We start from the raw sequence: 72,089 nt of genomic DNA, 5'->3' as shown, positions 1-72,089 counted from the left end.
TGAATCTGATTTTCTTCAATACTTACAAATAAAGTTTCCTAACAATCTTTGGTTCGGATTGCTGCTCTGACCTTGGTTAACAGAGGACGACTGACTGAAACTACGACTGTTACTGTTGTCGGGCTTTTTCTGCGATTGGCTTGCGCTGGTCGCTTTGTCAGCATCGTTCCATTTTCGCTTGTTATCACTAGCAGGCATGGTAGCTGTAGTAGTAGGGGTTGTAGCAGAAACACGGAGTGGTAGCAAACCACGCTCGACCTCTTGGTCAGTAATCTTGTGTGCCAAACGAATGATTCGAAGCAGGTTGTCGAGGTTTACAGCAGTAACTAAACCCTTGACTTGCGGTGCTAAGCCGTTGATGTACAGCTCAATTCTTTGATGTGGTGGTCACGATAAATTAGGACACATGTTTTCCAATTCATGAGATCGTTTCGTGTAAGCCTCGATCTCGGATCCCACCATCTTCAAATTGTAGTACTCGTTCTCTAATTTCTAAATCTCGTCACGAGGACAGTACTCCTCTCACATTAACTCCTTGAAATCATCCCATGTAGTTGCGTTGGCCATTTCGATGCCCAACATCTATACCTGAGCATTCCACCAAGTTAAGGCACCATCCTCCAGTGTGCCCGTAGCATACTTCACTCAGTCCCCCACGGGACAGTTACACATAGCGAAAACAGATTCAGCCTTCTCAAACCAACAAAGTAACCCCACTGCTCCTTCGGTTCCACTAAAAGTCTGTGGCTTACAATCCATGAATGTCTTAAAAGTGCATGCAGGTGGGTTATTCTGGTTCTGATTCACAGGTTGACCTAAAGACAAGAGGAAATACAACGCACGGGTAAGAATCGAGTACACAACACAGGAATAAAGAGGGTTTGGTACACATCGTACCAGCTTGCTGAGCTGCCAGAGCTTCAACCACACGAGTGTTCATCAAGTCGGTTAGTTCCGCCTGGGACATGACAATGTTGCCATGTCCATCGCCGCGGCCACCACCACGTCCACCGTTACGTCCACCACGTCCACTCATGATTCTATATAAGAAAAGGGGAAAAAGGTTAGGGTCGGGATTTGAGTAGGAGTCAAACATCGCTATGACTTCTACAGGTTATTGAGTTTTTCCACCACATCAAACAACGAAACAGAACCCCTTTCACACTCGTTTAGCCTCGCGGGGACTCACATGCACCCCACATTATTATTATATGTGCACCCATAATGATAATGCAATTTGCATGTTCATCTCAGCTCTTCTTAACTTGTGCTAAAAGGTTCCTCAGATTCGAGTAACAAGACAAGAGACATCACAGAACGCGAATCACAAATCCCTAGGGAAAATGTCACACTATCAATAACTATCACAGACAACATAGGAATTCATGCTGTGGTGCTAAGTGTGCAATCACATGCCATGTCATACGTGTGGGTATACTAGTTATGCAATGCAATAAGTAACAAGAGACGAACCTTGCCATCTGGAGCTGAGTGTCATGGTCGATTTCAGAACCGTTCGGTTATAGTCTGGTTTTATAAAAACGTTTTAAAACCTAGTTCTCTATAACCCGTGGCTCTGATACCAAACTGTCACACCCCCAAAATACCACATGCGGAAACCCCACAGGAAGTGTGACGTATCAGGATCCAGCCACTAATCACATTAAACTATAACAAATATTGAATAATAGTTTCCATTTATTACTTAGAGCATTTTCAAAACATAACATAAACCAGTACATTTAGCGGAAGCATAAAGTAAATAGTTAACCAATTATTTCAAGACCAATGTACGGAACAAATAAACATGTCATGTGTAACCAAGAGACTCGACCCATGACCACTCCAGCACTCCCAGATAGCAAGTCCCCAGTCCATGTACATAACGTCCTGCAAGCATGCAAACAAGTGTATCAGACAACGCTGGTGAGTTCAAAGTTTGTGAAAACGTTTAGTTACCCAATATCAGATTAAAGCATTTCAAAATACAATGTTGTTAAACAACTCAATTACCGCAAGATGGCTCCAGATTATTTGCCCTTCCCCAATGCTCTATCAAACATTGGTCGAGTGGTTAAGGTAATTAGTTCGCGTCCGTCCTCCCCGGTACGGTGTGAGGGTGCCAAACCTAATAGTGCTATCAACTAATAACCCCGTTGCCTCCCCGGCAACCAATTCAGTATATGATGGGACTTAAGTGATAGATATGAGTGTATTAACCAACATCCTGAGTTTAACATTCCAGTTAAACCCATTTACCGAATATTCCTCCCCGGAATATTTACCAGATGTCCCTCTCTGGGACGCATGCTTGAAAAGGAGCAGTGAACACACCTTGGCTTTGAATGGTAAGACAAATTACACGTTCAAGTTAATCAATCAAAGCCTATAACGTTTACACATCCTCAATCAGTTCGTAAGCAAATCACTTAATCATGCACATATTCTAGCATTTTGCACTAAGCACACATATTTCACATTCCATACACATATGAACAACAGATAGCACATAATCCCACTCAACACCATGCGGCCTATTTGACATAACAGGGCCCACGCGGCATGAGGCCCAAAGAACTTGTGCGATCAGATTGGTCTTGTGCGATCGGGATCACTTGTGCGATCCTATATGTGTTCCGGCCCAAGTTGACTGGCCTAGTAACAGACTGTGTGGCCTATCCCTCCAATCGCACAACTTGTGCGGTCCGCCCTCCCAATTGCACAACCCAATAGGCCTGGTCGCTATAGGTATGGCCCAGATAAGATGATGTGGGCCCAATTCAGATTGGAGACCCCTTGTGCGATTCTAGTCATGTTGTGCGATCGGTTGTGACTTGCGGTGATTCATGGTGTTCGGTTACACCTTTATAATTTTAACATTCAATCACATAGTTTCCAAATAATTCTTGATTCACACAATATCTAATCATGATCTACTGTAACCGAACTTATAGCCATACTAACACCCAACCATGATCAATTTTCCCATTCAAGTTAACATCTAACTAATAAATCATCGCAAATCATCATGCACTCATCGTCAGTCATCATCTTGTAACCCTAGTTGATTAGTTATTCATCATAAATTTAGTTCATATCAAACCCTCTAATTCTTTAATCACCAATCATTTGATTCACACCAATCATGAACATGTTATCTATCAATTTCTAGATTCAGGTTATCAACAATAATAATCAAGTGTCATATTATCATGTTATACAATGAACGTGGCAGCAAAACACATAAGAAAACACACTTGAATCTAAATCGGACAATGAACAAGTTTACTAACCTAGAAGTAGAGTGCCTAGAACAAGAGACTGAAGTGCTTCGAAGGTGATGATGATGGCTACCGTCGAACTCAAGGGGAGAGGAGAGAGTATTAGGGTTTGCTATTAAGAGTTGTGTAGTGAAAATGATTGGGACTTACACACAAATCATGTGTGTAATCTCTAAGTGTGGGCCGAACCCAACTTTCGGGTTTCATTGCGCCGTGGGCTAGTCCACAACACAAGAGAAAGTGTGGCCAAGTGTGAGGGTGTGCGATTCGGGAACCATGTGCGACTAGCCTTAACGTATTCATACACATTTTCAATCATTCATATAACACATAAACTCATAATCATTCACATTTGAATCAAACACTTCTTATTGTGTAAATTACAATAAAGCACCACACATAATAAAATAGTACAAGGAAAGACTCTCGAAATTACGGGTTGTCACAACCTTACTACGAGTTAAATTTCTAGAAGAGCTGAAATCATTAATTTGTCACGTTTATTAGTCGTACGTCATTCTTCTAGAAACAAAAACACCATTAAATACCAAAAATATGTTTGTATAATTTAAATAACCTTTCATAAAAATGTTTCGTAAAGTTAATGAAATACCAAAAATTAAATGTTTAATAATAAACATGTAATATTTAAAGTATGCAATAAAAAATAATGATAGAAATATTACTAGAAATAATAATAATAATAATAATAATAATAATAATAATAATAATAATAATAATAATAATAATAATAATAATAATAATAACTAAACCTAATCTAGACACTCTACTTTTAAATTTATAAACTAAGACTCTCTAATGCTAGACCACTGACAGGCAAGTGTACCTATCGTACGTAGTAAAGCCTAATGAAGTCCGAGTATCGAACCCACGAGACACTAGCGACGCTAACTAGACTCTGACTCAACTAATTACTTAATTGGTTTTTAATTGTTTTTTGGGTTTTACTTAACTAATATCTTAATTAAACTAAAGCGAGTAAACAAGAGAACAGAACAAGCAAGATGGTGAATTGACTGGAAGCAGACAATGAAGAGAAAGAACTACCCAAGCTTCGAATCCCTATGACCAACCCATGACCTCTAGTCCTGACCAATGGCTAAAGCTCCGAATCTACCCATAAAACCTCCTGCTAAGGATGATCAACCAAAATAGAAGATGGAACAAAGTGATGAAGTGCTAAATTGGAAACAACTCGAGCTATCGACACCGAATCCCACGACTGTTAGATTAATAACAACTATGGTGCTAAAATCCTCCGGTCATGAAGCTAAACCTGTTAAGTAATTGAAAACCTAGGAAACCCTAAACGCGAATAAGTAGCCGGATCCGAGCTATCGGTCACCCAAACTACCAAACAACGCCTAGCTAATAACCTAGCAATCCTGACTCGTCCCTAGAGTTGCCAGAAAAGGATGCACACTATACTTAGTTGATCTTAATTAATTTAGTTAAACTTGAATTATCTCTAATCTCAAGCTCTAGACTAAAAATCTAATAGATTAACGAACCTAGAATGATCTAAATAATTCCAGACCAGACTAACAAGATCACCTAACCAATCACAACCAAGACAAGCACACAAATTCATAAACAATCACAAAACAGGAATATGTAAATCATCTCAATTTTATCATTAGTCAAAACCGAATAGTCAAAATATTAAGTCATAGTTCATATAGGCCTAGTTAGCATGAAAAGTTTAGCTACTCATGTTCAACCCAACAAAAACTAGTTCAAAGCAATATTTAGAAAACATGTTTATAATATTCAAGTTCCAATGAAACCAAGAACAAATAAACAAAAGTCTAACTGAAAGCAATAAACGTTACTCGCGTTCTTCAAATCCTAGCTTTCTCTTCACTTCAATTCCTCTAAAAATCGTTCCTTCAGCCGTCTTCAACCCTTCTGTTCGTATCCCTTATTTGCTGCCGTCTAACTCCTTTTGTAGGTATTTTTATTTTTCACGCCCAAGTATTCTTTTTTCGTCCACTGTTTGCTGTTGATGTCTTTGTCTTGTGCAGCCCACCCACGAAATCAGCAAGGCGCACTAGCATGGACTTCACGTCCAAAACAATTCCCCCTTTGAAATCACCATATGTTCGTATATTTTAATTGTTGAGAGATACTGTAATGCAGCCCACTTGAATTCCAATTGCACGATAATTCCTACACATGATCATAAAAATATTAATTACGTTTAATAATTTATAATTAATACTAGTTAATAACTTAAATTCACATAAAACTAAACACTAGACTTACAAAACGTCCATAATTAAAATATGTATTAGTTTAGATGTAATATCCACTAAAATTATTTAAAAATGTAGGAAAAAGTTTACATAAAATATGTAATATTTAGACCGCATCAGTCTAGTTTTAGAAAGTCTAGAGTTTAACTTAGTGTCTAAATTAGGGTAATTTAGTTGATAATTATAAAAATACTTTTAGCACATCAAGTTTTTGGCGTCGTTGCTGGGAACTCTTGGTGATTGCGTTTATTAGCTTTGATCAGACTTATTTGCAATACCCGTGTTATTTGTGTTTTGTTTTGAGTTGTAGGAGTCTAAATAGTACTGTCTTTTTTGTTTTCTTATTTTAGAGTCTTAATAGTTGTGTCTAGAGTCTTCTCACTTGTCTTGTGTTTGTGTTTGCAGTGAATGCCCCATACGCGTTCGCATGGACCACCGCCAATCTACTTCTATTCCCCACCAAGGAAGAACAGTTGTAGCCTTCGTTGTTCCATTTGTACTTTCTCATGTTAATCTACAAACTTATCCCACAATATACTTTTATTCCCCACAATGGAAGAGCTTGATTTTCAAACATGAGCCAACTTGTATTACTATGGTGAATAATTCCCAGGAATTCCATAGTGATCTCAAAATTCACAAGCCTTTTGCTAAATATCTTGATCCTAACAAAAAGAGACTTGGATTGACTTGAGTTGTTGCAAACTAGACTTAAGCACAAATAGAAAAGGCTGGACACAAAAGGCAACACAACAAGGATTCTTAACCACTATGAAGAGCTACAAAATGTAAATTTTGGGTGGTAGCAAATGTCCTACACCCAATAGCGTAGCCAACCTTATATCTCCCTTGCTTAGGCACACACCATGCCTATGATATCCTATCCCACCAATCTATAATGGTGAAATACTACCTGATCCACAAGCGAACCTGAATAGTATTAGATTTTGAAGGCCACCCCCCCCCCCCAACCTAGACTCAACACTTAGTGTTATAAGTGCAACCACCTTCGAACAGTGCAGAAGAGGCTTAATTTGCCAGATGACTACCCTAGTGTTATAAGTGCAACCACTTTCACGGTCCCCCCCCCCCCCCCAACAAAAAAAAAAAAAAAAACAAGACTCAACACTCATAAATGTGAAAAATCAACACTATCCCGTCCCTTAACCCTAAAACTCCCCACAACAAACCCAAACCATCCCATCCCACCCTTACTCTGCACTCAAGTCTTTGGACCTAGTGAATTATCAATACTATGATGCATTTCGACAACTTCATAAATGTTTTTGTTGCCCTTTACTCATTTACCAATTTTCACTTTTCCTGGTTTGAAATTAGTGTTTCTTATTATAATTGACGTGCATTGACTTGTTGGTTGATGTGATATACTAAAAAGATGCATCATGTGTATTTGGTTTTATGTTTAAATTAACAAACCTTTCTCTGCTACACAAGGTGAAACTTCATTCATGTCATGGAATAAGAAAGTTCAACCTATCTTGCCATCCATGTCTCTTAATGGAACAACTGGTATGAATGGAATTCAAGATTAGTTTTAAGCTAATGTAAATTAGAAAACTGATTGGTACATATTGTTTGTTTAGGGCCTGAGGATCTAAGGTAAATTTTTATTAAAAAAAAAAACTTTTAAGTTTACAGTCCTTGAGATTCTTTCAAGAAGATGATGCTAGGTTTTGCAATGGCATCCAGCTTTTGCCACACAACTTACTGTTGCTTGAGATAATGATAGTTCACATTCTGTGAGGGTATTTTTTGCCTTCTCTTTTGAACATTCTTACACATAATTGTGCTATTCGTATAATTGTTCAACTTTTCCTATTCAGATATGTGGAACACAATGTCCCCACTGCGGGGGTTGGTAGAACAAGTATGATGGTAATCATTTATCAATTTATATTCCTATTAAAGGTTTTACTCTTTTGTTACTTCTTTATTCTTAGTTGTAAATAGTTACTTGTTTAGGCCTTGTCATGTAATTATATATTTCTTGTTGGCCCCTCTCTCTTAGGGATGAGATTTTGTTCCCAATACATATACCCGTACTTATACCCATACCCATATTGGGTATTCGACGCATGTATTGACTCCCAGATTAATTAATTTCGGTAATCGAAACTTTCGGTATCGGTACGTGTATGGGTACGAGTAAAAAGGGGCAATGATGCCGAATTTTATATAGTACTAGTTTGTATTATGGTACTGGTTCGTATTATAATATTACAGTACTTGTATTGATTTAACTTATTTGGTAACCATCGTACCAAATTTTCCTATTTGGTACACGTACAAGTGATCATGAGATTTAAAATAAAAACAAAGTGATACCAAAGCGGGTCCCGTACCGGTACCGTACAATGATATTCGGTACGATATCCAGTACCCAGTTTTGTTCAAATTCAGTTGTGTTATTTTTTGTACCGGTACTATATTGTTCCTATCCCTACTCTCTCTCCTTAAATATTGAGGGGATTATGCATTGTATTACACACACTTTATCAATATAAATCAGTTCAATATCAGTTACATAGTCAGAGCTAAAGGTATTTTAGCTCAGGTGTTTGTCTTTCGGGTAACCATTTCCGGCCAAGCTTCCGGTCACCACCATTCTGATAAAATCTTTCTCTTTTCAACTTCCAAACATTGTTCCAAATCCGCATAACCTTTCTTAACCAACATCTTAGCCTAAAACCACCACCAAACCCGTCACTGGTCCAGGTCCGTACCTCCCGCCGGCGAGTAATAGTACATCACCACCACCATTGCACTAGTAACTGCCGGATCTACAAAAACTCCAAAATTTCAGACCAAACCGTCGCCCGTCGTGTCGCCTGCCTCTCATGCGCCAGCACATGAGAGCGTGTGACACCTCCTCTGGTCGTCGTGTTTTGGTCAGTCTTTTTGGAATCTTCTCACCGCCATTTCTGTATGGTTAGTTTTTTCGATCTCAACGCTTTTTGTTTTCTGCCTCTGTCATCGTGTTCAACCATTGGTTTCGTTTTTGTTTGAACATCTTTATTACAATGGGAGATAAGAAAAGTATTGTAGAAAACCATATTGCTCTAGGTATAATCAACTATACCTTGGTCTTGCGCATCCCCGTAAAACTTGACTCTGGTAACCCGAGTTCATAGAACCTCTTCGTTCAAAAAGGCCTGGCAAATGTGGACAAAGAGGACCATCTGACAAAACCACCCCCTGATCCAACACAATCAAACCAGCCTTGAAAAGGCATAAACTCAAAAAAAATATGAACAATGATCATGAACCAAGCACATACACAAATAAGCAGCATCTTGTCTTGACTTTTTAACTTACCAAGAGGTTGTGTAAAATATATTATAAACGACGATCATGTGACATATTATTCCAAAATGCTAGGGGATGGTTTATAAACTTCCATAAGTCCAAGACCAGTAATTAGGTCCTAAAAGGTCATTTTGTTATCTTTGCCAATCAGACATATTACATGTTTTTTCAATAGTTTTTTTATATTAAAGTTGATGTATGTTTGTTATCGGTATAAAACACGGAAATAATAACAAACTAAAAATAGGAAGAGGACATGACTTCTTTCTTTCATTGATATTAAAAACAAAATAAAACTAACTAAAAATACCCAAATCATCAAGAACTAAGAATCCCCCCCCCCCCCTCCTAAACCAAACATCATGAAGAACTAAGAAATCGACCCCACCTAAACCAAACATCATCAAAAACTAAGAAATCGACCCCACCTACGTTAGTGCCTTATAATCTTCTTGATGTACCCCACTCGGCCTCAACTGAAAATTGGTGAGACATACCTTCAAGCTTGGCTCATAGGTTACTTTATCCAAAGATTTGTTATGCTCAGGCACTAGCCAAGAGCCACCCGGTGACTCGCCTAATGATCTGATCGGCATCCATTTAAAACCAATAACCATTTAAAACCAATAACCATCAGCCAGTTAGAGTTCTCTAGACGCATCTTGATTACCAAAGAACTGAACCCATCTTGATTACCAAAGAACTGGACCCATCTTGATTACCAAAGAACATTGAACCCATCTTGATAGTATACATAAGGACCAGATTCTTCCGATGCCCCGTTGTCTTTCATCATACATATATAGTATCTAGTGTGTCTTGTGAATGAAAGACACAGTCTTCCATCCAAGGCTCCCAATGTATAATTAAACACCTCATTGAGGAAAAGGATCAAATCAAACTCTTCAGTTTTAATCCTCAACCTAAGGATATGAGGATCATTAAGTAACTGGTATATGAAGTCACCTAATGCAGTTCACTGTTCGGTTGAAACACATCTTGGAACTGAAGTGGAGGCAGTTCTCTTCACTGCCCGGTATCACCAACATAGTAAACCTGAATTTTTGTTGAAAGACTTTCATCATATGGAATTGAAAACATCACAAGTTTTTGAACCTCATTAATAGAGGAAAACCCAAACCCAATGGTTACATGGTGCAATACTTCCTCAAACCCAACATCTGCGGGGAGCACCCTTAACATCTAATTTGTGTTCCGTTTTCCCAAATTCAAGAGAAAGTGTTTATTCCGAGATGTTTTTGGAGAGAGACCACGACATTTGAAACTTCCATTTATATGTGCAATTACGTACATACTTGTAAACAGTTGCAACCCAAATTATGATTATGCCCTTTGATTCGGTGTGTAAGTATTTTGATTAATGAAAGATTTTTTTATGGATATGATGAAAATAAGATTGGATTATAAGCTATTTTTTAGATGTACATATTAGCGTCATATTCCGGTAATGAGTAAGAAATTTTTCTTTTTCTTTGGATAATCATCACGCTCGGCATCATCTGTAATGCGGTATGCCTATATCTTCTTTTATCTCATAATGTTCTATAATGTTATGGAAATTGTCGTATCAACACCTAGGCGACCAAATTTGTCAATTTTACTGGTCGAGTCAAAAACCATCCCATCTAATCAACATCTTATATATTTGTCTTTCGATTGATTCGTATTCACCATTCAAGAACGACATCAAAGTGATGTGTATTTACATGATTAAGGTATAGATTTTAACAACTTTATGTATATGAATTTGAATTTCCTCTACCATGTAGACGGATATTTAAATTCATTGTTATGTGACTCTAAACTTGATGTTTAAACAAAAAGACTTGAAAAGAAAGAGGTTCCCTATTAAGTTCTTAAGATTGTATTGAATGATGAGACTCCAAGGGTTTAAAGTGCCCTTCAATTCTACATTACCTCCCCACAAGAATTTTGTTGGGCACTTTTCTCCCCCCCCCCCCCCTCTTTGCTCGTTCCTTTTTTTCTTTTCCCTCTCACAAAACATTAGGTGTGGCGCTTTTGGAGAAGGATTCATTCTCTCTCTCTTCCACTTCACTTTGGTTCCCACTTATTTTTCTCCCGCTAGGAGCATTGGAGATGGCCTTATAGATTTAAAATCTCGTTGAACAACTTCATGCACAAGAAAGAGCATTGCATATATTTTAAGCATTTATTATCTTTTTGATGAATCACAACTTATATATTGGCCGACATTCTCATGATAAGTAGTGTACTTCAAAATTAAAAGGCTTGAAATTCCAATCTCGCACAATTTTTTTGGACAAATTTGACCAACATTTTCCACCATTATCTAAGCCTTTTTACCTGAAACTTAATCTTTCCATGTCCCCAAATTGTTGGAACTTTATGGATTGTTCCGGAGTCTTCCGGACAGCTCTTGAGGCTATTAGATGGCCCTAGAAACTTCTAGAATCTGGAAATTTTGAACAAAATTTATGTGGGGCATGACACATTGCTCCTTATGGATTTTACAACATGAGTGTAACCGTTTGATTTTCAAATTTAAATATATTACATAACCAAAATATACTTTTCATTTCAAACATCCCACAAATTTTGCATGGTTAGTATTATAACTATTATTTTTACTATTTTAAAATACTTAAAAAAACATGGATTGTTACACGGAATGTCCGTGTGGATTAATTCTGGATATAGATTATCATGTTGATAATCTTTAGGTGTTAGAGATTATCAAGCTGATAATTTTTAGGTGTTAGAGTTGAGTTGTGACGAGCAATGTTTTGAAAACAAAACCGGTTGGTTCAACCATTCGGGTTCACCCTATCAGACCGGATTTTCATCAAACCGGGTGGTTGGATCGGAAAACCGGGTGATCGAACCAGATTTGTTAGGGGTTGGACCAGATTTTGTCTAAAAATTCTAATTTTATACTATTATTTTTATTATATTTACGTAATTGTAAGAGGGTATTGTTCTCAAACCTTGCCTCCTCTGTTCACATAGCATCGTATAAATAATTACAATAGAGATCAATTAGGATCTCTTATAAATGGCAGGACAATCATCACAATAATTACAATATTAACATAGGTGTATTCTATTACACCCCCGCAGTCGAAGCGGGAGGTGATCGTATGCTGAGACTGGAGCGGAAGTCTTCAAACAGAATTCGTGGTAATCCTTTGGTGAAGATATCGGCAACTTGATAGCGGGAGGGGACGTGGAGGACCCGAACTTGACCGCGCTGCACTTGCTCGCGAACAAAGTGAATGTCAAGTTCTATATGTTTCGTCCGTTGATGTTGTACCGAGTTGCCCGAGAGATAGATGGCACTAACGTTGTCACAGTACACAATAGTAGCCTTGGACAGAGGGCGATGAAGCTCGAGAAGAAGGTTGCGGAGCCAGCAGATTTCGGCGACCACATTAGCAACGCCGCGATATTCCGCCTCTGCGCTGGATCGAGAGATGGTAGGCTGACGCTTGGACGACCAAGAGACCAAATTGTCACCAAAATAGATGCAAAATCCACTCGTGGAACGGCGTGTATCTGGGCATCCAGCCCAGTCGGCATCCGTGTAGGCAAGAAGGGCCGGGTCCTTTGAAGATGAGAGGGTAAGACCGAATGAGATGGTGCCTTGAATGTATCGGATGATGCGTTTAAGTGCGTTCCAGTGATCCGTTTTTGGAGCGTGCATGTGCATGCAAACTTGTTGGACAGCATAACTAATGTCTGGGCGAGTGAACGTGAGGTATTGCAGCGCCCCTGCTAAGCTTCGGTAAAGAGTCGGATTATCAAAGTCGGTACCCGTATATGCACTGAGCTTAGAAGTAGTGTCCACTGGAGTAGCAACGGGCTTGCACGAGGACATACCAGCACGTTCAACGATGTCCGCGGCATACGTGTGCTGAGATAAGAACATCGTGTCACGGTCACGAGTGACAGAGATACCGAGGAAGAAACTTAAGTCACCCAAGTCTTTCATTGCAAACTCAGCAGACAAATGACCCATAAGCTGAACCCGAAGTGAGGCGGAGGATGTGACGAGAATGATATCATCTACGTACAGCAGAAGGTACGCAGTGTGGCCATTGTTGTGAAGAATAAAGAGAGAAGCATCACATCCGCTTTGAACGAAGCCCAAGGTAAGAACGTAGTCAGTGAAGCGTTGATACCAGGCTCGAGGGGCCTGCTTTAACTCGTAGAGAGACTTCTTTAAACGACACACATAATCAGGAAATCGTCTGTCTCGAAAACCCATTGGTTGATGCATATATACCGTTTCATTGAGATTACCATGAAGAAATGCGTTGGTGACGTCGAGTTGATGTACCGGCCAAGATTTTGACAAGGCGATAGTTAGGACAGTGCGAATCGTTGCCGGTTTGACCACTGGACTAAAGGTTTCCCCACAATCTATGCCAACCTGTTGAGAACGCCCGTCGCACACTAGACGAGCCTTGTACCTTTCCAAAGTACCATCAAACCGAAACTTATGTTTTAGCAGCCACATACTACGGATTATATTCATTTGCGGTTGCCGTGGAACCAATTCCCAAGTATTATTGTTAATAAGGGCATGAAACTCATTAGTCATGGCATTATGCCATTCCGGTATGGACAGGGCCTCAGACGGGTTTCTGGGAACTGGAACAATGGTGGTGGTGGTAAGGTTAAGGAACTGCTTAGGCTTGACGATCCCATCCATCAACCGGGTTCGCATCGAGCGAGTGTTATCGGGTTGAACAGTGGGAGTCGGTTGGGTGGGAGGAGATTGGGTTGGGAGCGGACTAGGTTGAGCAGAAGATGTGGGTGCGGACTGAGCCGAAGGGTCGGGATGGGCTGAAGGTGAGGGGGCCGGGAGTGGGCTGTTAGGTGCGGTAGTCGGGTTTAGAGAGTGTGGGCTGCTAGGTGTGGTAGGTGGGGTGAGAGTGTGGGCTGAGGTTGTGGCATTTGGGCCGCTAGGTGAGGGAGGCGGGGGATGTGTATGGGCCGGGTAGATGGGAGAATGGGCTGGAGGGATGGGGCTGATAGGAGTAGTGTGGGTTGGGGAGGGAGACGTGTGGGTCGAAGTGAGTGGGGGAGGGGTGTTAGGTGGATGGGCCGTGGGAAAAGAGACATGGGGCCATAGGTTGGAGGGAAACGAATCAGTGAGGAAGTGGTAGGAAGTCGTAGGTTGTGAGGGAATGAGAGTTTGAAAAGGGAAAACTGATTCATCAAAAAGGACGTGTCGGGAAATGGTGATAGTGTGCGATTTAATGTCGTAGCACTTGTAGCCACGGTGAGCAGTGGGGTAGCCAATGAAAACACAAGGATAGGAACGGTAGTGTAGTTTGTGGGTGGTGGTGGAGGGTCTTAGCGGGTAGCATAGGCAACCGAATACGCGTAAATGGTCGTAAGTTGGTATTTGGTGATAGAGTAGGCGGGTAGGTGTATGAAACTTGTGTGTTTTGGAAGGGGTGATATTTATTAGGTAGGTGGCGGTATTTAGGGCATGATGCCAAAAATTAGCGGGTAGGGAAGATTGGGCAAGAAGAGTGCGGATGATATTATTAATGGAGCGGATTTTGCGCTCCGCTTTCCCATTTTGAGACGAGGTATAGGGCACGATAGTCGGAAAAGAATGCCATGTTTATCAAAAAATTGTTTAAATGATGCATTAACATATTCTTTTCCATTATCACATTGAAAAGTCTTAATGGTGCGTTGAAATTGAGTGTGCACAAGTTTGGTGAAGGTTTCGAAAATGGCAAATACTTGTGATTTGTTAGATATGGGGAAGGTCCATAAGAAGTTGGTATAGTCGTCTAAAAATAAAACGTAGTAACGATGGCCTTCCGAACTTAGAACCGGGGAGGTCCAAACGTCACTATGCACAATGTCAAACGGTTGGAAAGTACGATTAGTAGACGGATAAAAAGGGAGCTTAGTGCTCTTTCCAAACACACATGGTTCACAAATATTTTTATTAATGTTCTTAAAAACAATAGAATTGGAATGTTTTAAAGACTGAAGAAGAGCCGGGCCGGGGTGACCAAGCCGTTGATGCCATAGACTGGAGGACTGAGCAGCAGTGGTGGAGGTGGAGAAGCAATGAAAGTCTTTGGAAAAGGTGTAGAGATCACCGCTGCTGTCGCACCGGATTATGGGGATCCGGGTCTTGTAGTCCTTCACAAGAAAACCAAACTGATCAAATTCAACAGAAACAGAATTATCTTTAGTGAATTGACGTACAGAAATAAGTTTGCGGATGACGTTAGGGGCATAAAGTACACGGTTCAGAACAAACGGCGGATAAGGGTGCGGGAAGGTCTGAGGGCCATGTCCAAGTACCGGGATGGTTTTGCCATCACCAACAATGATTTTTTCATTCATGCCATTATTAAAAATAGTACTAAAATTACCTGAATTGGGGTCCATGCTGATGGTGGCTCCCGTATCCATAACACCGTGTTGATACTCAGGAGGGTGGAGAGACATGGTGTAAAGAGCCTGCTGAATGTCTGTCGAGGAGTATGTTGCCTGGTGACCCTGATGTGGACGTGGCCCGAGAATGCCTTGAGCGGAGTTATGAGGAGGAGGGATGGCAGTGGTGGGGTACGGACATGGAGGGGGGGCCGCCCACTGGAGCCAAGGGGTTGGAGAGGTACCAGCACCGTTGGTGGCAGTGGGTACAGTCCAGGTGTAGGTGGTGGGTGAAGTCCACTGGCCGTACTGCTGACCACGTCCATGTGAACCGGAGAACCTGCCACGTCCGCGACCCCTAGAGCGACCGCGGCCGCGTGTGGGGGTCTGATCTGATTGATAAGTAGGTGGCGACGGGGACTGAGATGTGGACCGGTTGGTTGTGGTGTTTAGTGCCTGGTTAGCGGTGGTGGCGGCATACAAGGCTTTCTCCGCCTTTTGACTTTCGATTAAACACAGCTGAGAGCGAGCCTCATAGAACGAGGGAGTGGGGTCTTTTTGTTGTAAGATGGTTGAGATACCCTCATACTGATCCGTGAGACCCGCAAGAAGATGCAAAACCAGCCGTTTGTTATCCAAAGGTGCTCCGACATTTGCTAATTGATCCGCAAGAGACTTTATGGCCTGGTAGTAGGCTGACATATTAGGGAAACCATCGAGGCGAGTGGTGGTAAAACGCTGCATTAGGTGAATTGCACGCGCATTTTTATTATCCTGAAAGAGGCCTTCCAGGGTCGACCATGCATCATAGGCGGTATTTCCGGGGCGTATGATGGTGTTGAGGAGATCATTGGAGATAGTACTGTATATCCATTGCAAGACAATGGCGTCAAGTCTATCCCATTCTTCATCGACTGGAGGGTTTTCCGACGTGGAGGAGGTGGCTGCGGGTTTAGGTTTTAGGTGGTCAATGACTTTAAAAGCACGACACTGGATGCGGAAAAGTTCTGACCAAGATGAATATTGACCAGTTTCCATGTCCAGGAGAATGGGGATCAGATTTTTGATGTTGGTAACTGTGGAGGCTGGGTGGAGTTTGGCAGTCTCTGATGACTGACCAGGAGAGAGGGGAGTATCGGGTTTGGCTACGTCGTCCATGAGGGTGAGTAAGGAAGCAGAAGAGAAAAGAAAAAACGAGGTTGGGGGGCTGCGGCAAGGAGTGCCGACGGCGACAGGGAGGTGGTGGGAGGAGAAATTAGGTTAAACTCGTGATACCATGTAAGAGGGTATTGTTCTCAAACCTTGCCTCCTCTGTTCACATAGCATCGTATAAATAATTACAATAGAGATCAATTAGGATCTCTTATAAATGGCAGGACAATCATCACAATAATTACAATATTAACATAGGTATATTCTATTAGTAATAACCCGGTTCTTATATCCGATCCCACCGGTCCGACCAGTTGACCTGTAAGGAGACCGATTCGATGTCCAGTTCGATCCTGAAAACAATGGTGACTGTTCTTTGAACAAAACTGTTGAATATTCCTTGTTTGAGTGTTATATCTGAGTTTGAACTTTGATACCATATTTTTCACATCTAAAAATACCATCAAAGAAACTTATTTATAATAGATCTAACTACTACCACTTCAACGACTAAAGTATTTATAAAAAGTTAAAATCATACTGCTTTCTTTCGTGTCAATATTTTTATTTGTCTAATAAAAATGTCCTGTAAATGGCATATTTCAAAAAAGGAAGCATGCACGGGAGGAAAATAAACTCTATGATATTTCTTATTCGAAGTAATCAAATTTTTGTTTAATCGAAGTTAACCTGCTATAAAAAGAGAAATAAGTTTTCACCATATATGTCCGTCGGTTTCAACTTTCACATATATAGCTTAGCAAAACTTGCTCTACCTAGGTCGAACTGGACCAGACCAACCCGAACCGAAGGGAAATGATTCAGTTTTAGTTTCTTAAGATTTCAGATATTTTGTTTTCGATCTTATGTTGTCTAGAACCGCAAATGACCAAAACCATCTATGCAATTTGTTGATTTAGACTCTTAATAACTTTTTGATTTGCCTCGCTAGTGATAAAGGATACAAAACTTGATCATCTTATCAACAAACCCTTTTAGAATACATAGTTATTCATAAAAAGATATTTAAATACGATTCTACGAATGGACCGTGGTCTTGACTAAGACCTAACCAATCCATTCTTCGGTGTTGATGTTGTATTTTCGATCTCAGTTCGATTCTAGTCCGTATTATAAAAGAAATATATATGTACAGTTGGACAAATCGTATAAAGTAATAATTTAATTTCTTCTTTTAAATCTACTAGTTACTACTTTACTTTAAACATAAAGTAATAACATATATCTAACTTCTTTTTATTTTGGGTGATTTACTAAAAATATTGTTTTTCAAGTAAAATTATAATATCAAAATTAGAATGCATTAATGGTAGAATTTTATTTTCTGATGTATACTAACTGGTAGTTAGTACTAGCGTATTACGGCGAGACCATTATAACCGAATAAAAAATAGATGTAAAAACATTGAACCACAAAATTTATATCAAAATGGAAAACGGAAAACGAAAAAGAATTTTCACGCTTTATAGCAAAGACATTGACAATACTTGAAATCTTATGTAAAAAAGTGAAGCGCATTGCGACGGTACCGTTAAACCAAACAAAAATTAGATGTAAAAACGTTGAACAACGCATGCGTGTTGCGGTGTGTTAATTCACAAGTCAATCGGATTTGTATTTATAAGAGTGAATTGCAAGTTTTGTCCTTTATCTTTATACCAAGTTTCAAGCGGTGTCCTTTATCTTTAAAATTGTTGAATTTTGTACTTTATGTTTCAGATTGTTGCACGGTTTGTCCTTTGGCTCTAACCGACTTATTTTTTTTAGTTAAATCTGGTCATGTGTTTTGCACATGAGGGCAATTTTGTCATTTTACCTTTAGAGGGACTAAATGTGTATATAAGGTAAATTACCAAACCATTTAGAAAAAAATAAAACTACTTTCTTATTCTCTCTCTCACCTCTATTTCTCTCTCTCTCCCTCTCCCTCTCCCACTTACCACCACCACCATATCATCCACCGCCCAGCTCCATTTAAGTGTAGCGAGCCAACTGAAGTTCATAAAAATTCAATTATCTGTAAACAAATTATATAATATAAGTAAAATAACTTACGGATGAATGCACGTTAATGCTATAAATTTGACCATTTAAAATCAATTTCAATACTCCTAAAGTAATCCTGGCATCATTCTTGACATTTTTTTAGCTATCAATATTCAACCAAAAAACGATATATCTAAACCAAGAGAATACAACAAATCCAAAGAAAACGATCCCGTTTCGAAAAGGACCATATTCGATAGCAAAGATCCTGATCTCATTCACTTCGTCAACCTTCAATCCCCAATTTGACCAAAAACGATACGTAAACGAAACCCCCCTTTTCGATTTCGAAAAATCCCTAACCCTCCATCACCGTAGCCCCCAACAAGTCAACAACCACAATGACCGCCGGACCACAACTCCACCATCGTAGACCCCATCACCACCATCACCACAATCCTGCCACCATCAACCACTCACCCTCCACCACCTTCTGCAACTACCAGCTATCCACCACCGTAGCCCTCATCAACCACTAATAATACGTAGCGAACCAACCATCACCCTCCACCAACAACCGCAACCATCCACCACCAACCACCAGATCTTCAACATCCATAGCAGGTTACAGATAGAGATAAGAGAGAGAACATACAGAGGAAAGAGAGAGAGAATACATTCTTTTTGTTTATAGATATGTTTTTAACTTTTATACACAATAGTCCCTACATGTTAATTATTTGCATAATAGTCCCTAAAATGTGTTATGACAAAAATAACCTCATGTGCAAGACACATGATCAAATTTAATAAAAAAAAAACTAACTGGGTTATGGTCAAAGGACAAATCGTGTAACATTTTAAAACGTTAAGTACAAAACTCATCAATTTTAAAGACAAAGGACACCGCCTGCAATTGGGTATAAATATAAATGACAAAATTTGCAATTCACTCTATTTATAAAATACTACTACTAATAATAATAGTTAAATAAATTAATGAAGTATAGCGTTATTAAAGCTAAAAGTAAACCACAAGGGTTATATGGTACTTATACTAATATTCTAAGGGAATATTTTTAGTTTTAGAAATAGTCCATGGGAAGAAAACACAATTGTTTATATACAAGAGAGGCTTATACACACAACTTTAAGGTGGTGTTTGTTTTTTCATATGCAAAAGGTCTACAGTCTGCGGACCACATCTGCAAACATCTGCACGAGAAGAGGTGGACCAAATGTCTGCTGGGTGTAATAAAAAGAGTGTTTGATTCTAATCTCTTTACCCCACATCTGCAAACCTTTTTATTCCCTTTTTCTTCTCCCAAACCCCTTCCTCTTTAACATTTCAGATCTCCAAACCACCCACTCAAACACAAATCAACCACCCACTCAAACACAAATCAACAACGTGCCAGAAGCACAAAATTCACCCCTTTCTCAACCATACTGTTCTTCGCGAAAGAAATAAAAGAAAAAGACAAGAACAGTTCAAAAAAAAAAAGAACACTAGAAGATGAGACGTTGCCATCGTCCTTGTAGAATCTGCCATTAATGTTGTCCATTAGTGAACTACAAGCCCCCCATGATTTTTTGATTTGGGTTCCCGAAATCTTCTTATTCTGTTCTGGGTTTCGTCATCAAGAAATGAGAAACTGCACCAGCAAGCAAGTTGGATGCAGCCGGTTTTGTTGTGGCGGAGCAGGGGTGGGCGGCGGAGGAGGTGGAGGTGGTGGCGGAGCAGGGTGGGCGGCGGAGGAGGTGGTGGCGGAGGTGGAGGTGGCGGCGGCTGGAGAAGTGGAGTTGCTAGGGTTTTGAGACCAGATGGTGTTTTGAAGAGGGAGAAGACTCTTGAAGAGGTTGGAAGACATAAGAAAAGGTCTGTGTGGGGAAGAGGTTTTTTAATGAAACCTCTTCTAAAAAACAAACAAGCTGCAGACTTAAATGTCTGCGCGTGGTCTGCGTGGAGAAGACATAAGAGGTTCTGAAGTACTTCTCACCAAAAACAAACACCCCCTAAGACTTGTATATATAGATAAAAATAAAAAACAAAATAGTGGATGCCAAGTGGCATCCACCCATTAGTCTACAATTCCACCAACCAATCAAAATACTTAAAACCTAATAGTAATACCTCGTCACATACAATATTTAATAAATAATAGAGAGAATGTATCAGTATTCACATTGAAATTTCTATATCATACTCAATCAAACGAACAATTTAAGGTTTTCATTAATTTTTACAATAATTTAAGGTTTTCATTAATTTTTACATTTCATCTTATTATATAATACAGGGAGTGAATAATGATTCCATTTATACATCTAATAATTATTTACTTCATATATTTATTCTTTATGTTGTTCTCTGACCGGAGGAAAAAGAAAAAAAATAAAGAAGCATTATTTAACTAAATAGAGAAAGATGCGAGAAATCGGACCCAGAGGTTTTTAAAAAGATATTTTTAATTAATTATCTTTATTTTTTTTAAGGGAAACCTTTCAAATTTAGAGTTTTATTAACAGTGATTCATTAAATATAGATCCATTATTTATCATCCCTATAAATATTTGTGAGTGCCTAAGAAAAAGAAAAAAAATTGTTTGTGACTAATATAAAAAATTGTTTGGAGAAAGATGATATTTAGGTTAATTAGACCATGTGTAGTGGTAACACCTTATAATGCCTCTACCATGGGCATTATCCGACACGTGGCGTCCTAGTCAGCAAGGGAGCATTATAGCAAAAGTGGCGTAGTGGGGCATTATGCCAATAACCCCATTCAAGCATTTCTCAATTTTTTTTAAACTTAAATACTTCATTAAATAAAAAAAAATACAATACTAGAAATAAAAAAAAAAAACATCCGATTAAATTAAAAAAAAAAACACTAGTTTTCGTCTTCGCTTTCTTCACCCTCGCCAACTTCGTCTTCCTCGTCCTCCGTTTCTTCCTCTCCCTCAGGTGGTACGTACCGAACCGACCATGCGTGGTGTACCAAATCAACCATTAACTGGGAATGGTACGGTTCGTAACGCAACTCTCGCGCATTATTCACTCTTTCTTCCATTGACGCCCGTGGATGCTCCTGTTGAACGGCTTCTGGCACATAATTCTGGCATATCGCTTTTCCTTCGTCTTCCAAAATCATGTTGTGCATGATTATACAAGCGTACATAGCATCTCTCGTTTTTTGCTTGCTCCATGCACGACAAGGATTTCTCAAGTATTGCCAGCGTTGTTTAAGAACCCCAAAGCATCTCTCAATGTCTTTTCGTGAAGACTCTTGAAGCTTTTTAAAGTATGCTCTTTTTTCATCAATAGGATCACTAAACGCTTCACGAAAATCGAATACCTAGGATAATTCCGTCTGTGACAACTCGTATTTCAAACCCGTCTTTGTATTGTATGCAACGTATGTGAACTTGATTGGATTATCGAATGATCGAACTATTGAATGTATGACGATATGACATGTTATGTGAATATGTATTATGTGAATATGTATATGTCTACTTAATCCGAACCGCACAACACATAGCCGATCGCACAAGCTAATGGGCCGACTCATGACACTCTCGGCCCACTCTCTTTTGAATTCGGGACACATAGGCAGCCCAAGCAAGGGCCGGCCCACTCCCCTTATACGTTCAAACACCCAAATGGTGGGATCGTTTTCTCATAACTAGCTTACACAAGAAAACACACAAAACCCTAGCTCTTCTCTTCCTCTCTCACGAACCGAAGGCAGCCACCCTCCTTGAAGTTCATAGGATTCGGATCACTCTCTGTTCGGACCAATTCTCGTTCCTTTTCGATTCGGTTAGTATGATTAACTATTGTTTGATGATATTATGATGTGTGCTCGATATGCTTGATGATGATTTGTTATGTTCGTTTCGAATACTATGTGATTAAGAATGTATGAAAGTAATCGGCCATATACGTGTTTGATCTGAATCCGTAGAATTGATTGTGGTACTCATGAAATCGGCTTATGTGTATTGTAGAATATTCATGACAAATCAAGTTTCATATTATTGTTCTAAGAACCGAATGTTTGATTAGTGTTCATGTCTTGTTCAATTAGGGTTCATGTGATTTAGATATAACAACTTTGTTTGATCGATGGTAGGTTGTTTTGATAGTAAGGAAACTGTTAATTGAGTGAAACATGGAAACTTTGGTATGATTGTAACCGAATGCATAAAATCCGGAATGTATTAAACCAATCGCACAAGGGGGCCTTGATTTCATAAGAGCCCAATCGCATAAGCTAGCCGACCGCACAAGCCCTAGTCGCACAAGCGGGAATGTGTTAGGGTACTACTGTTAATGCACTGAATACAGCTTAGAATTGCATGATTACACAACTCGGTCGCACAAGATATCAATGGTCGCACAAGATCATCGGATCGCACAAGTTATGTTCTCTTGATAACTGTTGGGCCACACAAGTATGTTGAATACTTATAAACTGTTGGGCCTTGAAGCCCAAGTCACAAGCACACACAACCCAGCCTAATCGTACAAGAGGTCTGGATCGCACAATCGGAACTCTAGTCGCACAAGATGCATGAACCGTACAAGTGGGCTTATCTGTTTTATAATTGGGCCGTATACAATTGGATTGCCATGTTGGGCCGGGTACTGGTTGGGCTACATTAGTTGAACCGCACAACCCATTGTGGGACGCACAAGTAGGCGGATCGCACAACGGGTTGGGCCAATGTTATTTGGGCTTCTCGATGCATTACCTGATTGTTAAGTGTGCCATGATCTATTCATGCTTGTAACATGTTAACTTGTGTGGAACATACGTGCTTTACTTGAACCCAACCTGACTCGTATGGTAACCCTGTTAGGACGTGATTGACCACACTTAATTCAAGTAACTTTGGTATAATCTGCCGAGCAAACCAAGGTGAGTTCAATGCATTTTCTCAAGCATGCGTCCCGGTGGTTTGGGACAACTGGTAAACAATTGGAAGGGAAACATTGGGTAAACAACTTAATCGGTTTTGGTTATTGCCTGGAGGGCAATGGGGGTAATTAGTTGATAGCGCTATTAGGTGGGAAACCTCACACCGGGCCGTAAGGACGGGGGTGAACTAATTATCTGGGTTTCACTATGGTTGTTAAGAGGCACACTCCTCGGTTACGTAAGGGCGTTTTCCCTAGGGTAACTAGCGTGAACAACATAGTGGGTTGCTAAGAGGCACACTCCTCGGTTACGTAAGGGCGTAGTCCCTAGGGTAACTAACATGAGCAACATCGTAACGCAACAATTAATCGCACTAACATATATCTGGTAACACAACACGTTAACGAAACCTTGAACTCACCAGCGTAGTCTGACACACTTGTTTGCATGCTTGTAGGTCGTTAACCTTGGAACATGGACTTGCTATCTGGGAGTGCTGGAGTGGTCATGGATCGAAGCTATTGGATTACTTATAATTGATACATTGGTTTTGAGTTTATTTTGAAACAATTGCTAAACGACTTATCATATGCTTCCGCTACATAACTCTTTGTGAATTAATATTGTGTTTGACATTTAATCATGGCCATTAATGACATGTTTTATTTAAGTATTTACCATTGGTTCAATGTGATTGGTGGCTCAGACTCTGATGTGTAACACGCCTCGCGGGGTTTCCGCAGGTGGTATTTTGGGGGTGTTACAGTTTGGTATCAGAGCCACTGGTTATAGTGAACTAGGTTTTAAAACGTTTTGTAAAACCAGATTATAACCAAACAACTTCGAAGATCGATCATGACACTCAGCTCCAGATTGCAAGGTTCGTCTCTCCCTTATACATTACTAGCTTAGCAGTCACACACTCACAACGTATATGAACTGAAACATTAAATACCATAGTGACTTGATAGTGTGACACTACTCTTCGACTTATGCGAACCACAGACCTATGATACCATCTGTTATATTGTTTGAACGGGGGAAACTTCGAGCGTAAGCTAAGAGGCACTGAGATAAGCATGCAAATTGCCTTATTATTATGGGTGCACACTTAATAATAACGTGAGGTGCATGCAAGTCCCAGTGAGACTTATCGAGCGTGAGAAGGGTTCTGCCTTATTATGTGTGAACTTGATAGCACATAGATACGAACATGATACTTGATTTCCATCTCGTTTCGATTTCCTGAATCGGTTCATCTCCATGTATAGAATCATGAGTGGACGAGGACACGGACGTGGCAACATCAACATGACTCAGGCTGAGTTGACTGACCTAATCAATACCCGTGTAGCTGAGGCTTTAGCAGCCTATCAAGCTGGTACGGAATGTACCAAGTACTCTTTACTCATATACCACGTACACGTCTTTTCATTCCTATAATGTGTTTCCTTCCGTCATTTAGGTCAGCAAGCGCAACCTCAACCTAACCAGCCTGCGTGTACGTTCAAAATGTTTATGGACTGTAAGCCACAGACCTTCACCGGGACTGAAGGGGCTGTGGGACTTCTGAGATGGTTCGAGAAAGCAGAGTCTGTGTTTGCTATCTGTAACTGTCCTGCTGGGGACAGGGTGAAATATGCTGCGGGTACCTTGGCGGATGGTGCCCTAACGTGGTGGAACGCCCAGGTGCAGTTGTTGGGCATCGAGGCAGCGAATGCCACAACCTGGGAAGACTTTAAAGAACTGATCAGGGAGGAGTACTGTCCACGGGATGAGGTCCAAAAGTTGGAAAACGAGTACTACGACTTGAAGATGGTTGGATCTGAAGTCGAAGCGTATGTGAAGCGATCGTATGAACTGGCCGACATGTGCCCAAACTTGTCCCGGCCTATGTCTCGGAGGATTGAGTTATTCATCAAAGGGTTGCCTCCGCGTGTGAAGAGTTTGGTCACTGCAGCCCATCTCAATGATTTGACACAGATTGTTCGACTGACTCATAAGATTGTGGACCAAGAGGTAGAGAGCAATTCGTTACCCCCGCGCAATTCAGCCACTGCTGCTGCGGCATCCACTGCTACTACATCTGTTAATGATAACAAACGGAAGTGGAGCGACTACGACAAAGCACCCAGTGTTGGTCAGACTCAGAAAAGGCCAGACAACAACAACAACCGCAGCATCAGCCAGTCATCTTCTGTCAATCAAGGCCAGGGAAGTGGCCACAGCCAGGGTTTGTATGCAGGGAGGAAGCCACGGTGTAACAGGTGTGGCTATCATCATTTTGGGCCGTGTGGTCGGATGTGTAACAAGTGTGGTAAGCCGGGCCATGAGGCCAGGGATTGTAGGACCTCGCAACCCAAACACCAGCAGCAACAGAACCAGCAAAACCAGAGACAACCGGGACAACCACCCCAGCAGAATCAGGGTTTCAGGAAGGGGTGCTATCAGTGTGGTGACGAGGGCCACTTTAAGCGGGATTGCCCTCAGTTAAACCAGAACGCTAACGACAACAACCGCCCGAATAACAACAATGCTGGAAACAACAACAACAACAACGGCAACAATGGGGGAAATGGCACTCGAGGCAGAGTGTTCCAGCTTGGAGCAGGGGATGCCAGGAATGACGGCAACGTTGTAACTGGTACGTTTCCTGTTAACAATCGTATTGCTTCTGTATTATTTGATTCGGGTGCCGATTGGAGTTATGTGTCCCTAGAGTTTAGTCAACGATTAGGGATAACCCCAACACCTTTAGAAGTTAAACAAGTAGTAGAACTAGCAGATGGTAAAACGATAGAAGCCTCGAATGTCCTTTTTGGATGCAAACTAGATCTCGTGGGTCAGGTGTTTGATATTGACCTCCTTCCCGTCACACTCGGTAGTTTTGACATAGTAGTAGGGATGGATTGGTTGTCTAAGCACCAAGCAGAAATTTTGTGTAAGGAGAAAGTTGTGCGTATTCCTCTCCCTGATGGGGAGTCACTGTTAGTTCAAGGGCATTGTAGTGGGACGATGGTTGGGATTAACACGGCCATGCGTGCACAGCAGTATCTACAAAAGGGGTATCCTGCACTGTTAGCGTTAGTTACCAACGCTCAGTCTGAAGAGAGTAAGATCGAGGATCTACCAGTGGTGCGAGAATTCGCTGATGTGTTCCCAGAGGAGCTGCCAGGGTTACCTCCTCACCGTCAAGTAGAATTTCAGATTGATCTTGCGCCGGGAGCGGCTCCAATTGCTCGAGCTCCTTACCGGTTAGCACCTGGAGAGTTACAGGAGTTGTCCAATCAACTACAGGAGTTGTTGGATAGGGGTTTCATTCGACCCAGTTCATCGCCTTGGGGAGCCCCAGTACTATTTGTAAAGAAGAAAGATGGGTCATTCCGTATGTGTATCGACTATCGAGAGCTCAACAAGGTGACCATTAAGAACCGCTATCCGTTACCACGCATCGACGACTTGTTTGACCAGCTGCAAGGGTCAAGTTTCTATTCCAAGATCGACTTAAGATCGGGGTATCACCAGGTAAGGGTTAGGGAAGAGGATGTTCCCAAGACGGCTTTTCGAACGCGCTATGGACACTACGAGTTTTTGGTTATGCCGTTTGGATTGACTAATGCACCAGCGGTTTTCATGGATCTCATGAACCGCGTATGTAAGCCTTATCTCGACGAGTTTGTTATAGTGTTTATTGACGACATCTTAGTCTATTCCAAAAACAAAGAAGATCACGCGCGTCACCTACGTCTCATCTTGGAACTCTTGAGAAGGGAACAGTTGTATGCGAAATTTTCTAAGTGCGACTTTTGGATTCGAGAAGTGCACTTCCTTGGGCACGTTGTTAACGAGAAAGGGATACATGTGGATCCTACGAAGGTGGATGCAGTTAAGAATTGGGCGGCACCAAAGACTCCGTCTGAGGTGCGACAATTTCTTGGTCTCGCAGGGTATTATCGAAGGTTCATTAAAGACTTCTCGAAAATCGCGCAACCTCTCACCTCGCTGACACAGAAGAACACGACGTACTCTTGGGGAACGAAGCAGGAAGAGGCTTTCCAAGTTCTGAAACAGAGACTTTGCAGTGCACCAATCTTGTCTTTACCAGAGGGCACCGAAGATTTTGTGGTATACTGTGACGCGTCGATTCGGGGTCTCGGTTGCGTGTTGATGCAACGCGAGAAGGTAATAGCTTATGCTTCTCGTCAGCTGAAGGTGCACGAGAAGAACTACACGACACACGACTTGGAGTTAGGAGCGGTGGTATTTGCGTTGAAGATTTGGAGGCACTATCTGTACGGTACCAAATGCACCATCTACACCGACCATAGGAGTCTTCAGCATATCTTCGACCAGAAAGAATTGAATATGCGACAATGACGATGGGTGGAATTATTGAACGACTATGAATGTGCCATCAAGTATCATCCGGGCAAGGCGAACGTTGTGGCTGACGCCCTCAGCAGAAAGGATAATGCACCTAGGCGTGTGCGAGCATTGCAACTCACGATCCAGTCCAACCTCCCTTCCCAGATACGAGACGCTCAGTTAGAAGCGTTGAAACCAGAGAACGTTCGAGCTGAAGCTTTACGCGGCTCGAGACAACGACTAGAACAAAAGGGAGACGGTGCTTATTACGTAACCGGACGCATCTGGGTTCCACTCTATGGTGACTTACGAGAACTTGTAATGGATGAGGCGCATAAGTCACGTTACTCTGTACATCCTGGATCAGATAAGATGTATCACGACTTGAAAACTACATACTGGTGGCCTAGCATGAAAGCTCACATAGCAACCTACGTCAGCAAATGTTTGACTTGTGCTAAAGTCAAAGCGGAACATCAAAAGCCCTCAGGTCTACTGCAGCAACCAGAGATACCCACATGGAAGTGGGAACAGATCGCCATGGATTTCGTGACAGGGCTACCTCGAACTCAGGCTGGGAACGATACCATTTGGGTGATTGTTGATCGCCTCACGAAGTCAGCACATTTCCTAGCAATCAAGGAAACGGATAAATTTTCTCAGCTGGCAGCAGTGTATCTTAAGGAGGTGGTTTCTAGGCATGGGGTGCCAACTTCTATCATTTCAGACCGAGATCCGCGTTTCACTTCAGAGTTATGGCAGTCAATGCATAAATCGTTTGGTTCCCAACTCGACATGAGTACCGCTTATCACCCGCAGACGGATGGTCAAAGTGAGCGCACCATCCAAACACTTGAAGACATGCTACGGGCATGTGTACTCGACTTTGGGAAAGGGTGGGAGAAACATTTGCCATTAATAGAATTCTCCTACAACAACAGCTATCATACAAGTATTAAGGCAGCTCCCTTCGAAGCACTATACGGACGGAAATGTCGTTCACCTCTCTGTTGGCATGAGGTGGGTGATAGTCAGATCACAGGCCCTGAGTTTGTTCTTGAGGCATCAGAGAGCATTGTGCAGATCCGAAACCGTATGGCCGCAGCTCGAGACCGCCAGAAAAGCTACGCTGACAAGCGTAGTAAACCGTTGGAATTCGAAGTTAATGATCGCGTAATGTTAAAGGTCTCACCCTGGAAGGGTGTGGTGAGTTTTGGGAAACGCGGCAAACTAAACCCTCGCTATGTAGGGCCATTCAAGATTCTGGAACGAATTGGAAAGGTGGCCTACAGGTTGGAATTACCTGCTGAGTTGGGCAATGTCCATGATGTGTTCCACGTATCACAGCTAAAGAAGTGTTTGGTTGATGAAACACTAGTAGTACCATTTCAAGAGCTAAAGATAGATGACAAATTGCAGTTTGTCGAAGAACCAATTGAGATTATGGATCGGGAAGTTAAAGTTCGGAAACACAGCCGTATACCGATTGTGAGAGTTCGTTGGAACTCAAGACGTGGTCCAGAGTTCACGTGGGAACGCGAGGACCAGATGAAACTTAAGTATCCACATCTGTTCCCCAACGACCAGGCGAAACCTAGCAAATCTAATGTTGATGCAACTAGTGAATTTCGGGACGAAATTCCCATTCAAGTGGGGGATGATGTGACACCCCAGGAAAACCAGCAAACGATATAACTTACCTAGCTTTAACTTATCTAGCTGCTTTAACTTACCTAGCTTTCTCAGTGAGTGCGTACCAAATTTCGGGACGAAATTTCTTTTTAGTTGGGGATACTGTGACAACTCGTATTTCAAACCCGTCTTTGTATTGTATGCAACGTATGTGAACTTGATTGGATTATCGAATGATTGAACTATTGAATGTATGACGATATGACATGTTATGTGAATATGTATTATGTGAATATGTATATGTCTACTTAATCCGAACCGCACAACACATAGCCGATCGCACAAGCTAATGGGCTGACTCATGACACTCTCGGCCCACTATCTTTTGAATTCGGGACACATAGGCAGCCCAAGCAAGGGCCGGCCCACTCCCCTTATACGTTCAAACACCCAAATGGTGGGATCGTTTTCTCATAACTAGCTTACACAAGAAAACACACAAAACCCTAGCTCTTCTCTTCCTCTCTCACGAACCGAAGGCAGCCACCCTCCTTGAAGTTCATAGGATTCGGATCACTCTCTGTTCGGACCAATTCTCGTTCCTTTTCGATTCGGTTAGTATGATTAACTATTGTTTGATGATATTATGATGTGTGCTCGATATGCTTGATGATGATTTGTTATGTTCGTTTCGAATACTATGTGATTAAGAATGTATGAAAGTAATCGGCCATATACGTGTTTGATCTGAATCCGTAGAATTGATTGTGGTACTCATGAAATCGGCTTATGTGTATTGTAGAATATTCATGACAAATCGAGTTTCATATTATTGTTCTAAGAACCGAATGTTTGATTAGTGTTCATGTCTTGTTCAATTAGGGTTCATGTGATTTAGATATAACAACTTTGTTTGATCGATGGTAGGTTGTTTTGATAGTAAGGAAACTGTTAATTGAGTGAAACATGGAAACTTTGGTATGATTGTAACCGAATGCATAAAATCCGGAATGTATTAAACCAATCGCACAAGGGGGCCTTGATTTCATAAGAGCCCAATCGCATAAGCTAGCCGACCGCACAAGCCCTAGTCGCACAAGCAGGAATGTGTTAGGGTACTACTGTTAATGCACTGAATACAGCTTAGAATTGCATGATTACACAACTCGGTCGCACAAGATATCAATGGTCGCACAAGATCATCGGATCGCACAAGTTGTGTTCTCTTGATAACTGTTGGGCCACACAAGTATGTTGAATACTTATAAACTGTTGGGCCTTGAAGCCCAAGTCACAAGCACACACAACCCAGCCTAATCGTACAAGAGGTCTGGATCGCACAATCGGAACTCTAGTCGCACAAGATGCATGAACCGTACAAGTGGGCTTATCTGTTTTATAATTGGGCCGTATACAATTGGATTGCCATGTTGGGCCGGGTACTGGTTGGGCTACATTAGTTGAACCGCACAACCCATTGTGGGACGCACAAGTAGGCGGATCGCACAACGGGTTGGGCCAATGTTATTTGGGCTTCTCGATGCATTACCTGATTGTTAAGTGTGCCATGATCTATTCATGCTTGTAACATGTTAACTTGTGTGGAACATACGTGCTTTACTTGAACCCAACCTGACTCGTATGGTAACCCTGTTAGGACGTGATTGACCACACTTAATTCAAGTAACTTTGGTATAATCTGCCGAGCAAACCAAGGTGAGTTCAATGCATTTTCTCAAGCATGCGTCTCGGTGGTTTGGGACAACTGGTAAACAATTGGAAGGGAAACATTGGGTAAACAACTTAATCAGTTTTGGTTATTGCCTGGAGGGCAATGGGGGTAATTAGTTGATAGCGCTATTAGGTGGGAAACCTCACACCGGGCCGTAAGGACGGGGGTGAACTAATTATCTGGGTTTCACTATGGTTGTTAAGAGGCACACTCCTCGGTTACGTAAGGGCGTTTTCCCTAGGGTAACTAGCGTGAACAACATAGTGGGTTGCTAAGAGGCACACTCCTCGGTTACGTAAGGGCGTAGTCCCTAGGGTAACTAACATGAGCAACATCGTAACGCAACAATTAATCGCACTAACATATATCTGGTAACACAACACGTTAACGAAACCTTGAACTCACCAGCGTAGTCTGACACACTTGTTTGCATGCTTGTAGGTCGTTAACCTTGGAACATGGACTTGCTATCTGGGAGTGCTGGAGTGGTCATGGATCGAAGCTATTGGATTACTTATAATTGATACATTGGTTTTGAGTTTATTTTGAAACAATTGCTAAACGACTTATCATATGCTTCCGCTACATAACTCTTTGTGAATTAATATTGTGTTTGACATTTAATCATGGCCATTAATGACATGTTTTATTTAAGTATTTACCATTGGTTCAATGTGATTGGTGGCTCAGACTCTGATGTGTAACACGCCTCGCGGGGTTTCCGCAGGTGGTATTTTGGGGGTGTTACACCGTCGCTCAAATAATATCCATGAGGGTAGTAGTTTTCATTTGCGTAAAACGACGCTTTTGGAGCTTTGCCAGAAATCCACTCTTCTAACAACGGCGATTGTTCAAAAACATTGATATCATTGCATGACCCGACCACGCCAAAGTAAGCCGACCAAACCCAAAGGTCCTGTGAAGCAACCGCCTGAAGAATAATAGTGGGGCCTTTTTGGTCACCACGTGTGTGTTGGCCTCGCCATGCAGTCGGGCAGTTATCCCAACGCCAATGCATGCAATCTATGCTCCCGATCATACCAGGCAAACCATGCTCGGCATTATGTACCTCGTAGATCTTTTGAAGGTCCTCCCATGTAGGCGTTCTAAGATAACGCGCACCGTACACATCAATTATACCTTTATAAAAAAATATACAGAAACATAAGATTCAAAACAAAAAAAAAATTCTAAGCATACTCGTCGTTTAAAAAAAAATAAAAGTAAAGTATAAGAATTGTACCGCGACAAAAATGTTCCAAGCTGTCTCGTGTTATTTTCTCCGCCATTTTTAGATACTCGTCGTTGATGTCGGTAGTGTTACCATAAGCAAGGATTCGTAATGCCGACGTACACTTTTGGATACCGGTAAATCCAAGTGCCCCTCTCACATCCGGTTTTTGTTTAAAATAATTGTAGTTGGCTTCCAAGTCGTGGACTATGCGTAGAAACAACCGCTTACTCATTCGGAAACGACGCCTAAAAAATTCGTTTGAAAATGTCGGCGCCTCGTCAAAATAGTCTTTCATCAAACGATCGTGTGCCGCGCGTCGGTCTCGTTCAACATAGCCTCTTTTATTTTTTTCTGCTTGGGGCCGACGAGAATGGTTGACATATCTCACCGCTAGTTGACAAGCACTTGTAACCGCCTCTTGCTCAAGCTCCTCATCGGTCGAACCATCGCCATCCGCAAAATACTCGTTGTAGTAAAAATTTACCATGGATGAAGAACTAGGAGAATCCATCAAGTTTTTTTAAAAATGGTGGGATTTTTTAGAGAGGTTTTGAGATTGTTTTTGTTGAAAATGAATGAGTTTTGGTTGTTTATATATATATATACAGGGGGCGGTTCCCCTAAGAAGCCTATTTTGCCTAAGTTGCCTAAGAAGCAATCTACACCATTTTTTTAAACAACCAATGCACCAGATTAGATCCCTAATATTAAACTAGATAAGTAAACAAAATAAAACGCGCGGGGGTATTTTCGCCATAAACAAAAAAATAGTACTGGACAAAAAGCAAAGCAGTTATTGACGATTCAAAAACAGTTCTTCTTCACTCCCTCTCAAAACTTCCCAATCGCTAACAAACGTCCCCTAAAATCGACAATCAGACAGAAGAAAATCGAACAAACAACAACAAAAACAGCATCAACGATGGATTCAGAGAGTACGTTCCATTTTTTTTTTGCATTTTGGTGTATTCGTTTCAATTTTGTACGGTTTTTCTAAGTTTCTTCGAAATCAAATCGATTACACAGGTTCTAAGAGATCTACAAGAAGCCAGAAGCATAAAGAAACAAAACCTGATGACGATTTCGAAGGTTTGTTAAGGATCTGTAAACGAACAGATTTCTAGGGTTTTAATATGTCTAAACTGATTCATGTTCTGCATTTTATAAAACAGATCGATCGTTGTGTTTTAATGAAATAGTGCTGGTTTATTTTTTGTGCTGGTTTATTTTCTGTGCTGGTTTAACCTATGTGCTAGTTTAGTGTTTTAGAAATATCTAGCACAAAGTTGTGGTTGGTTTTCTGGTTTTGAAATCGGTGCTGGTTTAACTTCCGTGCTAGTTTAGTGTTTTTTAAGAAACTAGCACAAAGTTCTAGTTGGTTTTTTGGGTTCCAAATATGTGATGGTTTACTATCTGTGCTAGTTTATTGCTTTAGAAGAAACTAGCACAAAGGGTTTAGTGTTTTCTAGTAAACTAGCACAAATTCTAGTTGGTTTACCGTCTGTGCTACTTTAGTGTTTTAGAAGAAACTAGCACAAGTGGTTTTTTGGGTTCCAAATCTGTGCTGGTTTACCGACTGTGCTACTTTTAAATTCAGGAGATAAGTAATATAAGTTTCAGTTGCTTTTTTGTGTGTGAAAACAGAGCTGTACAATCCCAAACCACTACAAATTGTACAACCAGGAGAACCAATCCCTACTTTTGATAATGAACCTTTGCATCCCATTCCACTAAAAGTTGTAAGACCAACAAAAAAGGAATATTATATGAGTCCGAAATTTTGGAATGAAGTAGCAATCTGGGGGCCAAGCTATACCAATCATCCTACTTCTGGTGGTGAACCTTCAGATCCCATAAAAGAAGAGATTGATGAGAAACCTGAAATCTCAGTTGTACAACCCAAAAAAGAAGAAGATGATGAAAAACAAAAGATCCCCATCCTACAACCTAAACATGAAGAAGATGAGGAAAAACCTATAATCTCAGTCAAGAATTTTGGAAGGAAGTAGCAATCTAGCCAGCTCCTGCTATGATCATCATGTTTATGTTGTTTGTTTTAGTTTTCTAATGTTATCAATGCTGTTATGTATTATGATCATGTTTTTCTGAACCTTATGTAATAATGATGTTTTGAATTATAAAAATCATGGTTTATTATGTATTAAATGATCAAAATGGTACTGGTTATTGTTTTTTTAATATATAGTACACTTTATAACTTGTGCTGGTTACTATGTTTCTTCTGAAATTACTTGCAGGCTCATCAGACAGTGACTTCGAACAACCGGAAAAGAAACAAAAAACAGCACTAAAAGCTGTTGCCACAAACCGGAAAAAAAGAATTAGAATCAGGAACAGCCCAAAAAACCTTGCTCAATTCATGCAAGTGTTATCTGACGAACAGAAAGCAGAAGTAGATAACATGGGATTTGAAAGCATGAAGAACTTTGATATAACAAAAATACCAACTGATCTGGGATACTGGCTCACTAACAATTATGAACCTACAATCAACACACTGAATCTAGGTACACATAATGTAGTGATAACACCTAACCTAGTACAAGAAGTTCTTGGCATACCAATGGGTAAAGTGAAGGTTAAGGTGACTAACCATCAATGAGTGATCCAGTTGTTGCAGAGTTTAGAAATCAATTTGAAATTGATGATGAACTGCCAAAAATGCATCATATTATTCATGTTGTGAAAGAACAGAAGGAGAGTGGAAGGCTATTTCAACTGAACTTTCTTGTAATGTTCAACTCAATAATGGCAGAGCTCACACACGGTGGCAGCGTCAACATGAAATTCCTTACAACATTGCAACCTGATGTAGATATTAAGGATGTTGACTGGTGCAGCTACGTGATCGACTGCTTAAACAGAAAGACAACAAGCTGGTTCCAATCTAAAGCAGCACATTACATCGGACCGATAACATTTCTAGTGGTATGTTGTAGTTATCTAAAAATGATCTATATTTATTGTTTTTTATCAAACATAATAACAAAAACTAACTTGTAAATCAATCAGTTGGTTTATGCTCATGATACATACCAAAGAACAAATCCAACACAGAAGATGATACCAGCTGTAATGTATCATAAAAATGATATAATTAAAAAGCTTGGTCCGGTGGTGGAAAGCAATAAAAGAAAGAGAAGTGAAAAAGATGGGAAACCAGCACAGAAACTCACCTTGACAACACAAACACCTACTCAAAAGGTGGTGAAGAGTAAGAAGAAAACAAGTTTGAAAGCAGCAACAACTGGTGAAACAGAAGAAAATGAAAAACGAAAGAATTTGAAGGTAAAACTGAAGATGAAGAAAAAAGCACCAGCTGAACAACCTCTATCCACATATCAAAAAATCTCAAAGGAAACTGATGAAGCTAGAAATCATTACTTTAGTGACTTCCCAGAATCTCTAGACATTACACAAAGTTTGGACATTCCATAATCCCAGGAAAAACTCTCACAAATTCCACCTACAAATCCAACAAGTGGAGTGGTAATTTCTATTTTATTGTGTTTATCTGTAGTATTACTGAAAAAAGTGCTGGTTTAGATGGTTATTGAAAAAATGTGCTACTTTTATGACATTTGTTGAAAAATGTGCTACTTTTATGACATTTAGTGTTTGGAATGTTAAATTGTGCTAGTTTATACCTAGTATATGTTAGTTTAATGTTAGAATTTGGAATGTGAAATTGTGCTGATTTATATGCTAAAGTGTGCTGGTTTAAATGGATTGTAAAACTGTGCTAGTTTGAAATGTGCTACTTTTATTGTAAACTTTTATCATGTGTATGTAAAAATAAAAATGGAAAATGTGCTACTTTTACAATTTGTGCTACTTTATAAAAAGAATGTGCTACTTTTACAATTTGTGCTACTTTATAAAAAGAATGTGCTGGTTATCTTTTCAGGAATGGATTTGTCTGATAAAATCCAAAACAAAAGAGCTGGACATGCATGTCAAAGAAACACACGAAATGATTGCAGAATGTTTAACAAAGTACAGAGGTGAGGAGGTTGTGGATGCTGTGGATGAGTGGAGAAAAAGATTGGTAGTATATGGTGAAAAGTACAATTTCGAGAAGCAAGAATCAGAAGCAGGGAATGAAGAAAAGAAAAAAGGAGGAAGTGGAGAGAAGACAGAAGGAGGGAATGAAAAGGAAGAAGGGAATGAAGTTAAACTTATCCAATCACAAAAAAAAATGGTGGTCTCACAATTTGATTCAACTCCTTTCAGAATCACCAGTTCAATGTGGCCAGAGATTATAAAAGAAATAGAAAAGGCAGAACAAGTAGCAAGCAGCAAAAAAGATGGTGCTGATCATGGAGTTGGTGGTGAAGAAGAAAAGGATGCAGGTGGAGAAAAGGCTAAAGATGGTAAACCTGATGGGGAAACAACAAAGAAAGGAGGTGAAGATGCTAATGAACCACCAAAGGGAGAAAGTGACACTGCTGGTCAACCAGCAAAGAAAGAAGGAAATGAGGCTGCTGGTCAACCAGCACAGCAAGGAGAGGTTTTTAAAACACCAGAAAAGGAAACCAAAAAAGACAGTGAAAAACAATAATTCATAGGTGAAGACCTAAACGCCGGAGACCAGAAGAAAAAAAGACAAAGCAAACGTACAACTCACCCTGCCGAACCTTTATGTTCACCATATATGCAGCGAGTTGTACAAATAAAAACAAAAACTGAAAAAATTGAAGTAAGGATAGCCGAATGGATGTTCTCGACAGTTGACGACCCCTGGTAAGTATAAAAACCAACAAAATCTTAATTGGATAAAAATAAGTATTTAAACTAATGTGTATTACAACAATGCAGGGTGTTTATATTTGAGACAGCATTTAGCACAAACCTTTCAAGGGTATTTCTGGAGTCGCTTCACCCGAACTTATACATACATGTCCAAGTCCTAACAGCTTGGTCATTGGTACTAAACAGTGAAGAGGTCTACAGAAGCAAAGGTTCACCGGCAAGAGTTTTCTGCCCATGCAACATGCTGGTATGTTTTCTAATATGTGCTGGTTTTAATAACATATTAGAAAAAGCACATTTAACAAAATGTGCTGGATTATTACACATTGTGCTGGTTTTGAAATATTAATGTTTTATTAATAGCTGGTTAGTCTAATATATGAAATGCTATTATTGTGCTGGTTCATAACACATTGTGCTGGTGCTGGTTTATAACACATTGTGCTGGTTTCTGTGCAGGGAGAAAACAATTTCAAACCAAAACTGAACAAAAAGACCCGCACACAAAATTTCAGAGAAAACATTGCCGCGACATTGATGACTACCGGGTTTGAAACTATTAGGAAAGTGGACATGTTGTTCATTCCAATACTACAAAACAAGCACTACTACATTGTATGTTTTAATTTCAAGGGAGAAGACATCAAGATTATAGACAACATGAAAGGGAAAGCAAAAGCACAAAAAATGGCACGTGCTAAAAGAGTGGTAATATATTGATGCCCATTAATTCTGTGCTGTTTATTTTAATTATATTTGTGATGCTTAGGGATTTTGATTTTGAAAATTTTCAAATTACAGAAAGAAATTGTATGTGATTACCTTGAAGTTGAATACCCAACAATGCACCCAAAGATGTCGCCCTTGGAACCAGAAATAATGAAAATGTCGTGGCAAACGGAAAAGAACTTTGTAGATTGTGGTGTCTTTGCAATGAGACACATGGAGACATACACAGGGAAGCATGTGAGCAAGAAGGAATGGGATAGTGGGCTGTCGAAAGAGTCACCGGAACAAGACAAAGAGTTGGTTGAACTGAGATACAAGTATTTAAGCAAAATACTTTTATCCGACATCAACTTAGCGAAAGGTGAAATGATGGAACTGTTAGAGAAGTATGAGAAGATGGAGCCTGAAAAGAAAGAGGAATGCAAGAAAAATGCGGAAAAGAAAATCAATGACAGATTGAACAAGAAATATTGATTGTGTTGGTTGAACAATATAACATTAGTTTGGTAGTTGTCTGTAATATTTTGTGCTGGTTTAACAATTAATATGGTGCTGGTTTAACAATTACATTGTACTGCTTTAACAGTTATATTAGGAAAGTTAATTTTATGCTGGTTTTACAATTAATATTGTGCTGGTTTCACTATGACAATATGTGATGGTTTCATAGAAGAAGTTTAAAATTGTGCTGGTTTTATAATTGTGCTGGTTTTAAAGAACAAAGTTTAAAATTGTGCTGGTTTTAAACAGTATATTGAATGTTGAAAAATCAAATTCTTGACAATTGCATTTACAAATCAACAAAAACTAATAATGTGCTGGTTGAATGTTGTAAACATAATAAGAATACAAGAAATCCAAACTGAAATGAAAAAAATAACAAATCCAAATATCATGATTTCCAAGACACACGACTAACTGCTCTTCTGGGAATCAGCAACAGTAGTCTTCATCTTACAAGTCCGACTATTATGTCCATGACCTCCACATATCAAACAACCTCTAGTTTTAGGTTTCTTTGATATTCTTGAAGATGATACCTCACGAAAAGACTTTAAGCGTTTGTTTGAACCACACCCCTTGTTTCTAATACCACTAGGTGGAAGAATGGTAGCAGAAGACGATGAACATGGCTGATCAGCACGAAGAATATTAGCTAATCTTGCATTCTTGTCAAGTGATTCTGCAGGAAGGTCAGCAGAATCAACCTTCAACTTCGACTCGATCACTTGGTCTCTATACAACGATAACAGGTCCATATTTGTAACAAGACGGTTAACAATATGTTCAGTTGCAGTCATTATCTCACGCACAATGCTGGAAGCGCGTTCAACTTGATTACCAGCAGCATTTTGATCAAAACTCGAAACTTTTGTCTTTTTTGGAACAACATCTCTTGTCCAACGCCCCATAACATATTTTTTAGGGAACTCCTTTATACCACAAAGACGAAGAACACAAAAGGCATGCCTACATAGCAAACCATACTGCTCATATCGGTTGCAGCTGCATTTAATTACCATATCCTTAGGAGTAAAAAGAACCTACACAAATAACAAATGCTTTATATTGTGCTAGTTTATAACAAAGTGTGCTGGTTTATATATGTAAAATTCTAATTGTAAATATAAATCACTGTGCTACTTAAAATGTATTGTAAAAAGCAGAACATGTTTGTGCTACTAAAGGTATAAATAAATACCTCATGAAGGCCGGGAAGATTGACCTGTAGAATATAAAACTTAATTGAATCACCAACTTCTTCTTCACGCCTGCACATACAATTCTTGCAAGCAAGTCGAATTTCTTCTTGAACATCAAAAAATATCCCCCGAGTATAAATCTTTACAGCTTCCCGTTCCAATTCATAATTGGTTTTCATGGCAGGTTGTGTGTATCTGGTATCATGATCACGTTTGCTGCGTTTAAACCTCTGAGATTCCATTGCAGTATCAAAATGGCTCAAAAACTCAACTAATGACAATTTTGTGTTGGTTAATTGACCAAAAAAATGATTTTCACTCTCAGACCTAGATGTTGTACGCATAAGACCGGACATATGTTCATGACGATAGTATGCAGGAATCTAATCTGATCTGAGGTTGTACATATCAGACAGCCAGCTGTTACTAGTAAGGTTGTACTTAATCATTAAATCACACCATTGTGTCTCAAACTGTGCTGGTTCAAGAGCATCAGTCCATACAACAGCACATATATCTTCTTTAAAAACCTCATCTTGTGATAGCTCAGTACCAACCTATAACAAAAAAATAATTAGTATATTAAAACAGCAAACAAATCCTAAAATGTGCTGGTTTATATGTTAAAGTGTGCTAGTTGATGTATAAACTTAAACTATGATGCTTAAACTGTGATGGTTTAAAGAAAGTGTGCTGGTTTAAAAGTGTGCTGAGTTATATGCCAAAGTGTGCTGGTTTAAAAAGTGTGCTGATTTATATGCTAAAGTGTGCTGGTTTAAATGGATTGTTTAAAGTGTGCTGGTTTATATGCTAAAAGTGTGCTGGTTTAATTTATGCTGGTTTAAAAAATTATAACATTGTAAAACTGTGCTGGTTTAAGAAAGTTACCTTTTCAGAAACTTTGATCATTATATGCCACATACACAAACGATGTCTGGTATCTGGGAAAACATCTCGGATGGCAATTTTCATTGCAGCGTCCTGATCAGTCACAACCACCTTAAGTGCAACACCAAAAGCCTTCAAAAAACTTTGAAGAAGCCATTTATATGATTCAGCAGTTTCAGATGCTAACAAAGAACCAGCAAACGTGACATTGTGATGATGATTATCGATTCCAGTGAACGGAACAAATACCAAGTCATACCTAAAAATTGAATTGATTATATTACAATTGCTTGCTGAATTGTGCTAGTTTAATAAAAATATGAATAAATGATCTACAAAAAATGAATAAAATACCTGTTCGTACGGAACGTAGCATCAAAAGACATAACATCCCCAAAGACCTCATAATTCAGTTTCATTTCTTCATCAGCCCAAAATAATCCAGCAAGAGAACCTTTTTCATCACAATAAAATTCACAAGAAAAATTCGGCAAATACAGCTTCTTCTTCATAAGACGTTGGACAGCCATGTCCACATCAAACTCTCCAATGAACAAATTAATATCTCTTTTAAAATTTTTACAATCAGTAGACGTCACTCCAACCTTATCAAATCCACCACGAATCTTTCTCATAAGGTTGAATGCCCTAACTGGACCAATATTCATCTCAGAAAAATCAGAAAGCAGTTGCTCTTCAGTGAATGTCAACTTTCTAGACGAAGCTAAAAGATGATAATCCTCTTCATCAACAAAAGAATGATTATGCTCCTCAAATACATGAGAAATTCTATAAGTATTTTTTGGAGTTAAAGACATACGGATGTGTGCCTTACATCCGGTACGTTTAGAAGGTCTCCTCCTTCGGTCATTTAACTTTTTATCAGCACCAACACTATCATTTACCGTGTCAACAGCACAGGATGTCGCTGAACCCTCTTTCGCACAAACAAAGTACTTTCTAATCACAACACCATTTTTTGAAGATTGAGTATGCTTTCGACCCTCAAACCCAGATAACTTAGCATACTTCTTATAGAAATTAAAGGCAGAATCAATTGACTGGAAATGCATACCAACTACAGGTTTGGAAGAATCTGGAACAATAGGAGTATAATACTGATTACCATTAGTTGGACAGATACGAACTCCTGAACAAATCAAAAAACCAGAACAAATAAAAGATATCAGCACAAACTTTACAATAAACCAGCACAAAAAACAAGCACAACTTTACCAGGCAAACTAGCACAAAATAAAGATATCAGCACAACTTTACAAAACTACACTTTAAAATATGATGTAATATAAAAAAACCAGCACAACTTCAAAAAACCAGCACAACTTCAGAACTACACTTTTAAATAAAAACCAGCACAACTTAGATCAAAACTAAAAACCTAAAAAGTAGATGAAATTAAAACTAGAAGGTATTTTACCATCGACAGTAGTAGACATCATTAAAATAGAGGAGGATAAATCAGCAAATCAATGAATGAACAGAGGAGCTAGGGTTCCAGCAAATCGATGAAAACGATGAACGATTCAGCAGGATTGATCTCAATCTCGCAGGTACCGGCAAATCGATGAAAACGATGAACGATTCAGCAGGATTGAGATTGAGATTTGCGATTGATTTAGATGTGGTCAGATGATGAAAACGATTGAATTAGATGTGGTCAGATGATGAAGCTCAATGAATGAATGAATGAAAAATATGAAAGAAGGAATGAAAATCGTGTGATTAAAACTAAGTACAGATCTGTTTGAAATTTGCATTTTCCAATATTACCCTTTCACCTAAATTAATGAGATTGCCACATGTAAGCTCAAGATTGCTTCTTAGGAAACTTAGGGAAGATTAAATTCTTAGTTGAACCTCTCCCTATATATATATATATATATATATATATATATATATATATATATATATATATATATATATATATATAATAGGTTTAAAAAAAATAAAAATTAAATCAAACTAGCCGTTAGGAAACTAGCCGTCTGATTGGTTGTTTTTTTTCGATTAAGCGTTTTAATTTAAACGCCGGGAACATTTTTTTTGCATTAAAACGCCCTATAACGCCTGGTGTAGTGGGTTATGGGGCGTTATAGGGCGTTATTTTTGAAATTTTTTTATTGAAAACGCCCCATTACACACGGTCTTATAGTGATAAAGATAGAATGCTCCAAGGGATTTAAATATGATGCACCGTGGTGCAATTAGAAAAATTCCTATATGAATAAACATAGATTATCATATGTAAACGTTTAAGAAATCGTTTGATATAATAAGTTCGATTGGTCATTGACCGGATGCCAAATTGCTTAAGAACTCAATGGCGACCTCTAAACTCCGAACAAATTAATTCGGAATCCCAAAAGTTTTTAAACAACTGAAACCTCATTTTCGAGCAATTAACAATTTCAAACCATCATCGGGTCTTTTTCTCTCTGTAGGCAAGTGGCAGAGTCGCCGGAGTGTCTGCCGGAGTTTCGCCTGTCGAAATAGCGTGTGAGGTCCCGCTCTTCCCCCGGAAGGTTCGGTTTGTACCTTGCATTCTATCTTGACCTAGCGTTTCCCTCCACCCGGTCGTCTCCCTTTCTCTCGGCTCGTGGTTTGTTCCTCCCCTTCCCTCTTTTCCCGCAGTGGTCTCTGGACTGCTTCGGGGCTTAGTGGGTCTGATATCGATCGCGGCTATCTGAGTATAGTTCAGCTAGATTGATTCGAATCCCATTAACACCCTTAGGGTCGAGTTTCCGCTGCTTCGTTTGCTTTTGTTGGAGGAGTAAGGGGAGTGGTTCTGTTTTGCTGGGTGGTGTTCATGGCCGGTAATATCACCAAACTCTTCATCTCCAACCTTCCGGAAGGTAGCACCCCCTGGGAACTCAGGAAGTGCCTGGATAGGTTCGGGGAGATTTCTGGTACGTTTGTGGCGAAGAAGAGAGATAAGTTTGGCAATAGGTTTGGGTTTGCGTCCTTCATAGATGTCGTTAATAGGCAGGAGTTGCTGGATAGTTTGAAGGGTGTCAAGATGGGCGAGTGTAGATTGAAGATTAATATAGCAAGGTTTGCGGCGGAAAACTCCGGGAAGTTTGGCCCCATCCCGGAGAAGGCCCGTGTTCCAGGTGTGCAGGGTCAGTCTTTCGGAATGGCGACCAACAACTTTAGGGACTACAGGTCTTACAGTAACGTGGTGGGTTCGTCTAACGATCAGGGTATCCATGCCAAGGGTGGTCTGGGTGCTAAGTTGGGTGATGAGCAGAAGGTGGAGCAGTCTGTAATTATCCCGGATAGGACTTCGGCATTTCAGGAGCTTGCCGGTCTTGCTCTTGTCGGTAGGACTGCAAACCTGGAGACTCTGGTTGATTTTGATAGACTGCTAAGCATTGCGAAGGTGGTGGTGGCGAATGTCCAGTATCTGGGTGGGCTGTCTCTTCTCATATCTTTCCATGATAAGGATTCAGCGACTCGGTTCTTGGAGTCTAAGAGTGTATGGGGCCCGTGGTTTTCTAGGTTGGAAGGATGGAACGGTCAATCGCTTCCTTTTGAGAGAGTGTCTTGGCTGAAATTATGTGGTATTCCGTTGCACCTCTTTTCATCGGAGGTGATGTCTCAGGTAGGGGAGTTGTTCGGTAAAATTCTTCACGTACCAAAAGGTTTGGAGGAAGATCAAGACCTTTCGGTCTGCAGGGTTGGGGTTCTCGTTGGTGAAGTTGAAAGAATCAACAAAGGGGTTTCGGTGAGATGGAAAAACAGAACTTACAAGATTCGGGTGGAAGAAGACCTCAATGACTGGATCCCGGACAGTTTAGGGTCTGGAGTCTCTCCAGGTGGGGGGGGAGGGTCGCCGCCGATATCGTCGCCGATGCCGTCGCCGGTGGTTGAAGGGGGAGGTTCTGATGCATGGGGAAATGTAGAGACGTTGCATGGGGAAGGTGGCGTGGGAGTCGAGGGGTTTTTTGGAGGCGGTGGATCGGATCCCCATGACATTCTCTCTCCTGTTCATGCGGATAGAGAAATGGGTGGCAGCAATCATGAAGTGGGGACAGAACCTGTGGACGTGGTCCAAGACAGTGGGCCCGGAGGTTATTGGGAACTTTTTGTGTGGGTCAGGTGAGAGAAAGTCCAAGTCTACTAGAAGGAGACGGATGGGCCATGTGTCTAGAAAGGCCCAATCTGTTTCACATTTTGACAAAGTGGGCTCTCCTATTGCTGAAAGGCCCACCAAGAGGCCCAGGGAGTCAGTTAATGAGGAGGATCCAGGATTTGGGTATGTAGGTTTCACTGACAGAGCAAGGAACAACCAGAGGGTGGAGGATTCGGTAGAGACAGGTGGGGAGGTCAGGATTGATCTAAATGTGCGGGCCAATTCGGAAGGTCCCCCCATCGGTATGTCGAAGGATGCCCCTGAGATCGTTGCTCAGGTTCTTGAGCGAGGTAATGGGGAGGCAACAAGCGAGGTTCGGAACCAAGGGGGTGCTGCGGATGAAGAAGTTCAGGCTACAATTGATATTGGTGCTCAATTAGGAGTTGAATTTGGGCATCGGACAACCGATATTAACAAATTGCTGGGAGTCTCAGGTATTAATGTTGTGGAATCATGAATTTTTTGTCCTTTAATGTTCGTGGTTTGGGGGGGTTAGAGAAACAAAGATGGGTGAAAGAGTTGAAGTTAAAACACGGGATTGGATTTATGGCTTTGCAAGAGTCCAAAAGGGAGTCTATTTCCCCGGCGGACTTAGCTGGGTTTTGGGGCAGTAGAAATTTTGCTTTCGACAGTGTCGATTCGGCCGGTTATTCGGGAGGTCTGGTTTGCCTGTGGGATGTGGCTAGGTTTTCCGTATCCAGTGTTGTGAAGAACAGAAATTATCTCCTCATTAGGGGCAAGTTGGTTGGTAGTGATTCGGTGTTGAATGTTTTAAATGTGTATGCTCCTCAGGGAGTTCCGGCTAAGAAAATATTGTGGGAAGAGCTAGTTCAGCTTATTTCTGTTTCCGATGGCTTTTGGGTTGTGTTGGGGGACTTCAATGCCGTAAGGTTTCGCGAGGAGAAAATGAACTGTGAGTTCAAGGTGACTTGTGCCAGCAACTTTAACAGTTTTATTTTCGAAGCGGGTTTATTGGAATACAATATGAGGGGCCGAAAGTTTACTTACTCTTCGTCTATCGGGAATAAGCACAGTAAGTTGGATAGATTCTTGGTTAATGCAGAATTTTTTAATAAATGGCCGGACGCTAGTGTAGAGGCTGTCTCGACGTATCTTTCGGATCATTGTTCTTTGATTATGAAAACGGTTGCGGAGAACTTTGGGCCAAGACCTTTCCGGATATTTGATTCATGGTTCGATAAATCTGGTTTTTCAGAGGTGGTTTCCAAAGTTTTGAAGAAAGATGAGGGGTGGAGTGGCCCTCCGGATTCATGTCTGATGAGAAAGTTGTGCGTTCTCAGGGCCGAGCTGAAGGTTTGGAGGGATAATATGCTGAAATCAGCTTCGGAGGAGGTGCTTGTTGCCTTGTCTGATCTTGAAAATGTTCAATCAGTTATGGAGGTTAGAGACCTCACCGAGGATGAGGAGTGGACTTTTATGGAATGTAAGAGAATTCTTTTAGAAGAGGAAGAGCGAAAGAGCAGTGATTTAAGACAGAGGTCGAGAGTTAACTGGGCCAAGTGCGGTGATGAAAACTCGAAGTTCTTCCACGCTATGGTAAACTGCAGGAAGGCATCGAACCGCATTCATGGGCTGGACGTGGATGGGAGTTGGGTTTCAAAGCCGAATCAAGTCAAAAAGGAGATTTTTAGGTTCTTTAGGTCGAAATTCGTGGAAGAATGTGTTATTCGGCCACGTCTTTTATGTTCCAATATGAGGAAGCTTTCGGATTCGGATGCGGCTATGTTGGACTCGCGTTTTTCTAAGGAGGAAATAAAAGCTGCGGTGTTTGGTTGCGATGACGACAGGGCCCCGGGTCCCGACGGGATAAATTTTCGATTTGTTAAACGCTTCTGGGATTTGGTGGAAAGTGACTTTGTTGATATTATGGATGCCTTTTATGTTAATGGAGAGATTAGCCCGGGGTGCGGTTCTTCCTTCATTGCCTTAATTCCTAAGGTTTTAGACCCGATTGGGCTGAAGGATTACCGTCCTATAAGCTTAGTGGGAATTATTAATAAGGTAATATCGAAGATTCTGGCTAATAGACTCAAAAGGGTGTTGGATAGTATTATTTCTCCGAGTCAATCTGCCTTCATTAGTGGGAGATACATCCTTGACGGGCCGCTCATTGTTAACGAGATTCAGAACTAGGCTAAAAAAGCAAAGAGAAAGATCTTCTTGCTGAAGATCGACTTTGAGAAGGCCTATGACAACATAAATTGGAACTTTCTTATCGATATTCTCAGGCAGATGGGTTTCTCCGAGAAGTGGTGTTTGTGGATTAAGGGTGTGGTTTCTTCGGCCAGGGCTTCGGTTCTTGTGAATGGTTCCCCGACTTTCGAATTCAAGTGTCATAAGGGTATGCGGTAGGGGGACCCGATCTCTCCTTTTTTATTTGTTATCGTGATGGAAGCGTTATCGTGTATGATTGTCAGGGCTTGTGGTTTGGGTATTCTCAAAGGGGTCTCGCTTCCGAATGGAGGCCCGGTGATCTCTCACCTTTTCTATGCTGACGACGCGGTCATCATGGGGGAATGGAGTAGGGAGAACGTTTTAAACGTGGTTCGAATTTTGAGATGCTTCCACATTTGTTCGGGCCTCAAAATAAATTTGAGTAAGTCTAATCTTTTTGGGGTAGGTTCGCAACAGGTCGAGGTCGAAGAGATGGCCGATGTGGTCGGGTGTAGGGCCGACGCTTTCCCTTTCAAGTTCTTGGGCCTCTCGGTTGGAGCTAACATGGGTCGAATATCAAGTTGGAGGCCGGTGTTCGATGTCTTTGAGAAGCGGCTCTCGTTATGGAAAGCTTCTACGCTTTCGTTGGGAGGAAGGGTCACTTTAATTCGCTCGGTTCTGGAAAGCCTTCCGACTTACTTTTTGTCTCTTTATCTTGCTCCGGTTAAAGTTATTCGGGACTTGGAATCTATTATTCGCAAATTCCTTTGGGGGGGTTCACCGGAGGTTCATAAAATTAATTGGGTTGCGTGGGATAGAGTGGCGTCTCCAGTTAAGATGGGGGGTTTGGGGCTTCAAAATCTTAAAGATGTCAATGTTGCTTTGCTAACTAAATGGGTTTGGAGGTTCAAGAACGACCAAGGTAGCTTGTGGGTTAAAATTATTAGTGCCCTCCATGCCGGTAACAATGATTGGAGTTTCTTACCAGTTAAAAAAACGTTAGGAGGGGTTTGGAGCAAAATTACCTCGGCAGTTAACCGGCCTTTACGTGATAGCGTTCCTATCCGTCGTTTGTTTAAAGGTTTGGTCGGTAAGGGGGATAAGATTCTTTTCTGGCTGGATCCGTGGTTGTTTGAAATCCCTCTGAAGGAGAGATTTCCTGCTCTCTTTCGCCTGGAGGTGGTTAAGACGTGCAGTGTGAGAGATCGGCTCGACGAAGGAGGTTTGTGGTTATGGAAGAACGAACCGGACTCGGATGCGGAGAGGGCTGAATTGCAAGAGCTTGGGGCTGCTGTGGCTTCGGTTTCCTTGTCTTTCGTCCCTGATAGGTGGTCATGGTTGGGTAGCGGCTCCAATGAGTTTTCGGTTGCGGCTGTGAAAAAACATTTGGTTTCGCGGCGTGACTTTAGCAACCGGTTTATCATGGAAAAATGCAACTGGGTCCCTAAGAAGTGCAGCATGTTTGCTTGGCGAGCAGAGATGAATCGGGTGCCTTCGGTTGAAGCCCTCAGTAAAAGGGGAGTGGTGATTATCGATGATATGTGTAACTTTTGCAACGAAGGTCTTGACTCGGTTGCCCATATTTTCACTGCGTGCCCTTTAGCGTTGGGAGTGTGGGAGAAAATTAGTTTCTGGTGCAGGATCCAAAATTTTTTCGTTTTTTCGTTCAGAGATTTATTAGAGATTCACAATGTGGGGAGTAGAGGGAAGTCGGAGAGGGAAGCTATTTACGGCATTATTATCACAGCTTGTTGGGTCCTATGGAAAGCTAGAAACAACTTGAGGTTTAATCGGAAAAGGGATAATGTGGAAGAGATCTTTAGTGAGATAAGGATTGTTAGCTTTTTCTGGTTCAAACATAGAGCTAGGAAAGGTATTTTAGATTGGAAGGATTGGTGTAAATTTGTAATCATTTAGTTGTGTTTGGTCCCGGCCCGGTCTTCGGGTTCGGTGTTGTTAATGAAGTATACTTTTCAAAAAAAAAAAAAAAAAAAAAAAAAAAAAAAAACAATTTCAAACCATCGTCTTCTTTAATGAGATTACTTAAACAAAAGTATATAACTTGATTAATGTAATTTAACTAAAAGTATCTTTACAGTTACTATTATTTTAGCATTGCAAATAATTAAATTAAAATTATTTTTCAGAAGTATATATCTTGGTTACTCAAACCCGAATTTGGTGTAAATGGATTTTTTTTTTTTTTTTGATAAATTTTTATTTCATATATATTCCCAAATGCTCGTAAAAATGCTTATGTCTGAAAGAAGTCTATATTTATTTTATTTTAGTTGTGATAATTAAAAGCCCATAAGTTATGGGCTTTATTGTAAGCCCAAATAGCTGTAACCTTAGAACAACTTTTAATGGTTTGTTTAACCCCATTATATTTCTTCAAACAGGCAGGGGGCGGATCTATGACACTTTTATGGGTTTCCAATAACCCATTCTGTTTAGAAAAAATGGGAAAATTAGTGAGAACCTCATAAGATTTGGAAAAAAAAAAATAGTGAGAATCTATCAAAAGGAACCCAATAAAAAAGTTTTTAGATTCGCCACTGCAAAGAGCCCAAGTTTCAGTTTCAGGCTCCAGTTAGGCTGGGTGATATGGGGAAAAAAGTTTACTTATCAGCCCGATTCATCTTAGTTCGTGTTCAACATCATGAGATTGGATTAAAATCCAACGAAATTGGAATCCGAATTTCATATTTAACGTGTTTGGTTCATAGAATTTGTTGAAACTAAAATCAGAATTCCGAGGATAACAAGTTAGGTTAAGAAAGAATAGAATTGAAATTAGAATGAATTCTCAAAATTCCTTCGTATAAAAGAATTCAACATTCCTTCTAACATGTGAAACTTCATGATTTAAACTTTAAAGTTGATCTGGTGGACCAAAATGTCGTCAGCTGTGTCGTGGTGACACACTGAGGTAATGTCTCATCCGTCCATCCCATCAAACTCTCAGTGAAGGTAGGCTGCGTGGTTTCCTCCAATGTATACAAACCCGCATGGACGTCGAACTGAGCGAGGGACAATATGTGTGTCCGTCGTCCAAGGGCGAAACTGACTGCAGCAGGCTCAGCAATGCGAACATGATGTAGCCTGAAAGTAGCGTGAAACTCCAGTACAAGCTCATGATGATACGCTCTCCTCTCGTCTAACAACCTCCTCCAGCGAGGCGTGATCAACCCCTCAAACCTAGCACGAGCGCCCATGCGCTCCATCAAACCCCAATCCAGTACTCTAACTTTGTGATAACGTAAACCGAGATACCTCTGTAAAGCTGTGCACTCATCTGAATCTGGGTGAAACTGCAGCAGTGTGTGCCCCTCATCTGGCGGGAGGTCAGCTGGTGGTGGTATCACTGCAAACGGATCAGGCATCCGCGGATCCTCAGAATATTGGATCACTCGAGCAGGACGCTCCTGCGGTGGCTGTGGTGGTGTACTCTGACCAGAAGGGAGGCCCCGCTTGCGAGATGGCTGTGCTGAAGACGAAGATGCCATACCTGCACTCATTTACAACAGTGAGAAATACAAGACAACAATACAAGTCACCGCCCCCAAACACGTTTTACGATGCATTTATAATTTTTTTTTAGATTTTTTTTAGTTAAAGTAAACGAAAGAAATGAATGAAACGGAAAGCGACAATACATATTTTTGGTGTGCTGGGGGTGGCAGTTGCGGCCGTATAGCATTTCATTCGCGGCCGCAACGAATAAATATAAAACAACAAAAAATAAAAATTTCGGCATGCCCCCGACGTATTTACAAGAAACCAACCGTCCTCGCCCGAATGGAGATTGAGTACGGGCGAGGCGATCGCAATCCTGCAAATAAAACACAATACAAATCCGACACTAAAATTTTAAATCAATGCAAGCTCAATGTCAAACTTATGTAAGCATCCGAAATAAACTGTATAACATACAACAACACAAAGGACGCCTACTCTAAAGACTCGACACTAAACGACTCCCATTTTTTTAAATAAAATTACTACGACCGATACGACTCGACAAACTCGACAACTACTATGACACAAGACTTTGACTCGACTCTCAACATAACGAAATCTAACCTTTAACTAAAATGGAGCCGACACGACAAAACGAAACGACACAACCCAAACCTACTAAAACCACCAACTAAGACGACTCGACGACCACATAAGACACGAGCTACACTAAGGACTCGACAAGCAGCATAAATTATCACTCAACTTAACCGGCAACGACACCACACGACTGAACTGAACCCGAAACAGACTCGACAACACTGAACATATTCGACAAAACTAAGAACTCTCGACCCTCGACACACAACATTTTACAAAAACAACAAACGCTAAGACGACGCACTGACCGATTCGAAACATACGACGCTGAATTAAACCTGCTGCCTAAAATCCAAGCGCTAACAAAAACTACTGATTAAATTAAAAATATACAGGGACATACCTGAACTTGTCGAAGAAGCGCGGAAATCGAGAAGCGATGGTGATTCGGAGAAGGGTAGGCAGAGATGGTTGGTGGTGGCAGTCGGTTGTGTGAAGGTGGAGGGTGAGTGGAGTGGTGCGGCAATGGTGGAGGAAAGGTGGGTGCTGGTGGAAATGGTGAGAGGGCGGTGGTGTACAACGGCGGAGAGACGGGTGAGCGGATGATGGTGGTTGGTAGGTTGAGAGCAGTCTGTAGAGGAGGTGATAGATACACAGGCAGAGATCAAGACGATGCTTCAGCGCATCATTGATCATTTTCACATTCCTCCACAGGATCAGCCGCACCCACCAGGCCAGCAGTAGTCAGCATCAGCAGGGATTTTGGGTTACCTTTGTACTTTTCCCTTTATTTTTGTTTTTATGATCATGGTCCGTACTTGATACATATATTCGGGGGAATTGTAAGGGTAACCGGTTGGGTCTTTTGTTGTACTTGTACTTTGTATATTTATTGTATATTATGGTTGTGTTTGATATTTTGCTTCTAGCCGTGCAGTTTCATTATGCAGGTTATATTATAATGCTGAGTCGCGTAAGCTGAACGGTTTATTCATCTACGAGCAGTGTATCGAGCATATCAGGGGAGTTTCAGTTTCGCTCTTCCTGGTTGTTGTTGTTGTTGTTGTATATTCTTTGTTTATTTCCTTTTTGTGCACATTGGGGACAACGTGTCTTTCAAGTGTGGGGATGGGGGAATTTTGTAAAACGAGTCTGTAAATACATAAAAAAAATTAAAAAATTAAAAAAAAATCGAAAAAAAAAAGAGTTGGTTTTGTGAGTCCCGGTCTTTAGCGCATAGAAAACGAAAAACCTTTTCAAAACGTCCGTCAAAAGCAGTTTAATTGTCGAATCTGCGAGTCGGAGAGCACTTGTTTCTTTAAGTTGCGGGATAGTAGGTTGATTGAATCAGTTTTTGGGAGTAAAAGGGTTCGGGATGCCTAGGATAGTGGATTGAGCCGGAGAGTGATTGATTGTGCATTGTCGATATTGGTAGCCTTACTTACCACATGATAGTGAGATTTGAGCCTTTACATGTTCATATTTATATGTTCACTACTTTCGTTTCATGTGTGTTTACCGACTTTGTTGCATTACTTTAGAACTTGTGCGTTTTGATACAGTTTGAGACCTTCGGTTAGGATTTGACATGGATATGATAGAGGCATTAGGATCACCTTGTTTGTGTTACCTTTGTGTTTGACCCGTTTCACCACTACCCTTAGATACACCACGTTGAGCCTAGCCTTTCATTTGTTACCCGTTTGTGATGTGATAACCGGATCGTGTTATGTGATTATTATATTCGGAAAAAAAAAGAAAAAATAATAAAAAAAATGAAAAATGACCAAAAAGAATATATATATATATATATATATATATATATATATATATATGTTAAAGTTGTGGGTCAAAGCGACCAATATGTTAGTATTTGTTGCGTATTTATCCGGTTTATCGTGTGTTCATTTGTGTTAGCCCATTGTTTCCGAATAAAATAACCTACCCGTAGCCCTTACCTACCCAATAAAGCCCTCTTGATCCGTGTTGAATCTTAACAAATAGGTGGAATTCTGACTGGCGTACAAGCTTATGATAGTGTGCTTCATAGTTTGGTGTTGAGAGTTCACTCAAAATAACATATTTATCAGCCGAGAGATGAGTGATATTGTGAGGGGTATTGAGATTGCATGATTGGTTGCTCGAAGGTAAGAAATGCTTGACTAGGTAGGCCCGTTTTCAGTTAAATGTTATGATTTGTCAACCTTTTGAACGATGTAAGTCTTGTGAAACTGTTGTGTTTGATGATTTCGTAGTTCGCATTTTAACTTGTTCGAGATTTGCGTTTTTATTAAAGTGTTTGAGTTAGACATGCTGCTTAGGATTTTGCTTAGGGACAAGCAAAAGGTTAAGTGTGGGGATGTTTGATATGTTCATAATTACACATATTTTTCGTATCGAATTCCTTACATTTTGATTGGTTTGTATGCGGTTTTCTCGCAATTCGGATACTTATTTGTTTAAATTGTGGATTTGCAGGAGTTGATGATGAACCTGCTAATTTCGCGGTGAAAAACGGAAGAAAAATAGTGCAGCGAAAGGAACACGAAAAGACGTGTCGGAAAAGCAAGGAAAAAAATAAAATATTGCAGCACAGGACCCTTTACGGACCGTAAGACCTGGTCTTTACGGTCCGCAAGGAGGGGGCGCGCACCCGGATTACCCTAGCAGCCTTACGGACCGTAAGCTTAGTCCATACGGTCCGTAAGAGAGTCGGTTTTCGCAAAAAAACTTATAAATCAAACTTTAATATAGAAAGGTACATTGTAAACAATGACGAATGTGATGTCGGGGTTGAGCCCAGGGCCTCTTGCTTGGCTTTTATTATAGAGATTAGGTGTGTGTAGTACTCATGTCAAAATCATAAAATTGAGTAAAAACCATTATCAAATTAAGCCTGAGCGGATATACTCAATTTGATTCACAATTCCATTTATAGCATAAAAACCAGTCTCAATGTAGTAATTTGGACCAATGCATTGTCGTTAGATTCTGTTTCAATATGGTTTGATCAAAACCTAAATTTGTTTCCTTTTATATTAATAAAACAACACCAATGATTCAAAGCATATTCTACAAACAAAACCTTGTTGCAAAATTGCAGTGTTAGGCTTTTTTTGGGCCATGAGGCCTTTAGGCTTTACATTAAAAAACCATGCTATTTTGGTTTGTCGATTAAAGAAGCTTTACATTAAAAATTGAAATGATTTTAAACAGGGTAAATCACAAAAATAACTTTGTTGACAATTAGCTTACCAAACTAGCTATTTACTTTTTAGTTTCACAATTCAATAACATGTCATGTGTCATTTTTCAGACAACAAGTTTTTTATCTTGCGTGTTGAGACAATAATACATGTTCTTGCACTGCCTCACACAAAAGATGTGTTATCTACGCGCATAAGAGAACCATGTGTCATTGTATTCACTATTTAAAAAGGTTCAAATTTCTTTAAAAATAGAATAGAATAGAATAGAATAGAATAGAATAGAACTTAAACTCTTAAAGGCCATTTCGGTAATTTAACTAGTTAAGAAGGCTAATTTCATGATTTTCTCTTTAAAATCTAACATGTTTGAACCAAGTATAATGTACAACTTTATAATGCAAGAAGTACAACCTGATTGTTGCATGACATGGGCCCGTAAGACCAAAGTAAGATACGAGCTGAAAAAGACTTGAAACTGCCACAATTATATATTTATGTATTAGGACCATTTCTCAAAATAACCTTCTTTAGGGGATTTAAATATGATGCACCATGGAGAAATAGGAAAGATTCCTATAAGAATAAAAACAAAAATATGGCTTGTTTAATGTTATACGTTTAGTTACACACGTTAAAAAATCTTGAATAAATGTAAACTTTTAAATTAGTTATTTATAAATCTACTAAATTTGCTTTATTAAAATTCGATTAGATTTATTTTTTCTCCTTATCAACCAATGTAAACTTTTAAATTAGTTATTTATAAATCTACTAAATTTGTTTTTAATTTGTAGCGATATTGGATTTTAATAATCCTAAGTTTCATCTGTTGGCCGATAATAATCCCAACTTTAAAAATTCTCTCCAATAATCCAAACTTGTAAAAGTTTGGCCGCCGTTGATCCTTTTCTAACATAGGTGCACTTAAATCAATTAAGAAGTCTCTAGATGTAACTAAATCTATTGAGAAGACCAAATTTTTATATGTTTGAAAAGGATCAATAACGGCCAAACTTTTACAAGTTGGGATCATTGGAGGGAATTTATAAAGTTGAGATTATTATCGGCCAACAGGTGAAACTTAGGATTATTAAAATCCAATAACCCCGATTTATATTATTAATAGAATTAGATTAGATTTATTTTTTCTCCTTGTCAACCGTTAATTCTTTTATAATAATTAAAAAAAACATACGTGTATGTGATCATGTTAACCAGTTTTGTCGTAAATTTGGGTCAGACAACTAATTACATTTCAAGAAACACAAAACCAAACCGACCAAATTGGCTGTGTCGGTTGAACCGTTTGATTTTAGTCGATTGATGTCTTAACGATTTAACCGCTTATTTTATCGGAATATATAGTTTATATTCAAAATTTTAAAATGATATAAATGACTCATGATCAACATATTCCAAAAATGAAAAGAATAATAACAAAGAATAAAGGTTAATGTCAAGATTTAAGTTTTAAACCAAAAAGTTGCTAATGCCGAATCTTATAATCTTAAACTGGTCGTCTTGCTTCAATTTGTCTTATAATCTTAAACTGGTCGACTTGCTTCCATTTGGATAGTTTGTGAACACCATTAATCTTATATATTCTTGTATTTGCTTAATATAATAGTATACATATTATACATCAAAATTTTATAATGCAAATCACATATAAAATGACAAGAAGATATGTGACTCATCCTTGAACACAAATTAAGAAAATGACTTGGTCCAAGTTAGGTCACCAAACAAACATTGACCACAATTTCAGCCATTCAACATCAAGTAGTAATATTCATCTACTTTAGTACTTGCTACCAATAAATTTATGAACAATGGCACAACAACCAACAATATGTCAAATAACAACAATTAAAACAAAAACAAAATCAAAAACAAAAATCAACAAGTGTAATTTCCAATTTCTTACTTACATTTCATTTCAACATTTCAATGATCATCAACTTCATGACCTTATTCTAAACACACCAAACAACTTCCCACCACCAATTGCTTCTTGTAAACTCTTTGCACCTTCAACATCCATTGCCACAAGCTTCTCCAAATGCGACAAAGCACCCGATTTCACCATCTGTTTACGACATTTCTTCGAATGAGTTAACGAATTTAGAATCGAAACAGGGTATTTCTTGTCTAGATTCGTTATCGATGGATCTAAAAGACGGACCACACTCACTACCCCTCGCGGATCCTTCCTATAAACCCTTCGGTTTTCGGTATAAACCAAAATCGTCGATAACGCCTTCGCTGCCGCTTGAATTTCCTCAACAGACTTCCCATCCAACATCCTGTTTAAAACCGGAATAAACCCTAATTCGCCTAACTCCTTTCTAGTTTTCGAATTGTATCCGATTTTGTAAACCGCTTCTGCAGCGTGAGTTCTAACGCCTAAAACTCCACAGTTTAACGCGTTAAGTAACCGGATTAAGAAATCGTTCGATATGATAACTTCGATTAACCGTTGATCCGACGCTAAATTGCTTAAAAACTCAACTGCTACCTCTAAACTTTTAACAGAAGCAGAGTCCCAAAAGCTTTTCAAACTAATCAATCCACCTTTTCTAACAATCAACAGTTTCAAATCATCATCATCTTTAACTAAATTACTTAAACAAGCAATTGAATGTTCTTGAGCTAATGCAGTTCCAGAACGAGCTAGGGTTAGAAGTACCGAAACCGCGTGTTCTTCGATGAAATTCTCTCTGCAATCGGAGAATTCGGTGAGGTTCCGGAGCACGGCGGCAGCGGCGGCTTGCGACGGCGGCGTACCGGACTGACAAATATCTAACAACGACGAGATTCCGCCTCGTGATTCAATCGCTTTTGCGTTTTCTTTCGAAAGTGTTAGGGTTTGAAGCGTAACACACGCTTTTTGCTTCGCGAAATCGCTACCGGATTCCAGAACTTTGATTAGATAATGAAGTAGTAACAAACCTTCTGCTAGTAACACGTGCTTGCTCGAATCGACAGTCGAAACCCTAGCGATTGCCGTGACCGTTTTCTCTCGAATCTCCGGTGAAGATCCGGAATCTAACAGCCGTACAAGCACCGGAACAACGCCTTGTGCGACGGCGATTAACACGTTCTTATCATCTTCCTGGATTAACTTCAACAGCGAATCAAGCGCGAAGGTTCTAGAATCAACCGAACCGATCTGCAACCGAGTTACTAAACTCCTCGCCTCAACTCGTACGGAATCTCTTTTCGATATTTTCGAATTCGAAGATTTCGAAACGGAAACGACGCCGTCGTGGAGGACGCCGCTTTTGACGACGACGTCTAAATCTCGGATGTGATTATCGAGTTTTGCGGTGACGGAATCGATGTCGTTTTGCGTTTTTAACTTTCCGGCAGGGAGATTAGCGGTGTGGCAGGTGACGGAGAGTGATAAAGCGTCGGAGAGTGTTTGTGTTAGCGAGCGGATGAGGTCGCCGGATATTGAATTCGGCGGGAAATCGGAGACGTCAGAGAGTAAGGTTTTGAGATCGGAAACTTTCGTTTCGATTAGTGACCATTTGCCTTTGAAGGATTGAGTTTTTTGGATTGAATGGAGAAGAGATTGAAGAAGTTCTCCGGTGACGGTTTCGTGATCTCCGGTGACGGTTGCAGTTTCCGGCAGCTTCATTGCAGAGAGAAGGGCGGGGATTGTGTGTGTGCGCGCGCAGGGGTTTAAGAGTAGATATAGGTGAAGTTGGGTGGTGAGGTGGACTGGATGTTGACGCGCGTGTGAGGCGAGTGAAGTTCACGCACCAACGTGGGGAGGGGGTAATATTAATAATATAAAGAGTTAGAATGTCATTTTAATCCCTAGGGTTTGGGCTATTAGGGTGTAAGGGGTGCTCACCTCTTAGGTGAGTCCCCCCTCTTACACATAACCAACCAGAAAGTGTCACGTCAACTCCCCTCTAACACTCCCCTAATACCCCTTTTTGATGGCGGCACTCCCCTCTTAGGTGAGTTCGTAATTTTTTTTTTTTTTTTTTTTGTAAAATTATGGATGTTTATAAATTAAATAAAAGACATTTCATTAAATTTAAAAAAAATACATTCAAATAGAAAATAAAAAACACATTCAAAGTAGAAAATAAAAATTACATTAAAACTAGAAAATTAAAATTTTAGAAATCGCATGGCCACCCGTACTTGTTAGCGATTTCTCGCTTTCGGGCGAGGATGAACGGCAACATACTTGGCGGAACATCGTCGTGCGGCTTAAGGAATGTTTTCATATCTCGATCGTAATTGTAGTTTTTCATCGTCTCGCGTTGTTCCGATATGAGCTCGCGAGCCTCCGACTCTCTTTTTTTCCTCAATTCGATCGCCTCCAATTCTACCGCTTGCTTCGCTTCTTTCATGGCGGTGTACACTTTGAATTGTGCCGCCAACTCGGCCGAGCTTCCCTCGGACGATGTCGCTTGACGCTTGTCTCGCCGTTGTGGTCTTTGTGGCGAGGGGTCTTCGTTCATATCCGGTATCGAAGGGTCCACGTCACCGGGCTTTCTTTTATGTGCCGAACCTTCACCTTCCTCACCCATCAATGGGACTTGGGCCCATTTCTCGTGTCTTCGAACGACCTCCCACGCCTCGATGTGTTGAAAACCGTTCGGAAATTTATCTTTAAATTCTTTTAACGCGACTTTCATCACGTCGAGATCCTTACATCCGCTTCCTCGTGTGCGTTCCTACATGTTATAAAATAAAAAAAATAAAAAAGTATGAACTTAGAAAAAAAATTAAAAATATACAATGTTAAAAAAAATATAATTTTTACCGCTTGTTGGTATAGGCCGTTGAAAAAGTTTATTTTCGCCATCATCGGGTTCCATTTAGACCGTACTTGATGAACGGTCCGGTTACTTCCACCGACACTTTTGTTAAAATGCTCTAAAATCTTACGCCAAAAACTCTCGCGGCTTTGTTGATTGCCCTTTTTTTGTTGGTAGAACAATGTACCCACGCCTTCGCCAACGCCTCTTCTTGGTCCTTTGTCCATTTTTCGCTCACCGTTTTCCCCTTTTTATCCCGAGCGTCATCTTCTTCGTTGGCCGCGTCTTCATCCACATTATATTCATCTTCCTCGTCGTCGTCGCCCAAATTTTGAGTTTCGGGCACGACCTCATCGTCCTCGTCGTCGTAAATAGGTGGAGGACGTTCGACATTTCCTCGTGTAGATGGAACTTGTGGAGAACGAAAAGCATACGGGTCGAAGGTGGGGGATTGAGGAGGAGCGTCCATTGATAACAAATTTTGAAAATAGCCGAAATTGGGTTGTTGGGTGTTGTAAAACGAGGGGTGTGTAGGTTGTTGGAAAAAAAAACGGAGGTTGTGAAGTATATCCGAAAGGGGGTTGTGGTTGAGCATTTGCACCGCTCGAACCATCTCGAGACGGTTTCGAGACCCGTCCCTTAGTTTTTTTCTTGGCCTCGCGGGGTTGGTTCTCCATTGCTCGGTGTAAAGGGGGTGTGGTTTGAGAGTATAAAAAATAAAAAGTGAAGTGGGTGTGGTTGGAGAGTTTAAAAAATGTGTGAGAATGAGATGGTTTGAGTATAAAAAAATGGTGAGAATGAGATGGTTATTTATATATGTTTAAAAAAAGTGAATTTTTTTTTATTAAAGAATCGGACCGTTGCAAAAGATCCGTTCCTCAATTCTCGTGCATTTTCACGCGGTGAGTCCACACCCAAATCACCCCCCGATTCGGGTCCCCGCATTGATGGCGGCGGTGTTCCCGATCGGGGACTACCATCACCGAACCCATTCACCGCTTACACCCCGTACACCCTTAGTTTAGTTTAAAGGTTTCATGTTTTGTCTATGATTTCAAAAAGTTTCAACGTTTTCATTTTAGTCCATTAGGTTAACTTCATTCATTTTTTATGTTAATGAGAAGGGCAATTCGGTTATTTTATATGTAATTTCGTTAGCTAGAAGGGCAATTCGGTCATATAAAATGACCGAATTGCCTTTTTTGTTAACTGAAAAATGGATGATGTTAACTCAGTGAACTAAAATGGCAATGGTAAAACTTTTTTAGATCTACATGCAAAAAATAAACCTTTGAATTAAACTGTCAAAATTACTCAAATCACTAAATCATTGGGGCATTTAACTCTAATATAAAAATATTGACATATGGACCATATGGTACCATGCCTTGCCGACCAAGATGAATTTATGTTCATTAAATAATATTAGTGTGTGTTTATTTTTTATGAAAACAGTCAGCATCCTTTCTACATGTAATATAGACATAGTAATTCAGTAATGATTAATACCTACGTTCGATATATTAAATTTAAGAGTAAATTACATCGATGGTAATGCTAGTTTGATTAAAAAAATTGTGTATTTTTTAAGAAAAAGAAAACCTAATCACACCTCTTTAAATATAGTTGAACCCCTCATACGTACCCCACCATATAATTTATGGGTTCGCCACTGGTTAAACGTCCTTTCTTAGTGTTTGGAGTGAAGAAAAGCGCATGGGCAGGGGCGGATCTACACTTCTTCTGGGGGTTTCCGGGAACCCGTTTGGTTTGTAATTTATAGTGTTAAGCTATATACAAAATTCTGAAGGAACCCCTTAATATTTTGTAAGGGAACCTTATAAACAAATATGTAGACTGATGTAGTGGTAATTGTATGCGCTTTTTAATAAGAGGTCTCGAGTTCGAAACCCTTTAAACCTGTTTTCCCTTTTTTTGCGTTTTTTTCTTTTCTTTTTTAAATTTAAAAACAAATTACATCTAGGGTTTAACACTTTAGTTAGGTCTTTAGTCTTGCTCCTTTCTTTAACACAACAGAAACTCAAAACACGCTCCAGCACCACAGAGCCACTGTCTTCAGCCTTGTGCCCTTGTCTCCACTCTCCCTCCAGCCACCGTCGCAGCCGTGCCACAACCCTCGCCGGACCACAGAGCCACCGTCTTCTCCGCCTCTGTCAGTTTTTTTGACCCATTTTGATATCTGGTAACTAAACCCTATATTTTGTAAATTTTACATTAGAGTGGAATTATTTAAATCTTCTAGGTGGTAGCTGTTGTTATAGAATAATGATATGATTGTGTGATTGTGAATTTGTGATTGTAAGAAATACTGTTTTATGCATACGATTTTGTTAATTTCATTACGTTATTTTTAGTTGCAAATTGTGATTTTTTTTGGGTAAATGAGCTTTCTAATGCTGTAATATTTGTGATTTAACATTTAATTTGATGTAACTTTGTAATCTTTTGAAACTTGCTGTTTGATATTTAGGTAAATTTGTAATCTTTTGAAACTTGTGTTTGATATTTAGGTAGTATGCATAGGGGAATTCGTATGCTTTTTATTTTATTCGTAAAGACTATCTTATTTATGTTTTGTGTTTTTAAATTTATCATGTCGATTTTTTTTTTCATTTTTGTATCGTATTTTTATTATGTTATGAACTTTACCCGACCCGAATCGTCGAACCGTTCCATATTTTTTTTTATGTTTGGACACTTAGAAAAGTGAACCCCTTGGAAAAAATTACTGGATCCGCCACTGCGCATAGGTGACGAAACATCTATGAAAGGCGCCATTACAAACTAAGAAAGATATAGAGAGAGAGCAAGTAAGATGATTTGGATGTAGGCAATTTGAAAAGAGATAAAGTTGTCCATGAACATGTCTTAGACTCAGGTTTTGGAATGGATTGTGTAGCGGTAATGTGATTATTGATGTGTGCTAGTGATTATTGATGTGTGCTAGTCATAGTGCACTTGACAAAGCATGGTGGGTGTTTGATGCCATAATAAACATATATATTAATTTATTAAGAGTCTGATTCCAGTCGAGTTTTCGTTCAAGCTCTGCCACTGAACATGGTGACCTATTAAGAGATATCTTCATAATCGAGTAAGCTTCTTAATAACTCAACATAAGGTTGTGAAACAATCCCGAAATGTTATATTGTATTTATGGCAAACTACTTGGATACTATTAATATAACAAATAATAATATTGGTTATTTGTGAGTTTTATAAACCAAGTTTTAGGAAATAGGAATATTGCTACAAAGATATCATTTTAAGGTTTATACTAAAAAATCATATAATTTAAGGATTAAAATATTCTAACTTCCATTATCAAGTCTCACAATTAATTTGATTTTCTTGAAATGAACTTACAATATTAAAAACAAACTCTGAAAACGTCAAAATACATGTGAAGTACACACAATAAGCGCGTGGGAAAAGACGCCATACAACTGTACATGAAATATCAGTCTGAAATACATTTTTTTTTGAAAAGAAGGCGATTTTATATAAAAGAAAGTCAACCACGGCCTTAGCAAGATGCTAAGACAGTGATGTACATACAGAACAAAAATAAATAGAACATTCTAACTCAATACAACGAACATTCTAACTCATTTGAAACACTTGAATTCAACCCAGTCTTTCCAGTTTAGATCCCCGATTCCCGCCCTTGCTTTGACCCATAAAAATGAGAGTGCCTTTATGTCGCCGATGGCTCGTGGAATCTGAGTTGTTTTACCGTTGAATATCACATTGTTCCTGATCCGCCATAGAGTCCAACATGTCGCCGCAATGACTAAGTAAACCGCCTTCTTTTTTCTTTGTGATGCACTGTGTGTATCAATATGTTCCAGTAGCCCCACCACGCTGAGAAGGTACCTCGGAAGGGGGATTTTGACCCATAACGAGATTGCCGTCCACACAAGGTGAGAGTATTGACAAGATATCAGTAAGTGATCCACCGATTCATTGTGTGTGTTGCAAAGTACGCATAGAATCGAAGGGATGTGTATGTTTCTCAATGCCAACGCGTCTCTAGTCGGTATGCGATCCAACACCGCTCTCCATAGAAAACAGTTGATTTTCTTTGGTATCCAATGAAGCCATCTAAGAACTCGCGTTTCTGGGATAATGCAAATCTTATCTAATTCGGCACGAAGCCAACCCACCTTAAATTCTTCTCGACAATCTCCCTGTTTCCATAGCCAAAGATCCGTTCTGTTATTCAATTGCACATTTTCCAGCTGTTTAATACACTCCTCCCATAGTTCTGCCATTTCCAATTGAGGAGTCGGTGACTCGCCGTCCCAGTACCACCTTATGTGTCCATCCTCTCTTGTATACCGTTGCTGCACCGTACATTTTTTGTCTGTATGAAGCTCAAAGAGAAGGGGAAATCGGTCTTTCAGTGAGCGATTCCCAGCCCATTTGTCTAACCAGAAGTATGTATTATTCCCGCATCCCAATTGAACTTCCATCCTATTTTCTACATCAGTCATATTGAGACCATCTCCCTTGCCCAAATGAACAATATTCTTCCATACCCCACTAATCGACTTCATCAACGGGATAGTTGTGAGGTTACGATCTCTTTCGTGAATTGCCGATATTACCTTCGTCCATAAGTGAGTAGATTCATTCCTGAATTTCACAATCCATTTGACCATCATAGCCTTGTTCATTGACGCAAGGCTGCCGATACCCAAACCCCCTTGTTTTTTAGGTGCTACAACTTTAAACCATGGTACCCAACACATCTTGTTCTTGCCCAAACATCCACCCCACAAGAATCTCCGCCTTACCTTTTCTAAATATTTAATGACATGAACCGGTGCACTAAATAATGAGAAATAGTAAGTTGGAAGATTACCCAAGACCGCTTTTATAAGTGTCGTTCTTCCCCCAAATGAAAGAGTTCTAGCCTTCCAAGTAGATAGTTTGCTTTCAAAACGTTCAATGACGGGTTTCCAGTTTCTTACCATACCCATGTTTGATCCAACCGGTAAACCAAGATATGTGAATGGTAAGGAGCCTGCGTCACATCCAAGTATCGAAGCCATTTCCAAGACGTCTTCATTCCTAACCCCCACTCCGAATACCTTACTTTTTTTAAAATTCACTTGAAGACCCGAGGATAAGTGAAAGCACCTCAGAAGTCTAGCAAGGTTGTGAAAATTTTCTTCGGACCATTCGCCGACAAATAAAGCGTCATCGGCATACAGAAGATGTGAGATTGTAGGGCCCTCACCCGGTGTTTTAATGCCATTTAAAATACCACATTCAACCGCATTATCTGTCGCAACGTGTAAGGCCTCCATCGCTAAAATAAAAAGGAGAGGCGATAATGGGTCTCCCTGTCTAACACCCCTTTGAATTTCAAATTCCGTTGTTGGAGATCCGTTGACTAACACCGATGACCTAGCCGTACTTAGCACGCCCATGACCCACTTTCTCCATAGAGCTGGAAAACCCATCTGGAATAAAATTGAGTCCAAAAATTCCCAACTTATCGAGTCGAAAGCCTTTTCGAAATCCACCTTGAATAGCATAGTCTTTCGTTTGCTCTTCTTCGCCCAAGAGATAAGTTCATTAATGATTAGAGGCCCTTCAAGAATACTACGCCCCTCTATGTAGGCTGTTTGCACATCGCTGACCAGAAAATCCATAACCATTTTTAGTCTGCCAGCTAGGATCTTGGTCACCACTTTAGAGATGCAACCTATCAAGTTAATTGGCCGAAAGTTGTTTATCACATGAGGGTTACTTGCTTTGGGAATCAGTGAGATAAAACTAGAATTGCATCCACGATTTAGTCTGCCGTGTACATAAAAGTACTCTAGGGCAAGGCCAAAATCAGTCTCAAATAACTCCCAAAAGTCTTTTAAGAATCTGAATGTAAGACCATCTGGACCCGGTGTCTTGTCTCCGCCACAGTTCCAAACTGCATTCTTAATTTCCTCCTTTGAAAATCTTTTCACCAGCGCAGCAGATTGATCTAAAGATAGAACTTTAAACCCATTGTTTATGAATTTCGGCCTGTTATACATTTGCTCCGTAAAAATCGATTCATAATACGTTTTAATGCTCTTCTTGAGGTCGTCCGGTTGCGAGACCCACACCCCATCAAATTCCAGCCCGTTAATTCTGTTGTTTTTCCTGTGACCATTGATTACGCCATGAAAAAATGACGTGTTCTCATCCCCGTCTACTGCCCATTTAACTTTTGCCCTTTGTTTCAGGTCCTCCATTCTATTCTCGTCCAGCTCATTTATCGCTTTTAACCATGAATCTCTATCACTTAACTCCTGCTCTGTTAATGTAGCCAATTCAGCTTTTAGATCCATGACTTCTACCTTCTTTTGAAGCTCACGTAACAGTAAGTTATCTCTTTTCTTTAGCTTATCACCCCACGGTTTCAGTGCACTTTTAACCGACTTCAGTTTTTCAGCAAGCAATTTGTCAGGTGGTTCTGACTTTGTGACCCCTTCATATGCTTTCCTGACAACATCCGCAAGACCCTCTTCTTTTAACCAAGAATTAAAAAAGCGAAAGGGAGCTTTACCGAAGAACACTTCTGAGCATAACAAGATAAGTGGTCTGTGATCTGATTTAAATCTCGCTAAACCCCATAATTTCGCCGACGGCCATAATGAGAGGAATGACTGACAGACCAAGACTCGGTCAATTTTGCTGAATTTATTACCATCGTCAGTCACATATGTAAAGGCACAACCCAACATGGTATATTCCGACAGGCCAGCTATGTTAATAAACATGTTAAAGTCCTCGGCCTCTTGTTTATTGTATATAGAATTCTTTCTTTCGGTGGGGATTCTGACACAGTTAAAGTCGCCCAGTAATATCCAAGGACCCGAATGTGAACCCATCAGGACAAGCAGATCCTCCCATAATTGTTTTTTATGTGATGGATCATGCGGTGCATAAATGTTGACTATCGAAATATCCCCCCCTCCATTGCATAGTTCACCCATGATAGCTAAAAAGTGCCTGTTTTTCACTATTGACTTTTTGACAAAAAGACTTGAATCCCAAATACTTAGAAGACCACCCGATCTCCCCGAAGCTTCTACACATTCATAATCAAAGACAGTATTATCCCAAAAATTATTAACTTGTAAGTTCAGAGAATTCGACACCTGTGTTTCTTGAATAGCAATAAAGCCGAGATTATTTTTCTTTTTGAGATTCCTTAAGTGCTCCGCTTTACTGAAATCACCCGCCCCCCTTATATTTGCCGATAAGAAGTTCATTGATAACGAGTTGTCCCCTGATCATCTTCAATTTGTCTTCGTACCGTATCGACATAATCAGACACACGAAACCCCAACTTTTCCCCGACTTCTACCGTGGCCTCAACTTCTTGTGTAATCTTCTGCCTCATGATCTCTTTTGAAGTGCCGTCATCCTCCGTCGAATCGCTATTCTTCGAGCCACCAGGATTAGAAGCAGATTTGCTTCGATTTTTAGAGGTTTCATGGATCCTGCCATTCCATAGAGAATCCTTCATCTTCATTGAAGGAAAGAGGTGCTTTTTCTTCTTGAGCCCTAATTTCTGCTGAGGAGGAATCTGGATGTTACACTCTCTCTCTTCGCACTGTTGTGGGGAGCATGGCAGAATATTGAGGTCAATGATTTTTTCATGCTGGTCAAACCTTTTGTTTTTTTCTTGTTGGGCCACCTCATTGATGATGTCCATTAAATTAAATGGGTCAGATGAATCAATATTGGTATCCTCCTTGGGCCTCGTAGTAGGAGTGTCCTCCACTATTTCATCATCATTGTTAAACAGATCATTTAGGCCCAAACCAGAGTTGGGCTCAAAACCAGGCCTAGGGGTACGTAATGGTGGAGGTGGAGGTGTGTTACACGGATCCGCCGAATTTTGCATAGGTGATGAGACATCATTATTATTGGTAGGTGTATCCATGTTCAAAATATTCTTTTCACCAATAGAAAACTCCTTGGAACCCGATTCGTCCGCCGCTTTTTTGAGAGTCTTGTTTGGATTTCCAAAAACACCATCATTACACTGTGACTCTTTAGAACCCGAATCGGAAGAATCAAGATCTTCCGATTTTCTGTGCGACTCTTCCTTTTCCGATGATGACGTTTCAATGTCTGCATGTTCCGCCGATGATGTTCTATTCCCCCATTCCGGCGACCGACCCTCCTCTTCCCATATGTTCCAAGATACGTCCGCTTCCGAGATCCATATGTGTATAGGTTCTCCTCCCCACCTTAACGTTAACTTGCTATTGATACGGCCAACCTTATCAGACAAGACACCGATCAAGTTTCCAGATAGGTCAATATCCTCATCTGAGGCGTTTGAGGGAACGATCACCTTTCCGACCATGTTTCCAATTTGATTAAATATGTCCGTACCCCAAAACTGTAAAGGAACTCCTTTGATTCGAACCCATGCAATCCTTTGGAAAGATAGATGTTGTCCTTCCCATATACTTAGGGATGAAAACCAAGTGGACCATTGCTCCTCTCTCATTTTAACGAAGTCCTCCGCTTCTGCATCTGTTTTGAATACGAGTAACACCCTAAGGCCACCCATATATTTCGTGGAGAAACCAGATAAACCATCCATTTCCAACAGCGTTTGTAAATCTTTTAAATCATAGGGGTTCTTCACTTCACCGACTATGGATCTTAACCTCCATCTTTTAGAATTTTCACTCTCCTTTAGATGAATCTCCAACGTTTCTTCTGGGACCTTGACATCCTGTATCCCGGTGACAATTTCTGGTTCCGCATTTTCTGATCCAGCATTCTTTTCTACTTGATCGGCCGTATTTTTAGGTAGCCATGCATTGTTATGATGTTGATTCTGTTGGACATTCCACTTCCTATTGTTGTCAGATTTAGCCACCGGCTTCACCGGCTTCACCGGCTTCTGGGGTGCATTGGCCCTATTACTGTCCATAAACCGTCCTTGTGGTGCATGGTTATGAAAGTTTTTTGACCGGCCATTGCATGCATTGTTCTGATGGTTTTTTTCTTTTTCAAATTTAGCCAAGTTGACGGAGACTCTCACCTTATCAATTCTTACCGATCCCAGCTTCTCTCCTAAAGCATGTACATCATTGACTCCCGCAAACCTGATAAAGCCAAACGTATTTCCAGTCCGATCTTTCTTTTTTGGTACGTAGGCATCTGTCATGTTACCAAACTTCATGAAAATATCCCACAGGAGATAACTAGAACAATCATCAGGTAGGTTGCCAATGAAGTATGTTATTTCTTTTGTAAATGGCCGCTTTTGGTGAGAGTTTTCCTGAACCAACCTCCTGCCCTTATATCTTGCAACCCGCCATGGCTCCTCACCCCTGTCGTCGTACTCTTCATATGATCTGTAATCCTCACGTTTATGGCCATTATTATGAAAGAATTGCCGCCCGCCCTCCATCTTCAGTGTTTAACACCGTCCCTCCAAACAAAGCAAACGAATCAGTAGCGCCCAGACCCTAAAGGTGTTAATGGGATTCGAATCGATCTAGCTAAACTATACTCAGATAGCCGCGATCGATATCAGACCCACTAAGCCCTGAAGAAGCCCGGGAACCGCTGCGGGAAATGAGGGGATGGAAGAGGCGACCCGAAAAACAAAGTCAGGAGAGAACCCTAATGCGAGAGGGAGAATCACCGTATCAAGATAGAAAGGGAGGTGCAACCGGGTTTCCAGGAGACGGAGCCGGGACCTTTCTCGCTATTCCGATGAGGTTATCGCCGTCGCTCTAGAGAGAGAAAGAACAAACTAAGACCATCTCAGTCTGAAATACATGTGAAAGAAACTGCGACTCGGTAAATCTTCTGTTACCCTTTTTTATTTCGTAAAAAAGCAAATTGATTGTGCATCTGACTCATTGTTTTGGTCAATATTTTAAAAACCGGGTCCAATCGGCCGGTAGTATCGGTTAAATTGTCCGATAGGACTGGTTAAACATTTTGTTACATCCGGTTGAGTCACCCGATACACTCGGTTAAACCTTTTCTGAGCTCAATCCGGTATGGTATATAAAAACCGAATTTTAAAACATTAGTTTTCGTATTATATTATGAGTTGGAAGCAGTGACGGATCCAAAGCTGTTTTGTGGGTTCACATGAAGCCACTCGGTTTGGAAAAAAAAAATTAGTAACAACTTTGTATAATTTGGACAAAATAGTGAGAATCTATCAAAATGAACCCACTGAAAAAAGTTTCTGGATCCGCCACTGGCTGGAAGAATGGAACACTTTTATTACCTTGTTAGACAATGTTACATTTGGTGGAACTAAAGACAAATGGGAATGGATAGGCGGCGATGGTGAAAGCTTCTATGTTGGTGCAGTTAAAGGTATATCGGAAGTGGTAATGACTATAGTAATAATTTTGTTTTTAAATGGTCGAACTGGATCCAAAAGAAGTGCATTATTCTTGTTTGGGGAGCCGAGATGGGGCGAATTGCGACCATGGACGCTTTGATCAAACGGAATTGCTATGATGGAGACGACAGCTGCGTTTTATGTGAAGACGGTCCAGAGTCCGTTTTCTGCTTGTGTTACTTTGTCGTTGCGGTTTGGAATTCGGTTAGTCAATAGTGTGGGATCAGCCCTATATATGCGTTTTCGCTAAGGGATTTGTTGCACGTGCATGCGTATTCCAGGTTGGGAAACAAGGCGAAATCGATTCTTCATGACATCATCTTGGTCGGTGTTGGTGCTTATGGAAAGCTAGGAACGAAAGAAGATTCTCAAATAAACGAACGACGATTATAAAAATCATTCAAGACATCAAAGCCATTGGTTTTTTGTTGTGTAGTAAGACTATGGGGTATGGGGCGTAGGTTGGGGGAAAACGCCCAAGCCACCACCCCGGGTGGGCTTGGGTTGGGGCGTGGCCCTTGGGGCTTGGGTTTCAAGCCGGGCGTGGGGCAGTCTTGACAAGTTGTCATGGCGGGCTCTCAATGGACAAACCAAACTAGCCGTTGGGCTAGCTGTTGGCCAACGGCTATGTTAAAAAAATATTTTTTCACTATAAAACTCACATTTTTCTTCCATTTTTTACCACATTCAACCACATATTCTATAATCATCTTCAATTCTTCTTCTACAAAACGAAAAAATGCATCCTCATAACCGTGCTTATGACCCGAACAACCCGTATGCATTCCAAGAAAATAATCCTAGCCCACCACCCAATCGTCCAATGCCTCGTCCATTTTTCATACACTCTTCTATGTCCGTTGAAGCGAGTTATGCATCGTATCTTGGGAATCGTTTGTATACTAACTTCCCACACACCGAGGATTCGATACCTACCCCGTTTACACAAACGCCCATCAACCTTTCACCAACCTCCATCGACCTTTCACAAACCGAAACCGTCCCCGAAACTCAACCACCCAACGATGGTCCTTCCGCATTGAAACCCATTAAAAAGAGAAGTCATAAGAAAAAAATCAAGGCGGAGAAAGCACTTGAAACAGTCAAACGAAAACAACAAAAATGGGTCGTTGCTGAAGAACTTGCATTGGCGAGGGCTTGGTGTCAACAATCTCAACATCCAAGTTTAGGTATTCTTAAACTTTGTTTTTATTAATGGTTATTTTTTATATAACTTTGTAATATATTAAATTTTGTTTTTATTAAATAGGAAATTCTCAACATCGAACCCATTTGTGGGAAGCGGTTAGTAGAGTATTCCATGAAGAATTGGGAAGGGATGTCACACCCCAACCGATGGCGGAATCATCGGGGCGCGACACTAGGCGAATCAGATTGCTCAAAAGAATCCATAACAACTATATTGTGATAATATTTATGACATTCGTTATCCCATACTAACAAATAATACAATCACATAAGTCATCACAGATTTCTTGTCCTCTCGAACAATTCAAATCCGACAACCTAGATTTTAGGTGAGTTTCTAGACTTCCTAGCTTGATTTGAGGTAGACTTCGACTAATCCTGCAACATACGTTAAAACATTGTCAATACAAAAGTATTGGCGAGTATACAGGTTTGATATGTAATAGAATAGTAGATTAAAAGTGCTGCGAATTTCCATATGCATAAACGTAATACACGACATATATACTCACAAAACTGATACTACCAGCTAAGTCCTCGATGCTCGACTCTTCGATGGCATAACTAGACCCCGTCGGGCGAAATAGTACTATACTAGTTGTGGTGGGACGTCACGAGTATAAGTCCTAGCATACATGCAGCTAGCATCACGTATATCTATGCAAACAGTTATTCGCAAGTGATAAATTGTCGAATTGATTCATTCGTTTGATAAGTTCAATTTATTCGGAACGTATGTTACACCCAAAATTCGATAAAAAGGGGTCAAGTATACTCACAGTGCGTACTCGGTTGGATTGACGGGATGATGCCTGAGAATGTCCTGATTTCAGACTAATTACATGAGTATTGGGTTACGCGTTAAACGGTATCGAATTACGTGAAATTGGACGAAAAATGGAATTGAGCTGGCCCAATCGAATGGACCGCTCGATCGGCCGGGCTGCTCGATCGAGTGGGCCGTTCGATCGAGTGGGCCGTTCGATCGGCTAGTCCAACCGATCGACTGGGCCGCTCGATCGATTGGGCCGCTCGATCGGCCAGCCTGTCCAGCTGTTTTCGATGATTTTCGAGTGTTTTCCGGTGTTTTTGGTCGAGACGTTGTTATGACGTGTTGAAAAACTGAAATCCCATCAATTCCGACCTGTTCTAACGGCCGGGAACCACCCCGTTTCATCAGAACCAGCCGTCCTTGGCGGTTTTTCCGTGTTTAACCCGAAGTTGGCCGTCTCTTTGGCAGGAATCAGATCCTTGACTAACACGACACTAATAATGAGTAGAAGGTCGGTCTAAGCTCTGTTAGTCTATGTTGTCAAAAGCACAAAAAGTTCTACCGTTTTTAGGTTTAGATCTGATGTGAAAACCTTGATTATCTTTATGGGATTTCTCAGATCTGAGTTGTTCTTGGTGGAATGAGGCCACACTTGAAGTTCGTAAGAACTTCATGGTGTCATCGCTCTAGAACATCTCAAATCCGTAACTTCTTGATTAGAAAACATGATTTAGACGAGATTTATGTATAATCGTATGGAAACCATTCGGATCTGAGTTGTTCTTCATGGGATGACATCACCCTTGAAGAATTCCATGGTGACATCACCCTAGAACACTCCAAATCCGATGATTTCACGGTTAAAAGTTGAG

General features: G+C 40.3%; 5 protein-coding genes across 5 annotated transcripts; 1 reads left to right on the top strand and 4 right to left on the bottom strand.

Moving 5' to 3' along the window:
• Positions 1–16,892: 16,892 nt before the first annotated feature.
• On the bottom strand, positions 16,893–32,430 carry LOC118491453. The gene is made up of 3 exons (XM_035989250.1): positions 32,356–32,430; positions 31,861–32,252; positions 16,893–16,898 (listed from the first exon to the last, which is right to left on the bottom strand). Exons 1-3 carry the CDS (start codon positions 32,399–32,401, stop codon positions 16,893–16,895), a joined length of 444 nt encoding a protein of 147 aa, XP_035845143.1. The 5' UTR covers positions 32,402–32,430.
• An 807-nt stretch (positions 32,431–33,237) lies between these two features.
• Positions 33,238–34,456, top strand: LOC118491659. The gene is made up of 3 exons (XM_035989596.1): positions 33,238–33,281; positions 33,373–33,435; positions 33,991–34,456. Exons 1-3 carry the CDS (start codon positions 33,269–33,271, stop codon positions 34,353–34,355), a joined length of 441 nt encoding a protein of 146 aa, XP_035845489.1. The 5' UTR covers positions 33,238–33,268; the 3' UTR covers positions 34,356–34,456.
• A 4,187-nt stretch (positions 34,457–38,643) lies between these two features.
• Positions 38,644–42,052, bottom strand: LOC110927386 (protein FAR1-RELATED SEQUENCE 5-like). Its single transcript, XM_022171070.2, has 5 exons — positions 41,878–42,052; positions 40,794–41,589; positions 40,440–40,698; positions 39,551–40,108; positions 38,644–39,392 (listed from the first exon to the last, which is right to left on the bottom strand). The coding sequence occupies exons 1-4, from the start codon at positions 41,897–41,899 to the stop codon at positions 39,935–39,937; spliced, it is 1,251 nt and encodes a 416-aa protein (XP_022026762.1). The 5' UTR covers positions 41,900–42,052; the 3' UTR covers positions 38,644–39,392; positions 39,551–39,934.
• LOC110927387 (protein FAR1-RELATED SEQUENCE 3-like) lies at positions 38,763–39,793 on the bottom strand. The gene is made up of 2 exons (XM_022171071.2): positions 39,551–39,793; positions 38,763–39,392 (listed from the first exon to the last, which is right to left on the bottom strand). Exons 1-2 carry the CDS (start codon positions 39,791–39,793, stop codon positions 38,763–38,765), a joined length of 873 nt encoding a protein of 290 aa, XP_022026763.2.
• Positions 42,053–55,821: 13,769 nt separating the features above from the next.
• LOC110927384 lies at positions 55,822–57,758 on the bottom strand. The gene has a single exon (XM_022171069.2). The coding sequence runs from the start codon at positions 57,679–57,681 to the stop codon at positions 56,002–56,004; it is 1,680 nt and encodes a 559-aa protein (XP_022026761.1). The 5' UTR covers positions 57,682–57,758; the 3' UTR covers positions 55,822–56,001.
• Between the last annotated feature and the right edge of the window lie 14,331 nt (positions 57,759–72,089).

Source organism: Helianthus annuus, chromosome 4, assembly GCF_002127325.2.
Source record: "Helianthus annuus cultivar XRQ/B chromosome 4, HanXRQr2.0-SUNRISE, whole genome shotgun sequence".
NCBI lineage: Eukaryota > Viridiplantae > Streptophyta > Magnoliopsida > Asterales > Asteraceae > Helianthus > Helianthus annuus.
The sequence above is the reverse complement of the archived record's forward strand: the minus strand, read 5'-3'. Positions and strand labels throughout refer to the sequence as shown.

What these genes read in the sequence shown, in the direction of transcription:
- LOC118491453 (XM_035989250.1), bottom strand. Translation starts at nt 32,401, where the DNA reads ATGGCGGAGAAAATAACACGAGACAGCTTGGAACATTTTTGTCGCG. An exon ending in CTTGGAACATTTTTGTCGCG is followed by an intron (nt 32,253 to 32,355) that starts GTACAATTCTTA and finishes TTTTTTATAAAG; the next exon opens with GTATAATTGATGTGTACGGT.
- LOC118491659 (XM_035989596.1), top strand. An exon ending in ACCTGATGACGATTTCGAAG is followed by an intron (nt 33,436 to 33,990) that starts GTTTGTTAAGGA and finishes GTGTGAAAACAG; the next exon opens with AGCTGTACAATCCCAAACCA.
- LOC110927387 (XM_022171071.2), bottom strand. Translation starts at nt 39,793, where the DNA reads ATGGAATCTCAGAGGTTTAAACGCAGCAAACGTGATCATGATACCAGA. An exon ending in ATCTTCCCGGCCTTCATGAG is followed by an intron (nt 39,393 to 39,550) that starts GTATTTATTTAT and finishes TTATTTGTGTAG; the next exon opens with GTTCTTTTTACTCCTAAGGA.
- LOC110927386 (XM_022171070.2), bottom strand. Translation starts at nt 41,899, where the DNA reads ATGATGTCTACTACTGTCGATG. An exon ending in GCTACGTTCCGTACGAACAG is followed by an intron (nt 40,699 to 40,793) that starts GTATTTTATTCA and finishes TTCAATTTTTAG; the next exon opens with GTATGACTTGGTATTTGTTC. An exon ending in TGATCAAAGTTTCTGAAAAG is followed by an intron (nt 40,109 to 40,439) that starts GTAACTTTCTTA and finishes TTTTTGTTATAG; the next exon opens with GTTGGTACTGAGCTATCACA.
- LOC110927384 (XM_022171069.2), bottom strand. Translation starts at nt 57,681, where the DNA reads ATGAAGCTGCCGGAAACTGCAACCGTCACCGGAGATCACGAAACCGTC.